General features: G+C 48.0%; 3 protein-coding genes and 1 pseudogene across 3 annotated transcripts; 1 reads left to right on the top strand and 3 right to left on the bottom strand.

Annotated features, from left to right (window-relative positions):
* The first annotated feature begins 19,640 nt into the window (after window positions 1-19,640).
* Window positions 19,641-20,250, top strand: LOC147982739 (cypmaclein-like). The gene is made up of 2 exons (XM_087539335.1): window positions 19,641-19,798; window positions 19,919-20,250. Exons 1-2 carry the CDS (start codon window positions 19,708-19,710, stop codon window positions 20,104-20,106), a joined length of 279 nt encoding a protein of 92 aa, XP_087395461.1. The 5' UTR covers window positions 19,641-19,707; the 3' UTR covers window positions 20,107-20,250.
* A 22,268-nt stretch (window positions 20,251-42,518) lies between these two features.
* Window positions 42,519-44,221, bottom strand: LOC147982738 (cytochrome P450 89A2-like; annotated as a pseudogene).
* A 1,000-nt stretch (window positions 44,222-45,221) lies between these two features.
* On the bottom strand, window positions 45,222-47,008 carry LOC125540574 (cytochrome P450 89A2-like). Its single transcript, XM_048704184.2, has one exon. The coding sequence runs from the start codon at window positions 46,979-46,981 to the stop codon at window positions 45,536-45,538; it is 1,446 nt and encodes a 481-aa protein (XP_048560141.2). The 5' UTR covers window positions 46,982-47,008; the 3' UTR covers window positions 45,222-45,535.
* Window positions 47,009-49,875: 2,867 nt separating this feature from the next.
* On the bottom strand, window positions 49,876-55,672 carry LOC125540575 (uncharacterized). Its single transcript, XM_087542668.1, has 11 exons — window positions 55,464-55,672; window positions 54,302-54,413; window positions 53,038-53,833; window positions 52,878-52,927; window positions 52,531-52,608; window positions 52,141-52,439; window positions 51,432-51,909; window positions 51,042-51,341; window positions 50,696-50,890; window positions 50,523-50,614; window positions 49,876-50,419 (listed from the first exon to the last, which is right to left on the bottom strand). The coding sequence occupies exons 1-11, from the start codon at window positions 55,562-55,564 to the stop codon at window positions 50,215-50,217; spliced, it is 2,706 nt and encodes a 901-aa protein (XP_087398794.1). The 5' UTR covers window positions 55,565-55,672; the 3' UTR covers window positions 49,876-50,214.
* Between the last annotated feature and the right edge of the window lie 9,002 nt (window positions 55,673-64,674).

The following is a 64,674-nucleotide window of genomic DNA, read 5'->3' as shown; positions in this document are numbered from 1 at the left end:
CCATACAAGCAAAGGATTCATCTAGGCTTTCCTTACAAGAAAATTACATCAATTCACGACCTAGAGTCCTAGTTCTGGTCCCACTTAGATTCAGCCCGAATCTGATCCAATCTTCTGTCTTGCTCCTTGCGCGGGCCGTGGAATCTGCATATGACTTCCGATGGAGACGGTTCAAATATCAATTTTGTATGCTTCGATGAGGCCAACAATCCGTATGTTGATCACTTTTCCAAATAAAGCCATCTTGAATACTCCACGGGGTCATCTTTAATTTCGAGTCGGACTCGGTCATATAGCTGACTGGACCGTCCGACTCTTGTAGCGTCTCTGCAGGTCGTATGCTACGTCGGATGATGATGACTCCAAAAGCAAAGTTGACTGTTTCGATGTTACGAATAACTCTCATGTTGAACACTTCTTCATTTGAGTCCATCTAGATAATCATTTGAGCCCATCTTCAGCTTTTGGTCGGATTGGCCTTGACAGTTTTCACCCCAGCAAGCTTTTTCCCGGCAAGCTTTTCAGCCCCGGCAAGGTCTTCGCCCGGCAAGCTTTCCCCCCGGCAAGCTTTCCTCCCCGGCAAGGTCTTTGCCAGGCAAGCTTTTTGCCTGGCAATCTTTCCAAAACGGTTAAAACTGGCTGCATCTTGTGGGTTTTTTGTGTGGTAGTAAATGACCTCGGATGAAAATGCGCCCCAAAGCACTTTTACTTGTTTCGACGAGACGAACAACTTTCATGTTGAACGTTTTTCGATTTGAGGCCATCTTGAAGAGCCAATCATTCACGCATTGCATCAGACACCCATCAGACATGTGTCTGATGGGGCGCATCATATTTTGTCTCTTGACAGGGCTGCACTCAGATAGCTCTAATTTTTGCATATGAACTCGGATTGAGATGATTTTTATATAAAAATCGATCGATTCGACGAGACGAAGACGATTCATGTTGGATAGTTTTCCATCTGAGATTGTCTTGGAAGCATAATCGACCAAAAAGCACTCAGGACACCTAAACATGACAATCCCAGTGTAGTTTTGGTCTTTGATAAGATGCCGAATGATTATGGCCCAATCATCAAAGTTGTCCCCCTCGGCAATGTGAAGTTTCTCATGTAAAATGCCTTATCACTTGAGGCCATCTCTATTGCATTTTGCATTGTGCCAAAATCAGGTGTCAACACATGCCCCCCTGTTTTCTGGCAGAGCTTGCGTGCCAGAAAATACTTTGCCTAGTGTAATGTTGAAGCACGATGTCAACACTCCATCGGCTGTGTATTTTTCCCAGGGCGATAATTATGTATCGGCCAAGTTTGTGCTAAGGGCGATAATCGTATATCGGCCATTGCCTACTTAGGCTTCTTGCCACACACTTGAGTGGTACTTCTTCAAATATTTGCCATTGAGAGCTCGAGGTAACAATGCCCCTTGTATGGATTCCACCAAATAAGAGTTTTCGGAACTATTATTGTAATTCTAAAAGGATCTTCCCAACTTGGAGACCACTTCCCGAATTTTCTGTCTCTTGAACCAATCAGGAGAATTACTTTCCAGACGAGATCGCCAACTTGAATATTTTTCAACTTAACCTTCTTATTGTAAGCCCTTGCTACCCTCAACTTGTCCCTCTCTATGGCCTTCAAAGCAGCCAAACGTTTATCGGCAACCTCATCAATATTGTCCATCATCAAGTTATAAAAGTCTACTGCCGATAAATCATTTTGTTTGGCTATTCTCAAAGCATTCAAATTCACTTCCACCGGTAAAACAGCCTCTTGACCGTATACTAGCTCATATGGAGTCACCTTCGTAGCACCATGTCTTGAGATCCTATGTGCCCACAAAGCTTCAGACAACAACTCATGCCATCTCCTTGGATTATCCTCAATCTTCTTCTTGATGAGCTTGATTAAAATTTTATTGCTAGACTCAGCTTGTCCATTGGCTTGGGCATAATATGGAGAGGAATTGAGCAATTTTATGTTATAAGATTCAGCAAATTCTCTAACTTGGTGTGACATGAAAGAGGAGCCTTGATCTGTAGTCAATGTTTGAGGAATGCCGAATCTATGAATAATGTGCTCGGTTATGAATTTAATCACCTCCGTATGTGTCATGTTCTTGAGAGGTACTGCTTCAGACCATTTAGTGAAATAATCAGTTGCCACCAATACGAACCGATGCCCCTTTGAGGAAGAAGGATGAATTTTTCCAATAAAGTCTAAACCCCATCCTCTGAAAGGCCACGGCTTGATAATGGGATGTAACATAGCAGCATGAGCCAACTGAATATCACCAAATTTTTGACAAGCTTCATACCCTTTGTAATATCTGAAGCAATCATTAATCATAGTCGGCCAATAAAATCCAGCACGTCGTAGCAACCATTTCATCTTGGGAGCCGATTGATGAGTGCCACAAATACCTTCATGGACCTCCCCCATAGCAACTCTCGCTTGGTCCTCGTCCAAGCACTTTAGAAGAACATCATCAACCGTTCGGCGATAGAGATCATCATCTCTCATTGTATACTTGAAAGCCATCCACCGAACAGCCCTGTCCACCCTTCTACTAGGATCACACAAATAATCAACAATGGGTTTCCTCCAGTCTTGACTTTCTCCTGCATTGAATATTTCATTAGTGGCCGAAAAGGTGGGCTCCGGTTCAGCCTCCCCTACGTCGGCAAGACTAGACATCGGCTTTTCAGAAATATGAAACACGCCATGATCAACATGGTAGCCGGATGCCTGTTGTGCCAACTCATCTGCTTTCCAATTGTCATGTCTAGATATATGAGCAATGCTAAAACAATCCAAAGTAGAAATTATATCTAGACATTTATTAAGATAAACATTAAGTGATTCATCCAAACACTAAAAGACTTTGGATATTTGCTGCACCACTAGTAACGAATCACCATAAGCCTCAATATGTGTAACACCTATAGCAAGCAACATCTCTAAACCGAATAATAATGCTTCATATTCAGCTTGATTATTTGTGCAAAGATATTCTAAGCGGCATGAGGCTTCAAAAATAGCACCATGAGGAGATATGTAAACAATACCAACACCTTGGCCATTGCTACAAACTGAACCATTAGAATATAATCTCCACGGTACTAATGAGACAAGGTTTATATCAATGTCATACTTGTCATCAATCCGATGTTCAACAATAAATTTAGCAACGATATGGCCTTTCATGGATTTTAGAGATTCATAAGCCAAATCATATTCAATCAAAGCATAAGCCCACTTGCCAATTCTACCACTAAGAATTGGCCTATGCAACATGTATTTAATGACATCGGTTTGATAAGCTACTATACAAGCACTCGGCACTAAATAATGTCTCAATTTTGTGCAAGCATAATATAAGCATAGACATAGTTTCTCAATAAATGTATACCTTTTCTCGGCGTCCAACAAGCGTCTGCTCAAATATGTAATAGCATGCTCTTTTCCCTCGGTTTCTTGAGTCAAAACAGCACCAATAACTCCTTCTTCTGCTGCAATGTAAAGCCTGAAGGGTTCCCTATGCTTGGGTGCTTTCATCACCGGAGGAGTGCACAAATAATTCTTGATCATATCAAATGCTTCTTGCTATTTTGCCCCCAAGTGAAATCAGCATCATTCTTTAACCGAAGGATAGGAGTAAACGCATCAACCTTCCCTGACAAATTAGCTATGAACCTCCTCAAGTAATTGACCTTGCCAAGGAACTTTTGCATATCTCTCTTGCATCTTGGAGCTTCCACTTTCTGTATGGCCTCTATCTTTTTGGGATCAATCTCTATGCCATCTTCATGGATAATGAAACCCAGAAACTTACCAGCCGACACACCGAATGCACACTTCAAAGGATTCATCTTCAGTCCATACTTTTTCATTCTTTCAAAAGCTAAACGCAAATCAGCCAAGTGGGATTCAAAAACATCCGATTTGACAACAATATCATCAATATAAACTTCAAGTATGACACCGAGTAAATCATGAAAAATCAAATTCATAGCCCTTTGATATGTGGCGCTAGCATTTTTTAATCCGAATGTCATCACTGTCCATTCGAATAAACCAAGGAAACCAGGGCATCGGAAAGCTGTTTTGGACATGTCCTCTTCGGCCATAAAAATTTGATTATACCCGGCATTACCATCAAGAAAGCTAATAACTTTATGTCCAGAAGCATCATTAATAAGCACATCGGCTATTGGCATGGGATACTCATCTTTGGGTGTAGCCCTATTCAAATCTCTGAAGTCAATGCACACTCTCAACTTGCCGGATCCTTTCTTCTCCACTGGGACAATGTTAGAAATTCACTCGGCATACCTGCAAGGTCTAATAAAATTAGCTTTAAGCAAACAACCGATCTCTTCCTTGATCCGGTCATATGTTTTTGGATTAAACTTTCCGGCCAATTGCTTATATGGTCTAAAACCAGCCTTTATAGGTAACTGATGCTCCACTAGCTCTCGGCTTAAACCTGGCATCTCATGATATTCCCATGCAAAGCAACAAACGTATTCTTTCAATAGCTCGATCAACCTAGCTTTATGATCGGCTCTTAAATTTGCATTTACAAATGTCGGCCTAGGAGTTGAACCATCTCCTATATCTATCTCTTCTAATGGATCGGCCGATGTAAAACCTTGTCCTAATTTATCCATATCATCTAACTCTTCTATGGACTCATACATATCGTTCTCATTGGACCGATATTCTACAAGTCGCTTTTGTAACCACTCTGAGTTAGGATCCATTTAAGCATATCATACCTTGGAGCCGATTGCATTCAGTCGGCTTTAAAGAGACGGGCACGAAACCATTCTTGGTTGCGCTGAGAAAATCAAACTCTGACAAGTCACGTCCCGTCAAGCAAGTAGCATTTGGGTGTTGCCAATCCACTGATGCCTCGGCCAAAGCAACACATGCCGAGTTATCCGCATGAATGAATTCCACTTCATCATCAACCCACTGGATCAAAAAATGGTGCATAGTGGACAGTACGCACTGGTTTGCATGAACCCAATCACGACCTAGTATGACATTGTAGTTACCTTGCACCTCAGCGACAAAGAATGCGGTAGCCAAAGTTTTACTTCCCACCGTGAGCTCCACATACATCACACCTTTGGCTTCAGTTTTCTCTTTGCCTTCAAATCCATTGAGCACCATGTTGGTCTTTATCAACTCTTCATCATGCAGCCCCAATTTTTTGAAGACCGAATACGGCATAAGATTCACCACAGCACCACCATCAACAAGCATCCGAGTGAGCGGTGATCCATTGATATGACCTCTGAGATACAACGGTTTCAGATGCATTACTGGGTCTTTTGGCTTCTCGAATATTGCATTTTTAGGGCCAAAATCCAGCTGAGCCACCTCCCCTTCCTCATCTACAGCTCGAAACTCAGTAGGTAAGTAATACACCATATTGATATCCATACCTTCATGAACCGGCGTAGACTCATAGTCCAACATATCATCCTCTTCTTCAAGTGCATCCACCGACTCTGAAATTTGTCCAAGTGAAGGAGAAGTAAGAAGTGTCGCAGACGATGTAATAGCTGTCACATCGTCCTCCTTTGGTGGCGCAGGTGCTGCTGTGATAGGTGTAGAAGCGACTGCATCTTGTATTTGTTTAGGCCTCCACACTTGTTTTGTAGGCACCATGGGCTGAGTATCATTGAACAACGTATCCCTTTGCTTCTCGGCTTCTTGTTTTGTCATCTCTTGACTCCTTAACCTCTGTAGTTTCCTCTTTTGTGTTTTTGTCAGCCCTGGAGGACACCACTTTGGCTGAGTGTATTTAGGATCTCTCATCTTTACTTGGCTGGTGTTTCCTTCAAGGTCATTAGCCGAGTACTTTGGCGCGATAACAAGTATCGGCTTAGTCGGATCGTTATGCATAATCGGCTATTGTATGGCGAGTGTTTCGGAGCCCAAGATGAGTGAGTCGGTATCGGTTTTTTCCTTGCCTTTGCTTGACTCGACCATTGCAGCACTTGGCGATTTAACACGCCATTCTTGCTTGCCGACCCTTTTTTGATTATCTTGCACTGGCCGATTGACACCATTGTTCAAACGGCCTCATGTGGGATAAGAAAGTCTCTCACAAACGGGCCTCCTTGGTTCTGCCCAACCCAGATGAAAAGCATAGGGGGCCATTGGGGGCTGCCTCCATCCTCCATTGAAGTCCCCCACGTAGTATGGCACATAGGGGGGTGGCGGCATCCATGTTCCTGGCGCCCACGACCCATATGGCCTTGCATGATGCTGAAATTCTTCCCGAGGAGGTGACCTTGAGCGCTTCCAATTTGATGACCGATTAGAGCTAGAACCGGCCGCATGATTGGCAAACTTGGACAACAACATATCAAAAGTTGGCTTGATTTTCTTGCGCTGCACTTTTGCCTCATTCCTCTTCCACTTGCCAACTTCTGGACTCTTGGGTTTGACAAATTTAACTCGAGTATTTTCTTGCACTTGCGGTTGCCCTCCGAGTGTAGGATTCTTGATGGTGACTTTGATCACTTCCTTGCCATCGGGCTGCTTATCAAGCACAACATGTCTCCCCAAGACCTTGTTGCCCTCCTTGTCTTTCCTGGGCTCACCAATAATGACATTAGTTTTATTAGTAGATTCGGCTACCTCCGGCCGAAGGAGTAGCTTCTTCCCCTCCAAATCCATGGTATTCATTGGAAAAGGTTGTTTATCAACTTGCATCTCAGAAAAGTTCAATCGTCCGTCATTAATGGCCGATTGTATCTGTCGTCGAAAAACATTGCAATCATTAGTAGCATGAGAAAAAGAATTATGATACTTGCAATAAGCGCACCGTTTCAGCTCTTCAAACGGCGGTAATGTATGAGATATTCTAATAATCTTAGCCTGCAGCAAAGCATCAAATATTCTATCAGACTTAGCAATGTTAAAAGTAAACTTCATCTCTTCATCACGATTCTTATGAATCGGTTTCAGATCATTGCAAGTAAAGGGTTTGGCCTTAGATGGCCAAACAAATTCAGTATAAAAAACATCACCCTCATCGTCCGACTGATCACTATCATATTCCACCATATTCATCTTTGGACGATCGGCTTTGTATCTATGCAATTCTTTGAGGTCTTTGCTTCGGCTTTCCTGAGCCAAAGCCCTTTGTAAGACTTGGTTGATATTTAAGAACTCATAGCCTTCTAGCTTTTCTCTAATGGGAGTTCTCAAACCACTTAGCACTAGGTCCGCCAAGTCCCTCTCGGTTATCACCAAACTAAAAGACCGGTTTTTTTGTTTCTCTGAATCTCTTGACGTAATCGGAGACCGATTCATCATGCTTCTATTTAACCGATGTTAGATGTGACAACTTGAGTTCATTGTCGCCGCTATAAAAGTGATCATGAAACTTCTGCTCTAGCTGCGACCAAACCCGAATGGAACCATGTGGTAAAGAAGAAAACCATGAAAATGCGGTACCAGTTAATGATAAAGGAAATAAACGCACTTTCAATTCATTCAATGAGCCCGCCTCACCTAATTGTGCTAAATATTGACTAACATGCTCCCATGTGGTTTTTGTGCCTTCTCCATTAAACTTAACAAAATCTGGAATTTTATATCCTGGAGGGCACTAGATGGCATCAAAGTACTCGGGGTACGGCTTTTGGTAAATCCGATTCCGAGGTAACTCAACTCAAAAATTCTCTCGAAGCATCTTAGCCATCTCTTCTCTAAGATTAGCTAGACCATCATCCATAGTGGACGATGAAGCTTGTGGCAGTGGCATAAGAGGAGTAGGGTTACTAGCTACAGGTAGGAATTGTGGCATGTATGTCAACCCATAATTTGGTAGTGGTTGAGTGGTTGTAGCTGTTGGTAGGGTTTGGTTCGGCGTTGCCACCGAACCTGGCATGCTCATAATAGGGTTGATGGGTGAAGTCACAATCTGATTTGTTTGGGTAGGATAATAAGCCATTGGCACGGGAGGCGCCGATGCAATAGGTAAAGCCAGATTAGGGTTTTGCACACTAGCAGCTACACCATTATTACCACTAGACGATTGAGATATATTCTTCTGAGCATTAGTATTTTCTATGGGCTGCCCTAGGCGCCGATGCACCGCAGCTCACGTCGAAGGAGACCCGACCTACAGCGCGATACGCAAGATAGTCGACGGGCGCTTTTGCAGACCCGAAAACCCCACACCTCCGGGAGGGACCCCGTCAGGAATTGCGGCGGCTATGGGCTGCCCTAGGTCGATTCGCTCGCCCCTAGAGCCTCGGGATTCGCAACTCTCAAACACGAAGAACAGCGAAGAACGAGAGAGAAAAACGGGGGAGAGATAAAACGTAGATGAAAAAGTAGTATATTGATTTGTTCGATTGTGTGTTGTTCAATCGGCCGTCACCCCCAACATATATAAGAGGCGGCTGGACTTCCCGTACAAGCAAATGATTCATCTAGGCTTTCCTTACAAGAAAATTATATCAATTCACGACCTAGAGTCCTAGTTCTGGTCCCACTTAGATTCAGCCCGAATCTGATCCAATCTTCTGTCTTGCTCCTTGCGCGGACCGTGGAATCTGCATATGACTTCCGATGGAGACGGTTCAATATCAATTTTGTATGCTTTGATGAGGCCAACAATCCGTATGTTGATCACTTTTCCAAATAAGGCCATCTTGAATACTCCATGGGGTCATCTTTAATTTCGAGTCGGACTCAGTCATATAGCTGACTGGACCGTCCGACTCTTGTAGCGTCTCTGCAGATTGTCTTGTTGGATAGTTTTCATCTGAGATTGTCTTGGAAGCATAATCGACCAAAAAGCACTCAGGACACCTAAACATGACAATCCCAGTGTAGTTTTGGTCTTTGATAAGATGCCGAATGATTATGGCCCAATCATCAAAGTTGTCTCCCTCGGCAATGTGAAGTTTCTCATGTAAAATACCTTATCACTTGAGGCCATCTCTATTGCATTTTGCGTTGTGCCAAAATCAGGTGTCAACACATAGCAGGCTGTAATTCTCTTTCCTCTTCCGATTCCTCAACTCTTAGGTATCCTGGAGATCGTACGCAAACTCTTGTACGCCACAGCAGGGCCTCTGTCTCAGATAAATAAATGCATTGCGGCTCCCATCAGGGAGTAGGAACGCTTCCATCTAATCTTACAAAACCGAGAGTCAGTTTATAGTACAGAGAATTCTAACACGCAAGAAAAGAGTGAGCAACAATGGACGAACCAATTGCCATCCAAACAGCCGCAATTCTCGCACAGGCGGACATGACAGAAAATCCTGTGTCCTAGCAAGAGCAAACGGATGCAATAGCTAGTGCAATACCCATTCCAATCGCCTCGAATAACAACAGATGTAAGATCATCGGCGGTGACGAGTGCCGAGAAGCGGCTTCATCGACGGCGAGCCCCATGTAAGCCCGCTCCAATCAAACCCCAGTGCACCAAGGACACAGACGCCGCGAAACAAAAAAACAGGCTCTGCACACTCCATCTCCAAGGATGAATCCTCACCGCCGCTTGTCACGAGGCCTCACCTTCGGGTACGGGTAATCATCGTTGTCGTCCGGGACAGGGGAGTAGCGTGCGGCGCACCGCGACGACCACCTCCCGCATCGGCTTCACATCGCCAAGGCTACGTCCGTGCCCGCGCACCGCCTTGGCGGCCCACAAAGCTCCCGTGGCCGCGCGTGGCGCTGTCCACACAGCACCGACCGTGGCCTACCTCCGGGTCGTGAGGCTCGGCAGCGATGACCCCCCGTCATGCTCGCCGCGCCTGCGCTTCCTGGACACCAGCGGCAGGGTCCTCCGTGGGGGTGAGATGCCACCGCCTCCAAAGGAGCCTGTGGATGGGTGGTTGGATCCGTCCATCGGGGGGTGGTCTGCCGGACAACCCGCGTTCTGAAGGCTGAGCCCCGGAAGGAACACATGACGTCGTCGACGACCCCTGTTTGACTCCTTGAACACGGCGCTGCCGCCCATACAGACATGATTAGCTGCGATGGCAGCGGTGACGAACTCTCCGGCAGCGGCGTATCCTTTCTTGGGGCGGGCCAACCTTGGTAGATTAGATAGGGGCAGAGGGCATTATCTGAGAAAGAAGGAGACGGCCTGCCTGGGGACAGGGATGCATACGTTATGAACGAGACGTGAGCGATTGGGGAGATGAGAGTCCATCGTGTCCTTGGTCCGAACCGTGCTACACAGATTACTTTTAAATTAAATCTCAGACATCGATTTCAATAATTACATAAAATTAACGGATATAAAAAATGGCTTATGAAGAACTATGAAAGCCCCCGTCCTTTAATATTAGATAAAGATAAAGATCAATTACGCCTTGAATAATTCATCTACGAAATCTCAAATCCATACTATTATATGCAATGTAAATCAATCTCTAAGCGGACCTCGTCCGGCAGCCGGTTGTGCTCCCCAGAGTGTTTGTCCGGTCGCCAATGAGGTAGAGCAGGACATGGTACAAAAGCCAGCTGATGGGACTCAAGGCGCCACCGTCTCCCATGCCATACTCTTCCTCGTCGGAGGCCGAAACCCTCACGGTGCCGGTGGACGTCAGATCGATGATGGATCTGTCCTGGGACAAGCTGGCAACATCCAGCACGACGCGGTTGCGGTGCCGAAGAATGTCACTCCGCCTCGCCAACGTCCACCGCCGCGAGGGCTGCCGCCGCCTCCCGCTCTCGCTGCCTTGCACGGCGGGCACGCCGCACCGTGTTTTGCATCGGATGATGCCCATGTCGCGTCCTCGCCTTGGCGCGTCAACAGAGGGGTTGTTCGTCCGCCACCGCGTTCGTACGTCAGACGGACCGCACCGCCTCCGGTGAGTCCGAGCGTTGCCATCGGGCGGCCTCCTCTCGGGAGCAGCGGAGCGCAAGTCGGACGATCATCTCCTCCTCGGAGCCGCGTTGATGAGTTCGGGGTCGACTGATCTGGAGGTGTAGGGATTGGATCCACTGTCCACCATGCCGAAGAAGGCCAGAGATCACTGGATGGGAGCTTGGGGATGAAGTGGAGTGGCCAGGGTTTGGTCCGGAGAGCAGATGCGGATGATTATATGTGGGTTTGGACCAGCGTGGGCCTGAACCGATGTGAAGGCGGCGCCAATCGCACCCGGGCCGTCCCACATCTATCCCATATTTTGGCTGGATACGGGGGTGCCGGTCAGCCCAGGTGCATGAGGCCGGTTTGAGGCGTCATTCTGGGTTGGTGTTTTTTGACTGTCACTGACCGGGTCGTCACCCAAACGTATGAGTGGGGTTTGGGACGTCCGACTATAGATGCTTTTAAACCCCTCTTTCGCGCGCATGGGGAATCAGCGGTATGAAACTGGACCGTACGTAGTAAAACCCTATCCGTACCCCCGAGAACCCCTAATCTATGAATTCCCCAACCTCATGTTCTAGTAGCCGATGGGAGCAGATGATTTGCTAGATTTTTTCGTTTAACCACCTGATTTAACCTTTCTCTGTGCATGGAGATCTGGCCGCAAATAACCTGCCTGCCCGCGATAAAGCCGCACATGTACCCTCGGTAATCCCTAACCCATGAATTCACCAACCGCTTGTTATTGCTAGAGCCCGAGCCATAAATTCTACTGGCCTAGATGTCCATGCCCGTTAGAGCATCTCCAGCTGCGCCCCCAACAGGTCCCCCAGGCCATTTTTTAGCGTCGGCGCTGAAAAATTGGCCCAGTCGCGCACTTAGGAGCCCATTTTTCGCCGGTTAAGCCGAAACTGGCGCCGGTGGAACCATGCCGTACCAGGCGCGCTAGGGGGGGGGGGACGGGGGCGCCGGAGGAATCATTTTTGGCGCGAAAGAATGGTGGGCCTGCCGAGTCAGCGACCCCCGTGCATCGTCGTCCTCATCATCTCGGTTTCCCGCCGGGAATCAATGCCAAGGCTGCCGCCGATTAGCCTTCCATTGATTCCTCACGGGCGGCGCAGTGCGGCGACGCGCCCTCTCCTGCCACGCGTACACACGTCTGCCTCCCCTCTCCCTCGCTAGTGGACGCACTCGCCCCACAACCCCTCTCTCTCACCGCCGACGATCTCTCTTCCCCTCTAGCCACCACGCGCAAGCCCCGCCGATGGGAGAGCGGTTCCCCGGCGATGGAGCGGCGGCCAACGGCTTCGACCGCCGCCACCTGTACGAGTGGGAAGCTAACCTCCTCCACGAGGCGAACTAACTGGCGCCGCCCGACATGCGCGTGCCGGGGCGGTGGAGGCTCAGCCCCGGGGGCGTCCCAGTCCCCCTGCAGCCCGACGTCGACCACTCCGGCTACTTCCACGCCGAGATCGATCGGGTTCGGGCCTCGCCGATGGAGGAGGAGCGGGACCTCCCAGAGTACGCCACCAACAACCACGCGCACTGGGTGGCGTACTTCCAACGCCGATAGGAGGAGCGGCTCGCCTCCACCAACAACGCTAATCGGAAAAAAGAAAGCATGCACACTAATTAACTTAAAATAGCTCAGTGAGGGATTTATCGTGTAGCTTAGTATCCCAAATAACGAGCACAAGTTGCTCTGCAAGTGTCATCTTTTGGCCCTTCGTGGCTTGCACCAACTTTACATTATCTTTGCTGCCTTTTACAAGAGAAAGAGAGAATGTCAAGGTAAAGGAGGAGTAGGAGGAGTAGGGCGCGTGGAGATGGAGGAAGGACGTTTTTTTATTTGAGAAAGGAATTGGATAGGTGGTACATAGAAAACGAATTCTCTATAAACCAGGAACAGAGGCTAACAGAATAAAATCTCGTTTGGATGCTCTAACTAATTTGCGTTTTTGGAATACTTGGTTTTCGGAAACCTCAAAATCTGCGTTTATAGAAAAACGACTATTAGTCATTTTTGTAAAAGCTTGATTTGCATATACTCCATCGCAACTAATCGGCGTCCTCCAACCTGCCACGGCATGGCCGACGCCGCGTCACATCTCCGCTGCCTGATATGATACTCCTTGCGATTCGTCCTCCAGCCTCGGCTATGGCCATGAACGCATCGACGTGCCGCTGTCTGGTAGGGATGCTCCTCGAGTAGTCGTGCTCGTCCTCCGGCCACGACACGGCCGTCGCTGCGTTTGCGCCTAGGATTCCGCTGGCTCGCGGCCGGAGCTAGGATGATGTATCGACGCCATCGGTGATGTGCGTCACCTGTGGCATGTCACCGGCTGGTCGGTGTATATAGAGATCACATACGGGATGGCGGCCAGGAGCGCCCTGACGGCGACGGCACCCTCGGCGAGCTCCTGAAACCGCATGGTCAGCAAGGGCGTGCGTGAGCTCATGCTGGACAAGGACGACTGCACCTCCCTCGAGTCTCTCGACATGTATGGGGTACATGGCACGTAGAACACCGAGACCTGGAGTACTTCAGGCGAGTGCCCAACGCCCGCGATGGTCGTATACGTACTTGACTAGTATGAGCAGAAGTGAAGCCCTCTGATCCAGCTTTCTCCCATTGCTGTGTTCTGCAGATCAAACCCTCTCAACTGGTTCACGATCCGTAAGTCTAGTATCAGGACGAGGCCCCCCGCGTCGCCCCCGCTCGGGCGACTCAGGCGGGATCTAAAACCCTAGCCGCCGGGGGTCCCCATCCGTCCTCTCCTCCCTCCACCGCCGCCGAAGGACGCCGCCGGCTATAGCCCGGGGCTGATGGCGGTGGCGGGGGTCTTCCCTCTTGCCTGCGCCGTGCGGGCGGTGCGGAGCCCCGCGGCGTGGGTGGCACGGCCGATCTGGCCTGGCGGCGTGGCGGGCCTGCCGTCCGGCGGCGGCGATGGTGGGGTGTGGCAGCCGGCCCTGCCTCGGGCTGCGTGGCGGCGTTCGGCGGCGGCGGCCGGGTCTGCGGCGACACAACATCTGACCTTGGATCGGCGGTGGCGGCATGGAGGGCCTGGTGGTTGGGTCGGCACCATGCGGGTTGTGCCCTCCGAACAGATCTAATCTGGCCGGTGCGGCCTGCTCCATGTGCGGCGGCTTAGATCGGCGGCGACCCGTGCACACAGTACGTGATGAAGGTTCTTCGAGCGGATCTGGGTGAAAACCTTGTGCTCGGCTTGATGCCAAGACCGGCGTTGGTGGCACCCTGTGGTGTCATTACCTTCTTGAAGGCATCGCCGTGGAGAAGCTCTAGACCTCTATCCGCTACCTCCGGGAGAAACCCTAAATCAGTTGATCGGATGATGGCGGCGCGTTGGTGTCGTTTCCTCCTTGGGGGCGTCATTCTTGGAGGCGTACACGGGTTCGAGGGACCAGCGGGCGCCTTTTTGGTGGAGCGGTACTTCATCCTTCACATTGATGACGGCGGATCTCGGCGGCGTGGTGCAGTGGAGACTCGGTGCCCGATGCGCGGTGATGGACTCGCGCAGGTGGAGGTAGTTGTCTAGCGTCAAGGTGGCGTCAATGGCGGCGTGGCCTGACAAGGTAGAAGCCTCAATATATGCTCTGAAGACGGACCTGTGGAAGATGGCGGCGATGACACATGTGAGTGCGTCAGACCAGTTTATGCCCCATACCCGGTATGTGGCTCGGCTGGGGCTTCTGACTTTTGATGATAGGCTTAGGTGAGTAGACCGGGTATTGGCCCAGGTAGCACCCCTTCATCATATGGATAGGAGTAGTGGCATATGTTGCCAAGATGGCGGATTCAGGCATTTTGTTCTAATATTTTGTAAGGTCCTCGTGAATAATCAATAAAGTGGCCGTATGCATCTTCCAGATGCAGAGGCCGGGGGTCATCCTCCTTTTCTAAAAAATAAGCAGAAGTGAAGCACGTACTGGCGGCTGCGCGTGGAGTCGTCCAAGGTCGGTCCAAGGGAAGGCGAGTAATGGCGTTGAGGGACTGAGGACCGAAAACAGAGGAGGAATGGATGTTGGAGCTTGCGTACCGTCTCCAATGGCCAAGTCGAGGAAGCAAGAGAGAAAGAGAAAGTCACGACAAGAGTATTTTATCGAGGGAAGGTCACGGGAGGAGTCAGGACTCAAGAGTAAGCCAAACATATTTTTCTATAAACTGGTTTTACATAAAATAATTTGTAAAACCGGTTTTGCTAAACATCAGCTAAAAGCACGTTCTGTATAATCCCATGGCTAATCAGGACCACTTTTTCATCGCCGGCACTAAAAAAAGTCTCCACTCACGCCCTCAGGATCACTTTTTTCGCCGGATTTGTCAAGTTTTAGCGCCACCAACCCCACCCCAAGCCCAGCCCCCTGGGGCGCATCTGGGGGCATTGGCGATTCGTTCTTGCATGCAAAGGCCCACATGCAGTCTCTCCTTTCTCTTTTCGCCTGACACACATGAGCGCACTCTCTCTCTCTCTTCTCGTCTTTTTAATCACGCACCCGCGCCGCTCGCCCTCTGCTTTCCACCGGGGCCGCCCTACCTGCCTGCTCGCGCGCGCGCGTCCGAAGCCGCGGCAGCTCGTCGCTGACGCCGCGGGAGCTCGTCCGGACGGGAGATGGCGAGGCCAGGGAGCGGACGGGACGGCGTCCGCATGGCCAGGGCGGAGGAGGAGCGCGTGTGGCCGTGCCGGGCGGAGTAGGAGCGCGCGGTGGCCGGGTGGAGTAGGAGCTGCTCGGCGGAGAGGCTGCCGCCTTCGAGGAAGGCCGGGAGCTGGGACTCGAGCTACACGCCGGACTTGGAATAGAGCAGCTGGATCGCTGCAGTGGGGCGCCAGCCGCCGCACCAGAGGTAGAGGCTCTCGGTGACGGAGATCCACGAGGGCGCGAACATGAGGAGCACATCGGCGGAGGCGGCCGCGGACTTGGCGTGGTAGTAGTGCTCATAGTGGCTGAGGACACGGTCGACGAGGCGCCAGGGGTCAGCGTCGTCGGGCTGCGCCGTCGTCGTGGCGCGAAGCGCGGCCAAGTCACGGGACTGCTCCAAGATCCACCACTCGAAGAACTTGGCGAAGGACTCGCCGCCGTCGGGGGCTGGGGCTAGGCTGCCATCGGCCCACAAGATCACCTGTGCCATCGGCTACATCAAGGTGGGGCTTGGGGTGGACACGGCTGGGAAAATTTTTGTCCCAGGGCCAAAATCTTCACCGGCAGCCCCCCAGGCGGCGAAAAAATGCCCCCTGGAGGGCTCAACGGCTGGAGATGCTCTAAGATCAGGGGGATTGGAAGCCAAAGACAACGTGCAAAATTCAGACCAAAAACGTGTTCTGCAAGGCTATGTGCCTCAGAGTTGGTCTCTCTTACTTCAAAGATAAAGGAGCAATGATAAATCTAGCCATCATATGTTGCTGTTATTTCCTTGATGATGCTTGCATATGTGCCTCCATTATCTCTGTGTATCTCATTTAGAACAATTCCAACGTGCCGACTCATTTCGTCAATGTGTGTTCGCTTGGGTTGAAACGGACAGAAAAGTTGGCCCAACGCGCCGACCCAAATTACAGACGTGCATCTGCTTTTTTGTCCGCCTGCCGACCCATTCTGGCATAAATTTGGGCCACATCTGCGTAGGCATTGACACGAAATGGACGCGTGCGACGCCCGCCTACTCCTCCCCTTGGCCCGCTTGTCGGCAGCACAGCCACCCCCATTTCCCTCTCTTTCCCAAAAAACTCCCGCCCACTCCCGCTCGCCATGGACAACCAGCCGACCCTTGACGCCGCCGCCTGCCTTGCCTCCCTCGCCTACTCCGGCATCGCCCCCCTCGCCTCCGCCAAAGGAAAGCCCCGCGCCACCCGCAAGATGGTAGCGCCGCCCAAGCAGAAGCTGTTGACAGCAGGTGTTTTTCTCTGAAATTTGCAAGAAGCTCAAATATTAGAGGAGCACTCGCCCAAAAAATCAATATTCAAAATTTTGTGCAATGTTTGAGAAGTAATTTTTTTAGAGTTCCTTGGATGTTAATTTTCTCTGAAATTTTGCAAGAAGCTCAAACATTTGATCTAGTTTGTTGTGTCCAAATTTCAGAATTTTTGGATTTTGTTTTATCACATTTTTTCAAAGTTTTGCAAATTCGGGTGTACTACTCTCGAGAGTAGAGACACCTTTCCGTACTAGTTTCCTTTTTAGGGCATCTCCAACACCGACCCTAAAACCGCCCGCAAGCATCCAGACGCATCTGTCCGGACCCCGGAAGCCATCCAACACTGACCTTCATCCGTCCGCCGAGTAGTCCGAACCATGATTTCCTCGCAAATGGTAACCAAACTTTGGGGGGGGGGGGGGGGTTGCTAGAGTCCGGACACGAGACACGTCAGACTCTGATGCCCATGCCACACCCAAGAGGAACACGGAGCCCGCACTTTTGTAGTTGCACGCACTGTTTCCTCGCCAAATCCTACACTCTCTGCCTCCATCCCGCTGCTCTCCACCCAATTCTCGGCTTTTTCTCCCACTCTCATCTTCCCTTCCACGGCTGACGCATGGAACCAGAGGAGAACCTACCGGATATGGAGGTGGTGGAGGTGCATGAGGATCCGATCAGCATCACGCTCCCCTGAAAGATAAGTTTTTCTTACTTGAGTTGTCGTCCTAGCAGAGGTGGTGTTTGGTAGATCAAGTTAATATCGCTCGAGTTGTTCCTATAGCAAACATGGGCCGGCAACAAGTGAGCTTGTGATGTGATCTTGCTGGTGTGTCACTCCTCATAGGAACCTGTTAGGCCCTTTATGCACCCCTCTAGTGTGGCGTCTTCGTCCAGGATTCCGCTTCAGAGAAGTCGATGAGGGTACACACACAAAAAGAAAGAGAGCTGGAAACAACATGTCATGCCACGACTAAGAAAGTATTCATGTTATTGAAATAACATTCATGTCATGTATTGTGCTTCTTTATAGGAACTATCTATATTGTTTTACTAGCTGAACAAAGCAAATCAGTGTTCTACATGAGACATGTCATATAAAATATGAGGAACTTAGCATATTGGGACCTGAATGAAGCAAACGTTTGGGTATCTGGAAACATATGGAAGCAACAAGGAAGCAAATTGTCGAATCGATGGAATCATAGTCTTGGTACATAGCTCAAACAAATGTTTTCTCAGATCAGAATAGTTCTTGTTTGAAACCGGAGCAAATTTCAGTTCATAAGCAGAGGAAGCAAAATGCATGTCACGGGAGATAATTTCGGTTCATACACAGGATGTGGTGTATGGTAAAAATAAGTTCATCTTGCTTGAGTTGCCCCTATGGCAGAGATGGGACAGCGACGAGTGATGTCATATTGCCGGTGCGGCACTCGTTGTGTATAGATGCAAGTCTCTGGTCTTTACTTCAGCCATCCAAGAGAAGCAGCTTTCAGTTCACAAGTAGGGGAAGGAAACTGCATGCATGTCCTTAGAGCTTATTTGCTACACTAGTTATTTCCATTAAATCTAGGCTAAGTTTTTTTTTCATTTCAAAATTTAGCCGTGAGGTGCCGTGGCAAGACACGTGGCCTGGGTGCAATTGAATCGCCCTAAGTGGTCATACATTGCTGCCTCGCAACGGACTGTTATTTCATGTGAAGGAACAGAAAACTAAGCTACATAAAGGCATCTGTAGCCGATCCCCTAAAAATCAAAAGAGGAGTAAAATTTCAGCTTTACTCTTTTAAACCGCACCTAGCCGAAGTCCTAAATTGGTTAGAGGATTAAAATTTTACATCTCCGACGAAAATTTGGTCCGTGGCTCCTAAAATTTCTCAACTCTGCCCAGACGAGTAAAATTCCCAACACATCATTCTCCCACCCGCACAACGCCATAGTTCCTGCCGTTGCCTCCCCATGCACCAACATCGCCTCTGAAGACAGCAACTCTAGAGGGAATGTGTTGCCAAGACCCTTCCGCCACCATCGCCGCCGATGACCACAACTCCGGACAGAATGGGTTGCCAAAACCCTTCCTCCACCACCGCCGGCGCATCATTGCCGTAAACCAGCCCCGCACCACCGCCCGCACCGAAGAAGTGGTTGGGGATAAAAAAACTCCCGTCCGGTCCACCACACCGACTACCCAAAAATTAAATAAATTACCTATACTAAATGTGTGAGGTGGCATTATAAATATTATCCAAAACTGAATTTAAGGTTCTAAATAATTCCAAAGATATCTTTGTGCCCCAAAGCAACCAAATAAATTTAATGCTAATGAAATCTAGCTAGGCTCAAGCATGAAAGGCAAATTCTTAATTTACCCTATTTAAATAATTCACATTCCAGAATAAGATTTTTTTATGTGACGGTTATCCTCTCATATCGAATTTATTGTTGGATCTTCTGCCTAACTTACGTATGCTCCAAAATATGAATCAATGGTAGTAATGAGATGTTAAAATAAGGCATTACAGGATTGGCCTAATTTTATTACCCCCTTAATTAGTTTTTGCTTTTCAAGTGTACTACTAATTGTCTACATGCAATGGACATTAACATTAGGCGGTATATTACTTGCACGCCCATATTAAGTAGGATATTATTTGTGTGCTAATTTTTTGATTAGTGATATTTTGGTATGATATTAATTGCACGCTAAACATGTCGAGCGCTCGTCGGTCGTTGGATTGACCTACTTTGATGGCCAAGATTACTAGAATCTGTCTCATTGGGTCTTTTTATTCTTGTATATATAGATATAGATATACGAGTAGATATATAGGGTGACATATCAGTAGCTTCATCAACAATTGAAGTCATATAGGTCATACGTAATTGGTCTCTTGAGCTGCATCCATGGCGTTCTCCAAGCATGCCATCGTACTCGCCACTCTCCTCCTCACCGCCCTCCTCATGGTTGCGGATGCTCAGCCGACACCCAAGATAGGTACGCACATCGGTACATGGATGCATGCACGTGTCCTTGATCAACAAATAAAACCTAGTTTGTCTCGTTTGATTTGATGTGGTACCTTGACAAATGGTTGCGATGATATATGATCTGCAGATTGCCCGTTATCGTGTAACGCTCGTTGCGCGAAGAACTGGAGGAACAAGATATGTAACAAGGACTGCAATATCTGTTGCGACAAGTGTAACTGCGTCCCTTCCGGCACAGGCCAGGAGACCCGTAACGAATGCCCCTGCTACGCCAACTTGGTTGACTCAAAGACCGGCAAGCTCAAGTGCCCATAGTCGATGGATCCTCCATCCAAAGGCATGCATTCATCTACATGCAAGCCTGATACCTGGCTTGAATAAGCTATCTCTTTTTTTACTAGTCCCAATGTTCAACAATCTCTCTGGCCATGTAAACCTAGAAAAGTACGTACATATATATTATCGATATATTCGTACGCTCTATCAAAGTCATACAGTAAAAATGGTTTTTATCTTGATGAAACAACCTTTGAAGTATACAAACTCTACAAAAGGAGTTGATTCTGGTTATTATTATCGGCCCATCGATCCAGGCTGGTAATTATGCTCTTGTCTAGAAAGCTGGTGCTATATATCTGGATTCTGTTTTTCGAAAAGGCTATGGTTGCGTATAAAGTTGTGTCTTGTTCAAGTGCTGATGGGGTCGTGTATTTTGGAATTTATAAAATCATGCATCCCTTGAAGTGCAATGTGTTTGCAACTATGTATGATGTAATTTTTTAACATATGTATGATGATTGGAGCATTCTCTGATTTTGCTTTTTAAATTAATCCAGAAGAGCAAACTGTCATTGTGTGAGTTGTCCCCATAGCAGAATTAGTGTTTGGCAAAATATGAATTAGTGTTTGGCAAAATATCCAGAAGAGCAAACTGTCATTATGTAAAAAATTATTAATTTTTTTTGGATGTTCATGATAGTGTCGCAAGCATGCTTGAAAATTTTCATACAAATGGAGCAGTAGTGTTTTCTCGGCGAAAAATACAAATTTGGGGTAAGATTCGGTGTTCAAATTTTTTTTTTTTGCACAGGTCAAAATGTTTAACCTTTTGCCTAAAACTTTGCATGTAGCATTTGGATATGACTATAAATACGTAAAAAAGTTGTTGGGATTTTTTTGACATTTCAAAAATTATTTTTCACGTGTAGGAGCATGTGCTGTAAGGAGCCAAATTGAGTTTCCGGTAATTTTTTATAATTTAGCTTGACATGTGTCGGCTGGTCTGGTTGTGCTTTCTGAATTCAACCGGAAGAGCCAAATGTCATGGAGTTTGGTCAAATAATTTAGTCTTGATTGAGTCGCCTCTCTTATAGTAGAGGTTGTGTTTGGATAAAATAAGTTCATATCGATTGGGTTCCCCCAATAGCATAGTGTGTGTGTGTGGGGGGGGGGGGGGGGGGGTGATGAGTGAGTTTGGGCAAGCCCAGGCGGATGCAATCTTGTCAGCGCGGTTCCCCTCTCCGGTGAGCCCGTTCAGCCCTCCAGGACGAACGCACAAAAAAGAGAGTTCCTAACCATGCACGATGCTGCGAGTGAGAAAATATTCATGTTTGAAATAACTTCCGTGTACCATTAAGTTTTTCTATAGAAAACAGATGTATTTCTTCAGGAGCATAACACAGCGAATCAGTGTGTCGGTACCGTGACAGCTAGGTTCATGGACCCAACTACCCACGAGTCACGGTCGCTCCCTGGTTAAAACTCAAGAAGACAGAAGAATTACTCATAACAGGTTTTTCCCCTGTAAACCAGTGATGGTATGCAGATATTCATCAAGTGTTACATCAACAACCGCTTCAAGGAGCCCAGGCTCATAGTTTCCATCCAAGACACGAAAGGTGGAAAAAGGAAGACAGAACCATCCAGCAACAAGCCCGGACGGCCAAGACCCGGGAACGACTACGCCCGGCAACAACTGACGCCAGCTGGCCCGCCCTCAGTAAGCGTCGACAACAAGCTATCGTCCCCATGCATGGCGCGACTGTTCTGTGCACATAGAGCCTTTACGCCACACAGTGGGAGGGCAGGCGCGCCGGTAGAGGGACAAGATGTGAGGGATGAATCAAGCCCACGCTCCATCGCATGGTGCACACCTATATGGTGGCGTTTACAAACACCAAAATGTTCTTAACAGATTTTCTATTTTCACATCCTGATGTGAAATTATTACCTCACATCTAACTTTCTAGTCACACAATTTAGACATCAAGATTCTTATTCTTTGGTCTTTTTTTGTCTTTTGGTGTTGTTCCTGTAACTGTAGCTCGCGCGAGGGGCTACCATGGTGGCGTTTAGGCTGGGTTTTTTTTTTTCACAACCCTCGTGCTTTGCTTTCCGTCTCTTCTTTTTTCATTTACCTGTTTCAAATTCATACACTTTTTTAATTCATGAGATCCTTTCCTTGTTTCTTTTTCTTTTCTTTTTTCCATTTTTCTAAATTCATGAATTTTTTCCCATCATTGTTAGCTGTCTGTCCACCAGCAAACAAGGGGGCCGTATTTTTTCTTGTCCCAGTTGCAAGTCTACCTCAACTTGCAAGTGAGTCCCGACCTTCTTTTCTCACACTTGTATTCCCATCCTTGACCCGCAACTGGGCTTTGACATTTTCGTTACTCAGTTGCAAGTCCATCCTTGACTCGCAACTAGTGTCCAAACTTTTATTGTCATAGTTCTAAGTCCACCCTCGACTCACAACTGAGACCCAACTTTTTTAGTCCTAGTTGCAAGTTCACCCCTGACTCGCAATTGGAGCCCCATCTTTTTAGACCCAATTGCATGTCCATCTTCTATCTGCAACTGGGGCCGACTGTTTTTGTCTTGGTTGCAAGTCCACCAACGACTCACAACTGGGTTCCCGACCTTTTTTTTCCTAGTTGATAGTCCAACATCGACTCACAACTGAGATCAACCTTTTTTGTCTTAGCTGCAAGCCTACCGTCGACTCGCAACTGGTTCCAACCTTTTTTGTCCCTGTTGCTATTCCACCTTTGACTCGCAAATAGGGCATGACCATTTTGTCGTAAATTGCACATCCATCCTCGACTCGCAACTGGGGCCCAACATTTTATTGCCTTAGTTGCAAGTCCATCCTCGACTCGCAGCTGGGGCGTGACCTTTTTTTGCCCCAATTGCATGTTCACTTTTGACTTGCAACCAGGCCCCAACCTTTTTTGTCCCAGTTCACTACTAGGGAAAACCTTATACACAAAATCTTAGCAGCAGCGCGGCATAAAAACAGGCACTGCTGCTAAGTAGTAGCAGCGCGGCTGCGGAAAGCTCGCTACTGGTGCAAACTTAGCAGTAGCGCGTGACGCTTAAACCGCGCTGCTACAAAAATCCACCGACAGTACACAACGACATAAGTTTACCAGTAGCGCGGCGCCAGGGAGCGCACTGCTGCTAATGCCATAGTAGCAGCGCGCTTTTTTGTCACCTCGCTGCTGCTAATTTTGAAATTATGCACAGGCTGGCCCGTTTAGCAGTAGCGCGTGACAGGAAAGCGCGTTGTTGCTACGCTCTTAGCAGCAGCGCGCTTTCTCTCCCGCGCTACAGCTAAGACGCAGCACCCACCACCTTTTCCACCTCCCCCTCCCCATCTCCTCTCCTCCCTTTCCCCTACCTCCCACATCCTCCCTCTCTCACTCTTCTTCTTCCTCAATACTTCTCCCCCCATTACTCTCCCTCTTCTACCTACCTTTCTCTCTCTTCATTACTCCTAGCTATAACTACACCACCTCCATTAATTCATCTCCTTTCTCTTTTTCCTCCCCCCTCCACTAGTTGAAGTTGTCTCCTCCCAAATTAGCTAGCTAGGTAGATGTAGCATTTAGTTAAGTGACCTATTTGCCCCCTAACTAGATCTTTCTTTTTCAAGAAGAGCTTTGTGCACTTTTGACCTCCCTACATCATCATCTCCACCGTGTGCTCGATCTCGAGATAGAGGTGTGATTAATATTTCATGCTTTTGCAAAATGGAAATATGTTTATGCATGTGTGTGTGATATTTTTATGGAAATTGTGTGTGTGTGGCATGAGTTGACGCCAAATTGTGCATTTGAGTTGCCTATGTTTTGCCGAAATGTCGATTTATTTCCGTTTCGATGAATTCCGGGCAAACTCTGGATATATATATGTCCTACTTTTAAGGAAGGTCATGCCGAATTTTTTTATGACTTTGATGAATGCACGCATATTTATAATCAATTTGTTTATTATTACCATGCAGAGTTCACGATGGTCAGTGGAACGATGATGGACAGGTGGTTGCGGTCGGCGGTGCAGGACATGAAGGAAAATAACCTGACAGAGGTTTTATGTCCGTGTCGAAAATGCAAAGGAATAGTTTGGCTTGACCCCCATGTCGATGGTCGTGTCAAAGCGCACCTGCTCATGACTGGTTTCATGGATGGCTATACTCGGTGGATAACTGAAGATGAGGATGACGATGTTGAGGATGCCGACGGGGCAGGCAATGATGACACGGGGCAAGACGAAGAGATGATCGATAATGGCGGCGGGGAAGAGGGCAGACATGGCGGCGGAGAAGGGGCCGGACATGGCGGCGGAGAGAACGACATGGACTCCACGCAGCAGAGTTCGTCGGTACTAAGTTCAATCGTGCGGGACCCTCAAGTTCAAGCATTGCTTCGCAAGGAGACGAGTACTGAGAGAGCTGCTTCTAGAGAGGAGGCTAAGCTGGAGCAACTGGTGGTAGACTTGAACACTCCATTGTATGATGGTTGCAATCCTGAGGTGACCCGCTTGAGTTTCACGCTCCAAGTGCTGAAGACGAAGGCTAAAAACAAATGGACCGACACTAGCCTCGATGAGCATCTCAAGTACCTAAAGGATGTTCTTCCCGATGGTAATCTATGTCCTAGTAGTGTTGATGAGGCCAAGAAGATCGTGTGCCCTCTTGATCTGCCACACGTTAGATACCATGCATGCATCAACGATTGCATAATTTATCGGAAGGAGCACGCGGAAAAAATAAGTTGTCCGGTGTGCAATGCTTCTCGATACAAGAAGGCCGGGAAGAAATGTCCCCAGAAAGTGGTATGGTACTTACCGATCACTCCCGGTCTCCAGACGTATTTTGTAAATCCCAAGGAAGCAAAGCTAATGCACTGGCACGCGGAGAGGAAGAAGCCCGACGATGGAGATGATCCGAAGCTGAGACACGTCAAGGATGGAAGCCAGTGGAGAGCGTTGAACAGCTTCTATCGGTATTTTGAATGTGATGCAAGGAACATCGTGCTTGGCGCGTGTACCGATGGCATGAATCCGTTTGGAAACCAGAGCACCAACCATAGCACATGGCCCGTGTTTGTATGGATGTACAACCTCCCCCTGGTTGTGCATGAAATTGAAGTACATTCACATGAGCATGCTTATTCAAGGGCCGAAACAACCAGGAAATAATATTAATTTGTATCTGGGGCTACTTCAGGAGGAGTTAGACACGTTATGGAAAACACCGGCCAAGACATGGGACGCCAGCAAAGGCGAGTATTTCAACATGAGAGCCGCGCTGATCACGACAGTGCACGACTATCTTGGTTACGGATATGTGGCAGGCCAGGTGTGCCATGGATATTGCGGATGCACGCGGTGCATGGATGATACGACGTCTCAGCAGCTAAGGTCAAGGAAAGATGGCGGGTCTAGGAAAATCGTGTACATGGGGCATCGAAGATGGCTCAAACAGGACGACCCGTGGAGAAACCGTGGAGATCTATTCAATGGTCACGCTGAGCATCGAGGACCTCCACGTAAGCGGAGCGGTGCCGAAATCGATGAGCTGTTGAAAAACTGGAAGGAGTGCCCCGCGCCGGGAAAGACGATGAGAAAGGCGCCGGAGCCGCTGCTGAAGGTATGGAAGACGAGGTCTGTGTTCTGGGACTTGGAGTACTGGCACAAACTCGATACACCTCATTGCCTTGATCAAATGCATATCTGTAAGAATGTCCATGAGAGCTTGCTCGCAACACTAATGAACATGCCGGATAAGACCAAGGATGGGCCGAAGGCAAGAAAAGACTTGCAAGATTTGGAAATCAGGGAAGATCTGCACATGTCGCCACGTAAAATGTCAGACGAGACAGAGACGGAGACAGAGGCACGGGAGAAGAAGGGCAAGAAAATAAAGAATGAGGATTATTGCCCCCCTTCTTGCTTCACCTTAAGTCAGGCTGAGATCAATCAATTCTTTAAGTGCCTTACCGGAGTCAAAGTTAGTTCCGGTTACTGTGGCAAGATAACTAGATATCTAGACACGGACAAGAAAAGGTTCAGCGGGATGAAGTCTCATGACTGTCATGTGATGATGACGCAGATATTACCTGTTGCCCTTAGAGGGATAATGGACAAGCACGTCCGTGACACGCTTATTGGTCTCTGCAACTTTTTCGACGTCATCTCTCGAAAGTCGATCAGTGGAAGCAGCTCCGAAGGCTACAGGAAGAGATCATTGTGATACTGAATGAGCTTGAGATGTATTTCCCGCCCGCGTTCTTTGACGTGATGGTGCATCTGTGTGTCCATATTGTGGATGACATAATAGACCTGGGGCCATCATTCCTGCACAACATGATGCCATTTGAGAGGATGAATGGGATCATCAAAGGATTCGTTCGTAACATGTCCCATCCGGATGGAAGCATCGTCCAGGGCTATTTGACACAAGAGTGCATCTCTTTCTGTGAGAATTTTCTATATGCACTACAGGAATCAGCTATTTTGCCGTCTGCCACGGCGGACGGCAAAAGGCTCCGGCAAAGTAGGCGACGGTAAACAGCTACTTTGCCGTCTGCTTCCTGGCGGCTGACGGCAAAGGCCCTTTGCCGTCTGCGACGGACGGCAATAATTGCGCTGTCAGTCCGTTAAGTGGCTAACGGCAGGCCTTTGCCGTCCGCCGCTGACGGCAAAATTTCTAGTGTCTTTGCCGTCCGCCGTATGATGTCATCTACACGTCACTACATGGCAGGTTCTTTGCCGTCTGCCACTGATGGCAAAGTGCAGGTTCTTTGCCGTCTGCCACTGTAGGCAAACTGACCAAATGGGTCAGCTCCCAGGAAGCACAGCTGGATGCCACGTGTCTTCTTTGCCGTCCGCGGCAGACGGCAAAGAGCCCGTTGCCGTCGGTGGCAGACGGCAAAGAGCCTGCATATTGGCTCTTTTATCTGTTTTTTATTAAATCCAACAATTTTCATCACAAATATATATGACATATATAGATATATTTCAAAAGGCCATTACAGAGCAAACATATAAGATATCCAACACATAACTTCATCATCCAACCATATATATTACATGCATAGTTCCATCATACATAACAAGTTCAACATAGAGGCATCCAACCATATATATTACAATAGTTTCATCCAACGATACATGCATAGTTCAACGATACAAAAGAAACAGAGAAAGGGATAAGGAACACTCCATCTATGCAAGCTTTCGTCAAGTGAATGAAATCTGCAAAATGAAAAATAAGAAAGTTAGAACAAGAAGAGCAGAACAAGAAGAAGACTAGAACAAGAAGAGTAGAACAAGAGGAAGACTAGAACAAGAAGAGTATGTCATTTATGAGCTAACTTACGTGAAATGGATCATATATGAGCTAACTAAGTTGAAATGGGTCGTTTATGAGCTAGCTAAGGTGAAATGGATCATTTATGAGCTAACTTAGTTGAAATGGGTCGTTTATGAGCTAACTAAGGTCAAATGGACCGCTTTTGAGGTAACTAAGGTGAAATGGATCATTTTTTAGCTAACTTAGGTGAAATGGATCATTTATGAGCTAACTTAGTTGAAATGGATCGTTTTTTAGCTAACTTAGGTGAAATGGATCATTTATGAGCTAATTTAGTTGAAATGGATCTTTTTGAGCTAACTTAGGTGAAATGGATCATTTAAGAGCTAATTTAGGTGAAATGGATCGTTTTTAGCTAACTTGGTGAAATGGATCGTTTATGAGCTAAATTAGTTGAAATGGATCGTTTATGAGATAACCTAGGTAAGATGGGTCATTTTGGAGTTAACCTAGGTGAAATGGGTCATTGTAAAGCTAACATAGGTAAAATGGATCATTTAGGAGCTAATCTAGGTAAAATGGGTCATTTTTGAGCTAACTTGGATGAACTGGATCATTTATAAGCTAACCTAGGTAAAATGGGTCATTTTAGAGCTAACTTAGGTAAAATGGATCGTCTATGAGCTAACTAAGCTAATTGTGCAATTTTTGACATAAGTAAGCTAAGTACAGATCGTTTTAGAGCTAACTTAGGTAAAATGGATGGTTTTGGAGGTCAGTAAGCTTATTAAGTCATTTTGGAGGAGAAGAAGCTAAGTCTAGGTCATTATGGTAAGCATTGGAGGAAATAAAGCTAAGTCTAGGTCTTTATGCATGTGTTAAGCAAAACACTTGATAAACTTACCAAGATCCAGGAGGTGTAGGAGCGGGGTGGCTCGTGTCGGTAGCTGGAGAAGGATCGTGCGATGCTTGTCTGGAGTTACGCTGCACCAAAGATCATTTCCAATGTCTTGTTAGCATGATGACACTCAAATGTTAAGACTAGCAAGTAATGTCCATTCAAATAAAACTCACCGTGGTCCCAGGAGCAATCACTGGCATCGGCGGAGCGGTCTAACCTGTCTTCTCGCACACAGACTGCACATTTGGTTTTGACGACTCGGTCATACTAGTTAGTAATGAGACAAACACTACATGAATGTTTTGGCTAATCTGCAGAAGAAACTTACCACAAGGAGCTCGTACATGGCCCTTGCCTGCATGACATTCCGTGCCCTCTCCTCCTCCATCATCTTTGTCGTCCTCTCCTCCAACTCTCGCTGCCTCTCCGCCGCCTCCGCCAGAAGTTTCTCTGTTCTATCTCTCTCACTCTGTATAGCAGCCTGCAACACCACTCACATGACCATTTGTAATCATTGATGGAAGCGCACACAATGTAATGGAGAAAGATAACTGAGTACGTATCACTAACCTTGATGGCGAGTTGCACTGGCCGTTCACGAGGCCTTATCTCAGGAGCGGAGCTCGACTGGCGCGCCTTGATCTCCGGGAGAGTGCTAGGACAACGGATAAGTCCATCTCCAATGGCTATGGAGCCATGGGACCTCCCGCCACCAGATATCATCACCAGCTCTGGATCAATGGGACCCTGGCTCGGGTTAAAGTCCTCCCCTTTCCTCGCCTTCCCCTCATCTCTATATCTCACGAGCTTGTTGTGGGAGGAGATGTTGGTGAAGTTGTTTGCATCATCGAGGTCAGACTGAGAGAAAGCCTTGACTTTCTTGAAAGAGGCAGTGTGGGCCATGGCATACAGGTCATACACCTCTGGCACCTTATCCGCCTTATTGTAGCGTGCCTGAAAGAGAGAAATAATGAAAATTAGTAATTAAAGGGCTCAAGCTAGCATGATGAATGAATTGCATGAATCATGAAGCAAACCACATACCCAGTTGCGCCCGAACTGATATAAGTTGGAGCTGCCTTGATGGTGTGGCACACCTTCCATTTGGGCACGTTTGTACTTGGCCTCGTTGTGGAGGGCTAGCCATTGTTTTGAGCACCACTCATCAACCAACACCTCCCAACAATCCATCCGATCCGCACACCATCTCGGAGGCGCCTAAGTTAGCAAATAGAAACTTGAGCGCTACGGCTAAGAATTACTAAATGAAGGAACTTAAGTAGAGAAGGCCTTAAGAATTACCTTCATGTACTGCTCCTTACTCAGGAACTTATCGCGGCACGCCGGCTTGGTCTTCTTGATACCACGCAAGGCGTAGTAGTCTCGAACAGCCTGCACCCGAGCCTCGTGCCGTAAGTTCTGGAGTAGGCGCTTGTAGACGTTCTCGATAACATGTGCCGCGTCCTCCTCGTATCCCTCCTCACACCTGTAGAATGTCTGCAATCAAATGAGACAATATTGATTAGTACAATTAATAACTAGCTAGTTGAAGATTTTTAAATGTGTAAAGGAGAAATTACCCAGAACTTTCTGATCACCATGTCTGCCCTCGTGTCGCACATGACACCGTCGATAATCTCATCCGGCGGGGCCGGGGCAGCCACGTAGTGCTCCCAGCTCAATCCAAGCTCTGGAAGCCGACCCTCACCAGGCAACGTGACAAACCCCGGGAAGTTTTGCCGGCAAAGAACTCCAAGGACGGAGTTGGGCCGACGGACACTATGATGGTGGTCCCAACCCCTGCAGCATGACAAGGCCAACGCATTAGTTATTTGAAGAAACGTGAATGTAGAAGGTACAAAATATTAAATGCACTTACGTACCTCTCCCCATTAGGGAAAATCAACCACCTCTGCTCGCGGGTCACCGGCACGGACGGGAGTCGTGTAGCACCACGCTGGTAGACGTTGCCCCCCTCCTCCCCCTCCTCATCAGTCGGCTCCCCGCCATCATCAGCATGGCCACTCGGCTCCCCGCCATGCTCAGGCTGACCCGACCAGGTACCCCATCCAGACGTGTGCTCCTCCGGGGTCTCGTGGGCCCAAGTCTCGTGGGCCGAAGGGCCATCGACCCGAGGCTCGTGGGCCGAAGACTCGTGGATCGGAGGCTCGTGGACCGGAGTCCGTGCAGCCTCCTCCTCACACGAGTCCACCCTAGCAGTCACGTGCTCGGGTGAAACAGCTGGGGGCGGTGGCGAGGAAGGCACCGTACGAGTCACCCTACCTCCTCTCCCGCGACCACGTGCTCCAACTCCTCTCTTCTTCTTACCTCGTCCCCTGCTGGGCACCGCGGTCGACGAAGAAGGGCCCGGCGGTGTCGCCATACTGTCCAGCAACGCTCGGCGGAGAGGTGCGTGTGGAATGGAAGACCTCGCACCACGCGCCGACGAAGAAGGGGCCTCGGCGCGCTCCCGACCAGCGCCCACCATCTTTCAACACCTGCCATTACAAAGAATAAACGAAATTAGTACAACATAAAAAAAGTACCGACATGAATAATAATATGTATATCACTTAAGTGTATCATCATCAAGTACAACATAAAAAAATTGAATACCTGACACTACTAATAATCTCGATTAGTATCATCAATAAATGCATAATCATCATCATCATTATAATCAATGATGGGCTCATAGGGTTCATTGGCATCAACATGTGCAAGGCCACCTTGACGTAATCGGTCAAGCATTGACAGGTCATCCGCAGCAGTAACCTCTTCTTGTTCCGGATCTTCTTGTTCCTCCTCTGGGGTGATGTCGGATTCATTGTCGCTGTCTACTTCAATGTTTTGGGGTGAAGTATAGCGGTTCTTGAAACGCTTTTTGGAAAGACGTGTCTCTTGGAAGAATTCTCCTTCATATGTGTCTGGGTTAATGTGAGGTTCATAATCCTCTTCATTTGGGGGAGAAAGTCTAGCACGTGGCGGCACTTCATAAACGACATCCCAACCTTTCAGATTTGGATTAGTTTGGCAGGCCCACGGTAGATAGAATACTTGGGTCGCCTGTTGAGCCATAATATAGACATGAGGAACATCTAAATGAGTGCTTTGGTTGATTTCAACTAGCCCTATATGTTCATGAGTTCTTCTAGTCTCCTTCGGCTGAAACCAATAACATTTGAAGACTACGACATTCGGTGGGTTTTCACCATAGAACAGAAGTTCATAAATTGCTTCAACTCTCCCATAATACTCGGTACCTCCTTCGCCGATAGCAGATACACAACAATTTGTAGACTTTCGGTCGGCCATAGATAGCTCTTTGCCATAGGTACGAAAGCGATACCCGTTGATGTCGTACTTGTCAAATGAACGGACCTTATAGTCAAAACCATTAGCGACTTGTCTCAATTCGGCGTCCATAGACTCTGAATTAGCCTACAAGTTTAATATGAAAGGATTGTTGCATTATGCACAAATTAGCGAATGAAATGAAATTGTCTAATAGAAATTGCCATTTGTTTGAACCAAGAGATGAAACCGGGATAGCCACCTCCTTGCTTTGCGAGAAGCTCATACTCTTCGACGGAATCCTTTTGGATCTCCGCTCCATACGAGAATATGGCGACGTATCGACTGTATGACATATCTAGGAATAAGAGTAGTTCAAAGGAAATAGAAGTTGCGAAACAATGTACCAAGAACTTACTCGATGTACGGTCGCACTTCTATCAGGTTGTTGAAGATATACAATGAAATGGTCCCCCATTCTTCGTTATCCAAAGATACTAGATGTGAAACACTAGCTGGTGCGAGATTCCCTTTGAATAGGCTGAGGTTGGATCCACCCTTTTTAGGCTCGTCAGCATTGTACCGAGGCTTCGGATTATGCAAATGACGATTTTTGGCTTCATAGTGCGCTGTTACGAAGTTTGCCGCCTCCTCTGTGATGAATGCCTCAGCCATCGATGCTTCAATTCTACGTTTATTTTTACATTTTTCTCGCAGCGTCTTCTGCATCCTCTCAGTTGGGTACCACCAACGATTTTGCACGGGCCCCCCCAATCTTGCCTCGGTCGGGAGATGCAAAATCAAATGCTGCATTGGATTAAAGAAGCCCGGTGGAAAGATCTTCTCTAACTTGCAGATCAACTCCGGCGCCAACTCGTCCATTTCTTCTAGCACGCCAGGCGATAGTTCTTTCGCACAAAGAACACGGAAGAAATAGCTGAGTTCTGCCAGTACTAGCCATTCATCCTCAGGGATGAAGCCACGCAACATCACCGGCATTACCCGCTCAATCCATATGTGCCAATCATGACTCTTGAGACCAAATATCTTCAGTTTATCAAGATTCGCTCCCCTCTTTAGATTCGCTGCATACCCATCGGGGAACATCAACTGCTATTGCACCCACAAGAGAATTTCCCTCATAGCTGGCCTTCCAAGATTGAACCATGCCTTTGGCTTCGTCCAGTTCTGCTTTCCTTTCGGTTCTTTCATGTTTTGTAACGGCCTATCACATAGCGCCTCCAGATCGACTCTAGCCTTAGTATTATCCTTTGACTTCCCATCTATGCCGAACAATGTACCAAAAAGTGCCTCGGCGATATTCTTCTCAGTGTGCATCACGTCGATGTTGTGTGGGCAAAGGAGGTCTTTGAAGTAAGGCAGATCCCATAAGCATGTTTTGTGAGTCCACGCGTGCTTAGTATTATACCCCTTGAAGTACCCTGGACGTTGTGGATCTGGCTCGAGAGCGTTTAACTGATCCAGGGTCTGTTGGCCTGTCAATGCAGGTGGTGCAGAGTTTTTGACAACTCTACCCCTGATGAAGTTCTTCTTGTCTTTCCTGAACTTATGGCGAGGATCCAGGAACTGTCTATGCATGTCGAAGCAAGAAAACTTGCGACCGGCCTGAAGCCAACGAAACTCAAGAGCTCCCTTGCATGTGGGGCACGGGAACCTTCCATGCACACACCAGCCAACGAATAGCACATACGCCGGCAAGTCATGCGTCGAGTACATGTACCAGACACGCATTATGAAGCTCCGTTTGCCAAAGGCGTCGTATGTCTTGAACCCATTATCCCAGGCTTCTTGCAATTCGTCCTTAAGCGGCTGCATGTACACATTCATATTTTTGCCCGGATAGTTGGGTCCTGGAATTATCAATGTCAGGAAAATGTTCTTTCTTTGCATAATCTGTCCGGGGGGAGATTGAGTGGAAAGACAAATACGGGCCAACAACTGTATTGGGCTGCCATCATACCAAACACACTGAACCCATCCGTGCTGATGCCGACTTGAGGATGCCTCGGATCTGCCGCTTTATCAGCATGTAATTCATCAAAAAATTTCCACGCAACACCATCCGATGTGTGTACCATCATCAGATTCCCATCTGCATCTAGTTCGGTTCTTTTGCCTGTTTTGTGCCATGTCATCTGTCTGGCCGTCTCTTCGACCATGAAAAGACGTTGAAGTCTTGGTACGATTGGCATATACCGAAGAACACTAACGGGGATTTTGGTCTGTGTCTTCTCACCCATACCGTTGTCTACCACAATATACCTGGAAGACTTGCAAATGGGACAATAGTTCAAGTCCGCATAGTCAAGCCTAAATAAGGCACATCCTTTCTCACAGGCATGTATCTTCTCATAGGGCATCTTCAGTGCACGGAGGATTTTGTCCGACTGGTACAGGTTTGCAGGCATTACATGGCCTTTGGGTAGAAAGCGTCCAAATACTGTCATAATTGCGTCATAGCATTCTCTTCCCAAGTTGTACTGAGCCTTCAGAGCCAGTACTTGTGAGATGGCATCCAACTGACAAAGCTCAGTGTGCTCGTGGAGCGGACGTTTCGAAGACTCCAACATTTCATTGAAGGCCTTTGCAGATTCCTTCATCTCCTCGTCCGAATCCTGAGCATCATCATAGCCTTGCACCATGTTTTCCATCCCGGTACCATGCTCGTCGGTGCGACGACGATCCACCTCAGCTCGGTTACGTTGGGCAGACTCACCATGAAATGTCCACACCGTATAATCGGGCGTAAAACCACTCTTCTGCAGGTGTTTGCCCATTTCAGCCTCTGTCTTCTTTTCCCAATTGCCGCACCGGAAACAGGGGCACCAGGTTTTCTTTTGGCCATTTGCAAATGCGGCTTGCATAAACCCCTTAGTTTTTGTGAACCATTCAGCGCTCCATTTGTTCTGACCAGTGTGACCGGTATACATCCAAGCACGGTCACTCATCTTGACTTTCAGAGCTACTGGACACACAACAATTATATATGTAATTCACCATGTATATATTCATTAGTTGATCTACTTTGTCAATTTTATTACGTCCATGCAACCTACACTCTAATAGGTAATGATAGGTCCTAATCCCACCCGTGTATGTGTAGATTGGGTTCATTTTCCCATGCTATGCTCCGGATCCGACGCAAAATTTCGGCAGCACCTCCCCGCTGTTCTCCTGATACACGTCTCTGCAATAAACAGAGAGGATGTGTACCCGGAGAACAACAGGGGAGGCACTGACGAAATATATGCGTCGGATCCGGAGCAAAGCATATGGGAAAACGAACCCAATCTACACATACTCGGGCTGTCCATGGATAGCGTTGGACAATTCGAAAGAATCAAGGTTATAAATATGCAAATGCATGCATATTTATAACTATGACGCTTTCGAACGGGAGACACATATTGGTTACGCATACTGATGATTCAAGACACATATATAGCTAGCTATCAAGTTTCATCGAAATAGATCAAATAATTAATGGGGGAGGAGGACTTGTCATTTGTGCTCACCCACGAACGAAGGGGCAGAGCTCGTCAAACGCACGGCGAGGTCGTCGAACACCAAACCTCGCAGCGATGAAACAACTGCACATTTAAAACTACACGATCAACACAATTATATATGATGTTTTTCATAACAAAATCAAAAAATATATGACCTAACTAATAATTCACAAATATATGACCCCGTCGGCCTCTGGAAGGCCAAAGAACACCTTTTCGGGAGGTGTCGGTGGTCGGGGTGTCCTGTCGGTGTCGGGATGCCGTGTCGGGGTCGGGGTGCTGTTTCGGGGTCGGGGGGTCGGGGTGTCGTGTCGATGTCGGGGTAGTGCCGTGTCGGTGTCGGGGTGTTGTTTCGGGGTCGGGGTGTGGTGTCGGGGTCAGGGTCAGGGTGTCGGGTCAGGCTCGGGGTCGGGGTGTCGGGTCAGGCTCGGGGGGTCGGGGTGTCGGGGTCGGGGTGTCGGGGTCGGGGTCTCGGGGTCGGGGTGTCGTGTCGGGGTGCCGGGTCGGGTCTTTTTTCCTTTTCTTCTTCTTCCTCTTCTTCCTTTTCTTCCTTTTCTTCCTTTTTTTCCTTCTTCTTCTTCTTCTTCTTCTTCCTCCTCCTTTCCTTTTTCCTCTTCTTCTTCTCCTCCTCTCCTGTTTTTCTTCTTCTTCCTCCTCTTCTTCTTTTTTCTTCTCCTCCTCCTCTTCTTCTTCTTCCTTTCCTTTTTCCTCTTCTTCTTCTCCTCCTCTCCTGTTTTTTTCTTCTTCTTCTTCCTCTTCTTCTTTTTTCTTCTCCTCCTCCTCTTCTTCTTCCTCCTTTCCTTTTTCCTCTTCTTCTTCTCCTCCTCTCCTGTTTTTTTCTTCTTCTTCTTTTTCTTTCCTAAAACTGAACTAAACCTAAAACTAAACCTAAATCTAATCTAAACATAAACCTAAAACTAAAAAAACAGAAAAAAAAAGGAAAAACTAAATCTAAACCTAAAACTAAACTAAGACTAAACCTAAACCTAAAATTAACCTAAAACTAAAACTAAATCTAAACTAAACTAAACATAAACCTAAAACTAAAAAAACAGAAAAAAAAAAAAGGAAAAACAGAGGAGAGGTAGAGCTCACCTGGGCCGGTGGAGGAGGTGGCCGGTGGAGGAGGGGGGCGGGGCGGCCTCGGGCGGCGGCGCCGGGCCCAGGGCGGTGGGGCGCGGGGAGGAGGGGGGCGGGGCGGCGGCGCCGGGCCCGGGGCGGTGGGGCGCGGGGGGGGGGGGGGGGGCGGGGCGTCGGGGGGCCAGGGCGCGGCGGCGCCGAGACGACAGGGCGGCGGGGGCGACGGGGCGGGGGGGCGGTGGGGCGACGGGCGGGGGGCCGGTGGGGCGGCGGGGCGGTGGTGCGACCGGGCGGCGGCGAGTGGTGGTGGCGGCGGCGCGCGTGTGGGAGCAGGGGAGAGAAACAGAGAGAGAGGGGCGGGGTGGGGGGCACGCCGTTAGATATGTTTAATCTTTGCCGTCCGCCACCTTTGCCGTCCGCTAATGTGCTCTTTGTCGTCCGCTAGCGGACGGCAAAGAGTGGGGCCGTGTTAAGTATTTTTTAACCAGCTCCTCAGTGGGGCCCCTCCCTCTTTGTCGTCTGCTAGCGGACGGCAAAGATTCTTTGCCGTCTGCTAGCGGACGGCAAAGAACTGGCTGATGGCAAAGGCTTTCTTTGCCATCAGCCAATTCTTTGCCGTCTGCTTTCGGGTAGCTGATGGCAAAGAGCTTCTTTGCTGTCTGCTAGCAGACGGCAAAGAGCTGGCAGATGGCAAAGTAGCTGATTCCAGTAGTGATGGCGCAGACCAGCCGCCTGGTGTTAGTGTTGGTTTGCCCGTTAACAAGCACGATGGGAGGCTCGAAGGAGAAGGTCACTGCAACGGTCGCAAGGAACTGCACGTGGCATACTCAGATCGAGGCAGCGACTTTGACAGAGCAAACTTGGTAGTGCTACAACACCTAGACAAGGTAGATCCTTTCGTGGCACTGCACAAAGAAATTATCGCAAAGAAGTATCGTGACCGGGGGGTATGCAGGACGGACGCCGAAGTTACTAGAGAGCACAACTCCACTTTCCTGCATTGGTTCAAAGAGCATATTATTGCCAATCCCCCGGAGGAGGGCTCTAAGGACGGATTGCTCATATACGCCTTAGCACATGGCCCCTCGCCCAACCTCGTAACCTATCAGGCATATGATATCAATGGATACACGTTCTACACGGAGGCCAAAGATATGGACAGTTATGAATATCAGAACTCGGGGGTGACGATGGAATGCATGACCGGCAGCGACAACGGCGCAACTGAACGATTTTATGGAAGGGTCGAGGAGATCTGGGAGCTTGACTACTCTGGACTGCACAACACGACGATGTTCCGTGTCAGATGGGCTAAGAATGTCGAAAGAGAAAGCCGGATTTTCACTACCATGACTATACCCGACGCCAAGAGCGCTATCGTGAACGCTATCGCAAAAAACGAGCCATGGGTACACGCTAAGCACGTGACACAATGCTTCTTCATAACCGACCCATGCAATCCCAGTCGTGTTGTCGTGAGGAAAGGCAAAAGAAACATCATTAGAATGGATGGAGTCGCCAACAAGGAAGACTATGATCAGTACGGCAACCCAATAAGGGAAGATGACGATGATGATGAAGTATACGTCAAAAGAAGAATCAATACTACATTACCAAAGAAAAATCGTACTCCATGGAAAAGGCAAAGTCACAATGAGGGGCTTAATTATTCTTCGACGAACAAGAACGGAAAGAAGCTGACTCAAAAACGAAAACATCAGCGCTGAGGAATCGGTCAAATGATGTAATATTAATATATATATATATATATATATATATGTTCCTATTTTGTATACACACTTAATTAGCCATTATTATGCATGGGTCCAATGATGTAATATATATATATATTCCTATTTTGTATACACACTCAGCCATTATTATGCAAGGGTCCAATGATGTAATATATATGTTCCTATTATGCTGAGGAAAAGAAAAAAGGAAAACTGGTTATAGCAGTAGCGCTTTAGTGAAAAAGAGCTACAGCTAGTCAAGGTAGCAGTAGCGGTTTCTATAGAAAATCGCTATAGCTGCTCGTAATAGTAGTAGCGCGTTTCGTGTAAACGCGCTACTGCTACGTCCACTTAACCCAAAATTCTCCCTCTCCCTGCTTCATCCCGCCTCTTTTCCCCCAAATCCCCACTCTCTCTTCCCCGGCCCCGTCGCACCGCCGCGCCCGCCCCCGACCTCGGCGCGCTCGCCCTTGACCCCGGCGCGCTTTCCCCCGACCCCGCCGCCCCCGACCCCGCCGCGCTCGCCCCCGACCCCGCCGCCCCCGAGCCAGGCGCGCTCGCCCCCCGGCGCCGGCGCTCGCCCCCGACCCGTCGGCCCTCGCCTCCCTCCTCTGCTTCCTCCCCTCCCAACCTCGGCCGTCGTCGGGCCTGCCTCCTCGCCCTACACCCTCTGTAAACCCCCCCCCCTCTCTCTCTCTGCTAGCTAGGGTTAATTTACTTAGGTTTTAGTTATGTTAATTAGGTTATCTATTTAGTTATGAATTTAGATAGGTTTCAAAATTTGCTGAAATTATATGCAAATTTGAACTGGACATGTGATATGTGGATATGTCATGTTTGGACATGTCATGTTTTAGTAAATGATCCGAGTTGCCTATGTTACGCCGGAATGTTGATTCATTTTCGTTCCGGTGAATTTCAGGCGCTCGATATGTCCATTTTTTAGCAAAGGTCATGCCGAAATTTCCTGTGAATAAAGGCATGATTTGTGCTACATAGTTGGCATATCGAGTGCTGGCACATAGATTTCTTTTTTATCTCATTTCTCATTTATTCATACTTTTAGAAATAAATGAGGACACTTAATCATAGGAAACATGTCGAACAACGAAGAAACTGGGCCTTCTGACCAAGATGCAGAAGAGATGGATTATGAGGGTGAACAAGACTACCTCGACTTTTTGACTGCTAAGCAAGGTTTGCAGGTCCGCCACAACCAGCCGATCCCTGCTGGGCACTTCAGGGTTAGCTTGTCCATTGTGAAATCGGGGCACGAGGATTTGCCTCCTCCAGTACAGCATGTGGGAGCGGACGACGAGACCCCGCCACGGATTGGAAGCTTCAAGGGTTGGGTGCTGCTATGGCCGAAGAATCTTATTCGTCTGGAGCCGGCCGAGAGCACACCAATAACCACACATCAACAAGTTGTGCGGAGCCCACCACCCCGCCTACACAATTACCATCTCCTGTAGTGCCGGGTGAGAGCGGCAGACGACATGATGAAGGGGGTGCAATAGTGTTGGCTGATGTAATTTGTCCTGTAGAACAGAGAATGGAAGATGAGACGGAGGTCGACCCTATGGATTTCCTCAATACAAACGCGTATGACTGTGACATAGAATTGATGAGTCAACCATATGACGAATCAGGCTATCAACTTGCTAATGAGGATATGGATGATATGCCCGGGCAGGAAGGTCGTAGCAGGAATTGCAAAAAGTCTCTCTTCATGAAATCCTCACAGGACACGCCTAAAGATGCCACCTCAACACAGGCTCAACTATCCCAGCGTGAGGGTCGTACAGTACTTAGCCCAGGAACACTGGGGCAGGGTTAAGGAAGGGTTTAGAAGGTGTGCCCAAGAAAAAGGAGAGAAAGAGATCGGGGAAGATAGCTGCCTCCAAACAAGCCAGAGCACATAGCAGCCAAACGATGCATTCTGAAGAGCGTGTACCCGTGAAAGGTGCGGCCATGTTTCATCTCACGGGCGAGCCGATGCTACCGCCGAAACCGCTGGAGGCACTATCAGGGGATCTCAGGAGACTGCACGACCATGTGCTGTCGACTGAGAAAAGCCTACTAGCCTCAAAGGATCCAGGATATCCGACATACGCGGCTCGTGTGCCTGAGGGGAAGTGCTACGTCGAGACACGGCCCGCGGAGGTGTTCTTCCTGCGGTTTGACCATATCTTTGAGATGTTTCTGACAAGGCGGCTCGATTTTACAATCGTCCGCCTTTTTGCGCTACATATGAGCTCTGTCATGAACAGTGAAGAAGTCTCGCAAATCTGTGTGGCGGATCCGTACTACATGCAGGAGTCTTTCTTGAGTCTCGGCGACTTTGAGCGTGAAACTGCTAGGGACTACCTCCAAAACTTCATGGTACAGAATAAGGACCGGAAAATTGACCTCGTGCCTTATCATCCAAAGTAAGTCAGTTTCGAACAACCCTTTCATACATTTCAATCATTCCTTCTCTCTCTATGGGGAATAATTTGAGGTGTCTTTTCCCCGCAGCAACGGGCGCGCCGTCCTTATCGTTCTTTATCCGCAAGTCTCCCACGCCGTGTATTTTGACCCTTCCAGAGACTACGAGAAAAAAGACTACACCCACATAATGAATATTCTAGATGATGCTCTCCAAGGCTTCAGCTTTAGAGGTGGCCACATGCAGATCAGGAAACAAAGAAACAAGAAGATGGGTTTCGTGCATAAAACTAACTTCTCCTGCATCCAAGTCCCAAAACCAAGCAAGAAGGATGGACTGTACATCCTCCATCTCATGATTCAGTTCAACACGGATCACCAAAGGCTCCGCATGAGAAGCACAAATGATGATCATATCCACAAGTGGCTAGAATCTCATGGAGAAGTGGATTATAAACTTAGAGATGACTTCTTTCGCATCCAAAGCGACATTGCGACGATCATCATGAAAGAAGTCGTCGATGAGAAGGGGATGTTCCACCACGGCCCTATATCGCGAGCTGACGTCCGAACTCGCATAGGCATGCAACATCTAGACCTCACGCCGTTCAAGAAGCTAGGGTCCATCCTCGATGATATGGAAGGATGGAACTTCTAGTGATTTATGATGCCGATGATGATGATATGTGTCGGTTGAACTTGTATACTATTTGTAGCGATGCAACTTTGTGATGTCCACGATCCCTGCCGAACTTGCGTAACGCTACTTTGTTAGTTTGCGCACGATGACCTGCGTACCTCTAGTTAACTAATTTGCGTACTGTATGTTGCATCTAGTTGCTAACCCTTTCTTTTTCGGTGTTCTCTATTATATTTTGTTGCATATATATGATTGTACATCCTCTTCATGAACATGCATCTCTAACAGGTACCTAGTTTCTTGATGGCGAGATGGAACTGCTATGTCGTGTACAAACGGAAGGTTTCGGGGGTGTACACCGAGTGGCATGAGTGTCAGGCGCAAGTGAATGGGTTCTCGGACGCCAGCCATAGAGGCTTCAAAAGCAGACAAGAAGGAGAAGCTAGTTACTTGAGGTTCACGCTAGCGCGAGAGAGGACTCGTAACCGCCATCTCATGTACTACATAATTCCGCTCTCACTCATAGTGATAGCTCTTCTCGCGTATACCTTTGTTTAGATGGAAGACGTTGTAGTTGCAAGTATTCGAGACTTGCATGTATCGCTATTTTCGAGATGATGACAAGATACCACTTTGTGTTGGATGATGATTATAACGAGACTATTTGTATGTATATGCTATGATTACATTTGTGGTCTCGCAGGCATTTGTATGTGTATCATGATGACATTTGTATGTGCTAAAGATTCTTCTATAAAGCCTGTTCAAATACAAAACAAATATGCCGAAAAAAACAAAAAACTACTAAAATTAGCAGTAGCGAGTGGAGAAAAGTTAGCAGCAGCGCGGTTGTAGCAGTAGCGCGGACAGGGGAAGCGCGCTATAGCTATTAGCAGCAGCGAGGTTCCTTTAAGCGCACTGCTGCAACACTTGTGTAGCAGTAGCGCGGGTGGACCAGCGCTACTGCTATACGTAAGCTGTAGCGCCTTATTAGTAGCGCCGGCCCCCGCGCTACTAAAAGGCCGAAAACCCGCGCTGCTGCTAGGCTTTTCCCTAGTAGTGGTTGCAAGCCCATTCTCGACTCGCAACCGGGGCCCTACCTTTTTTTGCAGTTGCAAGTCCAAACTCGACTCGTAAATGGGCTCTACCTTCTACTCGCAATCCCACTCTCTACTCGTAACTAGGGCTCTACCTTCTTTTTGTCCCAGTTGCAAGTCCATCCTCAAATCACAACAGAGGTCTGAATTTTTTTGTCCCAATTACAAGTCCACCCTCAACTCGTAACTGGAGGCCGACCTTTTTTGTCCCGGTTACGACATAGTGGGCGTGTGATGTTTTCATGGGCGGCAAACATAAAAAAGGGCAAAAAGAAACAAAACAAACAAATAATGTAATGGTAGGGCTTTATTTATCCCCTGATGTAATATGATGTCATACTTAGATGTGAGGTATTATTCACATCTAGATGTAACATAGCTGGACCCTTATTTGACAACTTGGCATGCAAGTACATAAATGCCAAGATTTACATAGACTGGGTGTGCTTCTTGACACGCGCCGAAAGCAGTTTCTTCATCACCTTGAATAACCCGTCGAGCTCAACCAGGTCTACGCTGCAATCCTCTGCCAGCGGCGCACACTCGAACTCGCGCACGAGCGCGGCCAAGAAGAACTTGATGTGCACCATCGCCTGGCTCGAGCCGGGGCAGTGCCTGTACGCCGCCCCGAACGGCATCATCCGGATCTCCTTGGGGCCCGGTGTCGGCCCGATGCCCTCCCCCTTGCCTCCGGCATGGAACCGCTCTGACCGGAACTCGTCCGGGTTCGTCCATGTCTTGCTATCCCTCCCGATCTCACCAACGATGAACTGTACCCTCATGCCGCCAGCCGGCATGGCCGCCGTCGTAATGCTGCCGATCACCACGGTGCCCTTGCCGTGGAAACCGCGCATGATGAACAGCCCCGGTGGGTGCATCCGTGCATGCGGAGGCTTTCCATCACCACGACGTGCAGGTACGGCATGCCGCAGAGGCTCTTGGTGGAGACAACCCCGCCATTACTTGTCTGACCGTCGATGATCTCCCTATGTGGGTTGTCCTGGACATCTAGCTGGTCCACAAGGTGGCCGAGGGTCCACTCCAAACTAGTCACGACTGAACCCGAGCCAGCACCCAGGAACTCTAACACGAGGCATACAAGCTCATCGTCCCAGACCTCGCACCGGACATCCTTGCCCTGCTTGCCGCTAGCATCGTTGTCAGCAACGCGTAGATCAAGGAGTGAGTCGACATATGGTTGGAGACCGCCGCCAGCGGTGCAGACTCGAGACTCGAGCCGCCTTCGTTCATTGATGAGGGGGAGGAACAACTTTGTCTGCCTGCCGACGAAGGAAAAGAGTCGTCCAAGCAGCCTCCAGTTCACGAGCTTGCACAACATCGTGCCATGGGATTGAGGTCTTGTTTGGTTCATAAGTTTTAGGACTTTTTTTAGTCCCAACTTATAAATCTCAAGTCTTTAAAAAGTCCCTATCTGTTTGGTTCCTGGAATTTAACATTGACTAAAAGACCATATTACAACTATAAGTCTCTCCTTGAGAGTCTTATTTCATAAGTCTTAAATGCCCACTTTAAGTCCCTATAAGTCCCTTCTGTTTGGTTTAGATGGGACTTATAGAAATTTTTTAAGTTCCTAAACCAATAAGTCCCTGGAAACAAACAACCTCTGAGCTCCCCCATAGAGATGATAAAGTCATGTATCACCAGCTCCATGGCACGCACGAGGCGCCTGTCAACGCCATCACCGAAGCAGAGGCGCGCGAGCAACGCAAACCAGCGGCATTGATGTGGCCACGGGCGACGAGCACCTCGCCTGCCACGTCCTGACCAGTTGTGGCCCCTTGTTGCATCAGGCAAGGGAACTGAGGCGCGAAGGGTGGAAGCTCTTGGCGATGAGGTTGCATCGGAGCACACGCCAATAGGGGGGGGGGGGGGCGTACTTCACCATGGTTATGTTCTCGTTCCATTTACCGCGAAGCCCGGTGGCCAGGACCACCGGGAAGATGGCGACGAGGCAGTTCGGGAACACGCTGGCTTTCTCGTTCAATGTGTGCTGGGTGGCGACAGTGTCGACAACCTTGTGAATGGTCGTCTTAGCACGAGACCTCGTAGTTCTTTGCCGGAGAACAATGGTCGTATACAAGAGGACGATGAGGAGCACCAGGACCTCCATTGTCTCCTTGGTGATTTAAGCTTCAACCAGAGCTGCCAGATGCATTTCTGTGTGTGACTGTGTGGTACTCCCTCCGTCCTGAATTACTTTTCACAGAAGGGGATGTATCTAAAACTAAAAATACGTTTTGATACATTCATTTCTGTGACAAGTAATTTTGGATGGAGGAAGTATATATAAAAGTCAACTACATGCACTAGCTAGGCGCACTTGATCGTTACGCATTATCTCCTCCATTATATCTAAGGAAAAAAGCTATCGTCATTATTCGTTATGTCCTGTAATATGTGTACATGAATGACCCATCCACCTAACATTTGTTGTAAGTGTGATATTATATACAGAACGTGACACCACTATTGGTACTTTCCCTTTTTACTAAGTGGAAGGCTGCCTATTGATGAGTGGTTAAGCCCTACTGCAACAGGTGAAAACCGGACCTTTGGTCACCATGCTACTAAAGACATTAAATGATACCAGCATGTTGTTGCGAAAATATTTTACAACATATTTCAATGATATCTGATTATTAGGAACGTTAATACTTATTTGAAGAACCAATATGAGAACTAAACCGAAAACTGGATCAGCTGGGTGCAGGGTGATGGTGTTCTGGGTCAAGAGCGCTGCCATATGCTCGAGTTCGTGCATGTGCCCGCCCACACCATGTGTCAACCCTCTTTCACTCTCTCTTTCTTTTGGGGAAGAAAAGATGACGTGAAGTACACATCAGGCAATCGGCCCGAGACTGAGCAGGCACACAGGCGCCTAGCATTGTCCAAAAAGGAGGGACTTTTTTTCTAACACAATACAAACCAAGACGATTATGTATATGCACAGACACTCATTTCTATAAACGCGCACTTTATTCTTATCGGCACCTTTGAGAGACTGAGGCGGCATATCATCTTGAAATTAACCAAGTTGTCACAGATGTCTTCATAGTCGATAGAAACATCTCCTTCCACCGAACACATATCACCAAAAGGCCTGAAATAAATTTAGGAATATACGAGCATTGATGTCAAATCTACGACTTAAAACCTGGTGAGCTGGCCATCCAATCACAGGTTTGTTTGAAAAAAAAACGACTTTGACATGTCCAGATCAAAGTTGTAAATAGCCCCCCGCTATACCTGTTTGAGCAGGTTTCACTAAGTGTCCTGGCCCGCTAAACCTATAGCTGATTTGGAGGACCGTCGCTATTTTGCATAGCCCGCTATTTAAAACACTGGTACACATGCACGCACAGGCATATACAAGAAAACACATACTACCTGACAACTTGGCATGCCCGTACATAAATGCCAAGTTTTACACGACTTGAGTGCGCCGTGTGACACGCGCCGAAAGTGGTTTCTTCATGACCTTGAAGAACCCGTCGAGCTCTGTGAGGTCGACGCTGAAGTCATCCGCCGGCGCCGCCCACTCGAACTCGCGTACAAGCGCGGCCAGGAAGAACTTGATGTTCACCATCGCCTGGCTCGAGCCAGGGCAGTGCCTGTGCGCCGCCCCGAACGGCATCATCCGGATCTCCTTGGGGCCTGGTGTTGGCCCGATGCCCTCTGCCTCACCTCCGGCGAGGAACCGCTCTGGCCGGAACTCGTCCGGGTCCGTCCACGTCTTGCTATCCCTCCCAATGTCGCCAACAATGAACTGTACCCTCAGGCCATCAGCTGGCACGGCCGCCAACGTAGCGCCTACCGTCGCGGCACCCTCGCCGTGGACGCCGCGCAGGATGAACGGCACGGGTGGGTGCATGCGGAGGCTCTCCATCACCACGGCGTGCAGGTACGGCATGCCGCGGAGGCTCTTGGTGGAGATTACCCCGCCATTACTGGTCTCACCGTCGATGATCTCCCGGCGCAGCATGTCCTGGACGTCCGGCTGGTCCACGAGGTGGGCGAGGGTCCACTCCAAGCTGGCCACGACCGAACCCGAGCCGGCGCCGAGGAACTCCGACACGAGGCTCACCAGTTCGTCGTCCCGGAGCTCGCGCCGGGCGTCCTTTCCCTGCTTGCCGCCAGCATCGTCGTCGGGGACACGTAGATCAAGGAGTGAATGGACGTACGGTTCGACGCCGCCATCGGCGGTGCAGGACCGAGACTCGGGCCGCCTTCGCTCGTTGATGAGGGGGAGGAACAGCTTGGTCTGCCGGCCGAGGAAGGCGAAGAGCCGTCCAAGCCGCCTCCAGTTCATGAGCTTGCACAACATCGTGCCGTCGAACACAGGGTTGAGCTCCCCCATGGAGACGATAAAGTCCTGTATCACGAGCTCCATGGCGCGCACATGGCCCACGTCAACGCCGTCGCCGAAGCACAGGCGCGCGACCAGCCCGAACACGGCGGTGTTGATGTGGCCACGGACAACGAGCACGTCGCCGGCTGCGTCCCGGACAAGTCCGGACAGGTCGGCGACGAGGGCCTGGCTGGCCTCCCGCTGCATCGGGGCGAGGGAACCGAGACGCGAGGGGTGGAGGCTCTTGGCCATGAGGTTGCACCGGAGCGCGCGCCAGTGGGGGCCATACTTGACCGTGGTTATGTTCTCGTTCCGTTCGCCGCCAAGCCCGGTGGCCAGGACCACCGGGAAGATGGCGGCGGGGCGGTTCGAGAAGGCGCTCGCTTTCTCGTTCAGCGCGTGGTGGGCGGCGGCGGTGTCGACAACCTTGTGAAGGGTCGTCTGAGCACGAGACCTTCTAGTTCTTTGCCGGAGAAGAATGGTCAGATAGAAGAGGACGGCCAGGAGCAGCAGGACCTCCATTGTCTCCTTGGTGCATGTTTGTGTTTGACCGTGTGGTATAAATAGAAGTCCAAATGCATGCTCTAGCTAGGCGCACTTGATCGTTATGCATTATCTCCTCCATTATCTAAGAAAAAGGCAATGGTCATTATTGGTTATGTCCTGTAATATGTGTACATGAATGACCATCGACCTAACGATTGTTGTAAATTTGGTAGGAGTATATTATATGCAGAACGTGACACCACTATCGGTTCTTCCCCTTTTTACCTACTGGGTGGGTGCCTGGTGATGGCTTGTTCAGCCCTACTGCACCGGGCCTTTGGTCACCAAGTTACTAAAGACATTAGATGATTTTTTTTTACAGCACTGAAGACATAAGATGATACCTACTGGATGGGTGCCCAGTGATGGGTTGTTAATCCCTACTGGCTACTGCACCGGCCCTTTGGTCACCAAGTCACTAAAGACATTAGATGATACCGCCACATTGTTGCGAGAATGTTTTGTAATATATTTCTTCTTTTTGCGGGGGTTTTGCAATATATTTCAATGATATTTGCTTATGTGAAACATGAATATTTATTTGGAGGATTAATATGAGAACTAAAACCGAAAATACACATGGTTTATTGCATGTCTATATGTTGAGGTGCAATTTTTAAATGCATGCATGCATGGTTGCATTACTGAGGTGTGCCTTTTCTCATGCATGCATGTTTTATGATGACACAACATGTTTGTATGTTGAGAGAAATAATTTAGTGAGGACTCGAAACAGATATAGAAATACCCTCGCATGATTGCAATTTGAGGTGGAGGTGCACGTAAAACACACACACGGTACATGCACCTGAGATATGGAATTTGACGGAATAAGAAAATAGTGAAGCCAATTTTTTTTATCAAACTAACGCACTACATGTGGAAATTAGATAAAAAGGAGATTGGTTTTATGGACATTCTAAACAGTAAATTGGGCGTCAGATGCAAAACCTTTGTAAAGTCAACAAGACGTGATAGTACGAGAGTACGAGCTCAACCAAATATTGAATTCAGATCAAAGCTCACTCATCTTTCAGAATCTATTTGAATCAAGCTTTGTGTCGATATACCTATGCCTAAAGGAGCGATTTTGTTTCATTTGCTGTGCAACACAAAGAGTGAGCCACTATTTGTTTACATGTCAATCAGTTGATCCGTTTAACTAGGTGTTTTGCCAAAAGTATTCTTCTGCTCCCGAGCTCAAATGAGCTCGGGATAAACAGTAAAATCAGAAGAAAAAAAATCTGATTCTTTTTTTTTGAAAAAAAAATTGTATGCTTGACAAATTTCATCACAAAATGACATTCGTGGAAGTCGTAGCAAGAAAAACAAAATCAGTACTCCAAAATGCTTTAAAAATAGCATTTTTGGATCATCGATTTTTTTTCACGACTTCCAGTAATGTATTTTGTGATAACTTTTTGCAAGCACCCAAACATTTGTCGAAGTTAGCACAAAAAAATCAGAATTATTTGATTTTTAACTATTTTTTTGATTTTATTGTTCATCAATGAGCATTTGAGCTCGGGAGTATATACTCCATAGTTTTGCTTGCTTCATAGTGAGTAGCTGGCATTTCAACATCAGGCCCTTCTCTTTTTCTATATTTGTGGATCATTTGCTAACATTTGCACTAGCTGGTTATGAACTTATGATACATGGATATCCTGCTCTAATGCTTTATGAGCAAGAAAGAAAAACACTCGCATCATTGCAATTCAAGATAGATGTGCACATAAAAGGTGGAATTTCTCACGGACTGCTTGCCCACTTGGATTAATAAAAAAAGGGGCGAGGATTGGAAGTCTCTGGCCAATGCCCTCTCTGTGCAATGGAGCTGGAGGACACGTTTGATGCTTTTTGCAGATGTCCTAGGGCGGTGGCGCTTTGGCAAGCGATTTGTGGATCCCTGCTGCTACAACATTCCATCGGACGGGCACGGAGTGGCTCGCCCTAACTCTTCGTGACCTTCCTGACATGTAGAAGATGGAGCTCATGATGACCCTTCGGCACTGCTTGTCTGCTTGCACGTATGCAATAAAATGACGAATCATAAGCAGCCACCTCCAGGAAGTGTCAAAGAGGTTCCTTGTCAGTTACATTGATTCACTCGTGGGCATCCAAAACAATCCGAGTACAGACCCGGCGAAAGGCAAACAAGTGGTTGACGCGGTGGCGCCGAGCAAGCCTGTACCACATGCTCAAGTTGTGGATGGGTGGACCAAACTCAACGTTGACGGATGTTCTGCGCTTCCACCGGAACGTCAGGCGCCGGAATGATTCTGCGAGACAGTTCAAGTAAGATCTTCTAATCATGCAGAGAACTGAGGGCATTGCAGAACCTTTAGAAGCCGAACTTCTATCCTGCATGGAGGGTATGAGCCTTGCCTTGCAGTGGACGCAACTACATATTGAAGTGGAGACAGACTGCCTTGTTGCTCTTAAGATGATCACAGCAGCGGATAGAGATCGATCCCATTACTCCATGTTAGCTGGAATAACTGAAATGTTGCACGGTTGTATGGCTCGGGTCAGGGCCAGGCGATGTCCCTGATCTATGTAAGACTGAACATGCTCTTGACTGATGAATAAAACTCCCTTTCATCCGCTAAAAAGGTGGAATTTCATCAGAATGCCATAAATTGACAGTGCAATAAGGTGCCAATACAGCATCACATCTACAGATGGAAAATCGAAGCAAATCTGGTTCACCCTTTTCACCGGAATTTCATCAAAGCAAATCTGGTTCACCCTTCCAGCACAGTGACAGTAAACATGGGAGATGTAATTTGTCCGAATGCAGATAAATTCAACAAATTAAGATGCCGACACAGCTGATACTTTCTCATTGAGCACAACACACATACTTCATTCAAGTCCCATTCACCATGCATATACGAACTGTTTCTTACTACCACAAGTAAATTGCAGGATTCTTTGTCCCATCAGAACAAGATTGAAAATACAACAGCAGTTTCGGCATGCCTGTAGCCAGTTCGAATTCCAAACAGAATTTCTCCTGTACTTATCCTAAGCTGCTATTCTACATCTATCTCGCACAGTACAAACACAACAGTTTACATCATCTACAATAGGGATCACCATCAACAGACATGCCTTACAGTTTGGGTACAGACTCACCTTACAGTTTCTTCAACACTACAACAAACAAGCCACAGATGTGTGGCATCCTAAATCTGATCCATTTCTCATGCGGCTGCACATCTCTTCCACCCACCAAACATCGAGCTGATCGTCCCTCCGCCTTGCTGACGCGCAAACCGCATCACGGCCTTCCGCACGGAGGCGTCCCACGCCCTGGCCATCGCCTCGATCGACCGGGGTTCCGGGAGAGCGTTGAGGGCGTGCCGGAACGCCACATCCGCCGAGGCAGAGATGGCGCTGGAATTCTTCCTGCGCATGGGCGAAGAAGCTATTGTCAAGCAGCTGGGGCCGATTTGGACATATCTGATGATCAGCAGTACGAAGTAGAAAAGCATGGTCGGGCTCAACTCACCTTGGCACCTCATCTCTTTCGTCATTTCTGAGCACCGGAGAGCTGCTGGGATAATCTGCCGGGACGAATAGCTTAACCGGCAAGACAAGACACTGCATCAATCAGTCAGAGAAACAGTCAGTGCATTGGAGCGTAACGTGTAGCAAGTGTCTGAACTCTGAAATCCAAAGTACCGCTTCAGATGTGGCAAAGACAGATTTAAAGGTCAGCGAAAGCGACACAGCACTGTAGGACAGTTTGATTGTTGTCCCGCCATCACAGCGGGAGATCCCATCCATACCACAGTAATCAGATATGCTGAGCACTGTATCGATTAGTGTGTTGTTGATAGATTTGATTTCTTCCAACAGAGCCTCATTACTAGCATTCTGTCAAGTGACAAGAATTGTTGAAAGTACATATGTTAGACTGTTGCAAAGTGACGACAAAGAGAAAATCAAGTGCGTGCTCCAATAGATATGAGAACAGATAGCACTGGATTTTTCGGAAACTTAAGAAACTAATGATCAATTGTCTTACCTGTGTTTTCTGCCTCTTAAAGTTTACCTCGCTGCTTGATCCAGAGTCCGAGGCTCCACACTCAAATGACATGCAACTGCCATCCATGCTTCCCAGCGGTAGTGATTCAGATCGCGACACTGTATGATTGAAAACTCGCTTCATTTTGTTCACAGTATTAGATCCACCCTGCTGCTGCAGGGAGGATTTGCAATCCAACATTGTGCCGATTCTCCCATGTGGTACAATGTCGCTCATGCTAAGGAAAGACCTAATTGAATTAACAGATCTGCGTAGCGCTCCAGGCGATGACGATCTTATCTGAGGTTACAATTACATACAAAATAAGGACAGAACTGTCAGTATAAATGATTGCAACAATTCATGAGCTCAGCCATATGGTACACTTACCGCATCCATTAGCCGGTCGATGGGCCTCTTAGTCATCGGTGTTCCATCTCCACCTCGTGCCTGAACCTCTCCATGACCAGCTGCTATGTCTGCCTGAAGTGGTGAGGCTGGTACTATCGGTTCAGTAGGAGTGACTTGGTTAGAACCATTTGCTTTTGGTGGCAGTGCTGCTGCTGCATGGTCATCCATCAAGAAGGCAGTTATGCTGTCAACGTCCATTGAGATTATGGGCACTGGAGCACAGGGTGACACTGGTGCTACCACTGGATTTGCATGTGGTGAGGGCCTCATGGACTTGAGCATACTGGAAGACCAAGACTGCAATGAAGACTGCAATGATCCTGGTGAAGAGAAAGAAGCACTTTCTGTTCCTAGCAAGTAGTTATCATTGCTCTGTTGATGAGGTGTTGTTGTTCTAGCCATAGTTGTTTGCCTCGGCTGCAAAATGCTTGCATCTGCAGGTTGCTTTTGCTCCCTACTGCAAATGAAAAAGGATAAACACATTAAATAAAGGGAGTAAGAGTAAGCAGAATTGCTAATGACGTTGGTTACCATACAATGTTAAACAAAAAGTGAGTACTATTTGAGCTATTAAGGATGACATGCTTTGTTGACAGTTCCAGCTAGCTATGCAATATATCTTAGCATTCTATTTTGATATTTCAAAACAAATATCTCCAGATTTGTCCAAGCTATTGCTTTTACCTACCTTGTACCACCACTGATTGGGGATGCATTGCCAGTAAGATTGATGGCTTTGCGCTGCTCATCACAATTCTGCAACTGATATCCTGTATTCATCTCAGCATGGCAAGTTTTATTCCTCTCGAGAAGAGCCAGAAAATGATGTATGAGTTTTTCGTACTTGGGGAGGTCCACCTTCAAACCCTCGTGCACATCACTCCTCTGCAACGACATCAAATTCAGTATCCTTCTGATTGATTTCTTGAAATCTGTTTTGCGTTTGTATTGATTAGCTTTCTCTTCAGGTAGTGATGAGAATTGTTCCTGTATGGAGATGGAACCAAGGGTTTAAGTGACAGAGATGCGCAAAATCAACAATGAATGAAGATTCATCTCTAGGAAAAGGAGAAATGACCTCTGTTAGTGTTGGAAGAATGACTCTACGATCCAGTTCCAAAAACTGAGGAAAATAAGCATCTTTCCAAGACTTGATCTGCAATGAAATATTGCAGCAATACAATTAGGCCGAGCTGTACAAATTTAACAAAACAACCATCGACAACTCATCAACTTGATTTAGTCATTCAACTAGGATGGCTTCTGCATTAAACTACAAGGTCAGGTAAACACAACATCCCATTACATGTACAAGAACCTTAATTAAATTGGGTTTACTCAAGCAACTGTGCATAACTACCCATATTAGGAATATATTTATAGAAATAATATAACGCACATATATAAAATAGAGGATTCTCTCACCTTACAAAATATTTCCTCGAGATCATATTCTGTAGTACTCCTCATCATAGCTGAAATATCAGACACAGTAACTTGTGAAAAACAAACAAAATCAAAGGAAAACAATGATTGGAGTTTTATGGCATTCACAATTTTTTGTTAAATAAAGCCGCTTAAGTACCTGGAATCTGAGAGTTCTGACAAAACAAAGTGCTTTGCTGAGCACCTGGAATCTGTTGTACAGGTGGAGTCATGGGCTCAGATGCCTTGAATGGTGGATGTAAGAAACCTGTTTGCCTAGCATCCTCCTGATTATTCCGTATTCTAAGCTGACCAGGCTGCATGTTGGAGGCATCAGCTTGTTGTGCTCCAAGAGTTTGGTACCTTTGTGTGCCCATCTCTTGTTGGTTGGCTCTCAAAATTTCATTCAACCTTGTAATCTGAGGCTGTCGCACTCCAATAGCACTATCATTTTGGCCAAGTATGTGATTGTGCTGAGAATTTGGCTGAATAACTGGCTTTGACCCACTTGCTAGGCTGTAGCCAACAAAATTTGTAGCCTGCGGTTGCCTGGCCATGTATTGGCTCTCACTCTGACTGGCTCCTGACTGCATCGTCCATGGACCGGACTGGACACCCGGCCGTGCTCTAGTAATTCCCATGGGCTGAAAGTTTGGATAATGATCCTGACCATGATGCTTTTTCTCAACCTCAATCTGCATGTTTGACGTGCAAGGGTGAAGAATGTTCTGGTTTGGCACTAGGCCTGAAGTTTGAGGTGTCATAGACAGAGAAGTTGGCCTTCGACTAGCCACCATCACTGCCTCTGGCATTACAGAAGAACTGCCTCCATGTAAAGCCTGTGCTTCAATAGCCTGTTGCAATTGGCTTTGTAACTGCGCTCGTCGTTGTAGCTCGTCAGTTTTATTTCTCAACATAGTGACCACCTTGTCAGATATTTTTTTCACGTACTCTACCTGGACAAATGGAAAATTAAATTAAATCGTGACAGCATCACACAGAATCAAATTCAAAATCTGAGCGAAGTAAAGAAAACATCTAATGCATAATTGCAACTTTGTAACAATGCTTCCTCGCATTGTCTAATTAACTAGCAGAAACATATAATTAGATAGCATGCCACATAATGGGTCAAATTTAAAACGTGTGCAAGTAAAGAAAACATCTAATGCTTCCTTGCGGTTTCCAATTAAAAAGAAAGGAGAGATCCATGGGCAATAGCACCCAGGACATATTTTTATAGAAGGAGCCCACCCGGGTGAGGCGCCAGAAATCCGCTCCCGAAGGGAGTCGAACCCTGGGCACGCCACTGCAACCCTTGCCACAAGGCTACTGCCTAGTAGTCTCTGTTGCCCAATTAACTAGCAGAAACACATGAAAAGGCTGTCCGACTGGTTCAAGGAAGCACGAGCGGATAAACGCACCTTACTGTTTGTCCCCCTGAAGGCATCCTCCTCCAATCTGGCAATAAGTGTTTGGGCCTCCATGGAATTGGGGGAATACTTGTGCTGGAAATATGTGGCCAATTTGGTAGGTCTAAAAAAATTTAGAAGGAAATGGGGTTAGTAAACATCAAAACCTGATGTGGTATTATAATATAACAATCTGATGACATGAGCTCAACTCGTATGCAACTTAGCAGAACAATTTAAAATTCCCGAATTACTCAAATTGTTCTCACAATTAACCATATGAATACTAACAAACCCGCCAAATGGCAGCGTAGAACAGTTTCCATGTTCTGCATAACCAAACTAGTCTTATTACTCCTTGCAAAAAAAAAAGAAAAAAACTAGTCTCATAACGGAAACCTAAACCAACTAAATAGCATTACCAAAAACATCATGCAACGGAAACCCTCCTGCCTCCAGATGAAACCCAAACTGAGGTCCAGAACTACTGACGAATCCCGTGGCCACCCTACGCACCCGGCAGATTCGCCAAACACCCTAAGCCCTTGACCAATCAGTTGGATAACTGGCCAAGAAAGGCCTACAGATAATCGGCCAAGCGAGTGAAACCCTAAGCCCTCGACCAATGTGTCCGACCCCATTCAATCAAACCACCCAGATCCGGACGGAGACCGATAATCCCGCGGGAATTCGAGCTACCAAGTCATCATAAGCATGCCATGCATAATATTTGTCAAACAGTTGAGGCACATCGTGAAATGTAACAATAACAACAGTGTATTCAGCTGGAGGCCTAACCAACACATCAAGTAACGGAAACCCTACAGAACAAAACCAGTACTCTACGCACGAACCAATCTACCTAGCCTCGTACAGAACCCATCTAGTCGATTCACCGAGCAACGAAAGCAGACGCGAGCAGGAATTGTCGAGAAACGGCTGCGAGTAATCGACCAAGTGGGCGAAACCCTAAGCCCTCGATGCAACCAATCCGTTCGATCCCAGTCGATCCGACCACCCAGATCCGAATGGAGACCAGGCGCACGACCACCTATATCCGACCCCCAGAAAATTCGAGCTACTAGTCGCGCGATCACGGCGGGATCAGATCGAGGGCAGACGCAGCACGGGCTGGGGAGAAGGGGGAGGAGAGAGGAGTGGTGGCGCTGCTCACAGGTAGATACGGCGCATCCTGGCCCGGAAGTCGGGCGTCTCCGCCTCGATCCAGTGGCGGCCACCGCCACCGCCTCCGCTGCCGCCGCCCGTGGCCGCCATCAGAATCGCTCGCCGCGGCGGCGGCTGTGGCGTGCCAGGTAAGAGAAGATGGGAAGCGTGTGAGATCTGTCTGCCGACGCAGTCGCTTTCTCACCGCATCGAACCGAGAGAGTATTTATACTGGATTGGTTTTGGGGTTTCGCTATTGGATCAGGTCACCGCTTTAGGGGTGAGCCACCAGAGAAGGAAAAAATCTCACCGTAGAAGCCATTGGCCCACCATCTATTGAAAGAATTGCCTTATTATTTGTCTTATATAGGTGTGGGGGATGCAGGGATCGCCAGAATTCTTCTCCGCCGCGTCGGGGCTTAGAGGGATGGCCGGGCCGGTGGCCAGCAACGGTGCTAGGTGGAGGTTGAGGGGAGGACATGGCGGAGAGGCGGCCAGGGCGTCGACCGGGGGGGGGGGGGGGGGGGGGGGGGAGGCAGGCGGATGGGGCGAGGTAGGCCGGCAGCTGCAGAGGTGGGAGGATCAGATCATGGGAAGAAGAAAGCAGTTGGGAGGTGGAAGACGATGCGTAAGCCGTTCGATGAAGATCCGGCGACAAAAAAAGAAGGGGTTGACGCGGGAAATAATTTCAAGTACCTGACTTTTAGTCGGTCCCTTGGTTTTTAACGAGTTCCATAATTTGGACTTCCAAAGTTCCAATCATCAGAGCTAATCGCACACATTTTCTCTATTTTTGGGCCCGATTCGATTCTTGACACTTTACTTGAAAACTTGAATTCTGAGTTGGGGCGATTTCTTTTGTAAATCGACCATAAATCCACAACGCGGGAAAACCGAGTTTAGAAATTGGGCGGGGCGATGGATCACATCTTTCGGCCTCTTTGCGCCCTCTTTGCTCCCGTTCGATGTGAGCCACGTGGGGTCAACCCTCTTGCCTCGTATGACCACTTCATCTCTCACGTGTGTTATGTTACATTTTGGAGAAAACCCCCGATATTATGGGGAAAACAAATTTGGGATAACCTATGGAAAACTTTAGGATTAGTTCATAGGGTTATTCGTATATCTTTTTCTGGTCAATTTAACACTATGTGTGTTATGTTGATTTTTTTCATGTGGCACACCCTATAATTTGCGAGTGGCTCTACCACAACACCATTTGAAGGAAGGAATTATGAAGACCCCCATTTGTTGAATCCATGGAAAATCGAGCAACCTAGCACATGCAAGGATCCAACATGCTGAATAAAAAAGTGACTATCCAATTGCAAAAGCAGGTCGAATGAGGAAGACCTATTCTGTCAAAAAGATTAGGATTCAGCAAGTTCGTCTCTTGGATATGAGTTCTTTCCGATTGGAAAGAAAATATCATGGCCACTGTGCATTGCACTAGTTCACTGATTAAATGTTTACCCACTTACAAAGGCATGTCTGAAGAAACCTCGGCCTACATACCGGTAAGTGAGGGGAGATTTTGAGAAAGTTGAACATGGCAACATCGCACTATACCCCCCCCCCCCCCCCGCCCCAATACAATGATCTGTTATATATGTGAATCCAACTTTTTTGAAGATTTCTCGAAAACTCGGGAGGTGTCGTGGATATGGGACACGGGTATCCTCATGGAGGTAGGCCGCGGCCCTGTTGGGGAACGTTGCAGAAAACAAAAAATTTCCTACGGTTTCACCAAGATCCATCTATGAGTTCATCTAACAACGAGTGATCGGATGCATCTACATACCTTTGTAGATCGCAAGCGGAAGCGTTCAAAGAACGGGGATGAGGGAGTCGTACTCGACGTGATCCAAATCACCGGAGATCCTAGCGCCGAACGGACGGTACCTTCGCGTTCAACACACGTACGGTCAGCGTGACGTCTCCTTCTTCTTGATCCAGCAAGGGGGAAGGAGAGGTTGAGGAAGATGGCTCCAGCAGCAGCACGACGGCGTGGTGGTGATGGAGCTACAGTACTCCGGCAGGGCTTCGCCAAGCTCTATGGAGGAGGAGGATGTGTTGGAGAGGGAGAGGGAGGCACCAAAGGCAAAGGTGAGAGGTCCTCCATCCCCCCCACTATATATAGGGGGTCCTAGGGGGGGGCGCCGGCCCTAGGAGATGCAATCTCCTAGGGGGGCGGCGGCCAAGGGGTGGGGGGCTTGCCCCCCAAGCAAGGGGGCGCCCCCCCTTTAGGGTTTCCCCCACCCTAGGCGCATGGGCCCTAGGGGAAGTGGCGCCCCAGCCCACTTTGGGCTGGATCCCTTCCCACTTCAGCCCATGGGGCCCTCCGGGATAGGTGGCCCCACCCGGTGGACCCCCGGGACCCTTCCGGTGGTCCCGGTACAATACCAGTGACCCCGAAACTTGTCCCGACGGCCGAAATAGCACTTCCTATATATAATTCTTTACCTCCGGACCATTCCGGAACTCCTCGTGACGTCCGGGATCTCATCCGGGACTCCGAACAACATTCGGGTTACTGCATATACATATCCCTACAACCCTAGCGTCACCGAACCTTAAGTGTGTAGACCCTACGGGTTCGGGAGACATGTAGACATGATCGAGATCGCTCTCCGGTCAATAACCAACAGCGGGATCTGGATACCCATGTTGGCTCCCACATGCTCCTCGATGATTTCATCGGATGAACCACGATGTCAAGGATTCAAGCAACCCCGTATACAATCACCTTTGTCAATCGGTATGCTACTTGCCTGAGATTCGATCGTCAGTATCCCAATACCTTGTTCAATCTCGTTACCGGCAAGTCACTTTACTCGTACCGTAATGCATGATCTCGTGACCAGACACTTGGTCACTTTGAGCTCATAATGATGATGCATTACCGAGTGGGCCCAGTGATACCTCTCCGTCACACGGAGTGACAAATCCCAGTCTTGATCCGTGTCAACACAACAGACACTTTCGGAGATACCCGTAGTATACCTTTATAGTCACCCAATTACGTTGTGACGTTTGGTACACCCAAAGCACTCCTACGGTATCCAGGAGTTACACGATCTCATGGTCTAAGGAAAGGATACTTGACATTGGAAAAACTCTAGCAAACGAACTATACGATCTTATGCTATGTTTAGGATTGGGTCTTGTCCATCACATCATTCTCCTAATGATGTGATCTCGTTATCAATGACATCCAATGTCCATAGTCAGGAAACCATGACTATCTGTTGATCAATGAGCTAGTCAACTAGAGGCTTACTAGGGACATGTTGGTGTCTATTATTCACACATGTATTACGATTTCTGGATAACACAATTATAGCATGAATAAAGACAATTATCATGAACAAGGAAATATAATAATAATGCTTTTATTATTGCCTCTAGGGCATGTTTCCAACAGGCCCATCACAGGAGGTGGCCCAGCAGGCCGACTTAAACAGTTTGAATAAGACCTGGATTGCTATTCGTCTTGTAATAGAAAAGAGACTAGTCCTAATCTAACTAGGACTAGTCATGTAACCCGCCCCTCCAACATATATAAGGAGGGGCAGGGCTCCCCAAAAGGGGACAAGATTCACAAGTTCCACAACCTTGGACAAGTTAGGTTTAGACAATAGCTCTCGAGATAAGAGCACTTTTATAACCGTGGTCATCATCATCAATATCAATGAAGCAGGATGTAGTCTTTTACCTCCACCGTGAGGGGACGAACCTGGGTAAAACATCGCGTCTCTCGTCCTGCTCAACCCCTCTCAAACTACCACATAGATGCGTTGGCCTCACGACTAAGTCCTGACACTAAGGACATCTGCCGTGACAATTCCACGACAATTGGCGCCCACCGTGGGGCACGCACACGGGGGTGTTGAGTTCTTGGAGGGATCTATGAGGGATCGAGAAGCATGGTGGTGTTGAGTTTTTGAAGCGATCTATTAGGGATCGAGAAGTTTGCAATTCATGAGACGAAAAAGATTCAAAAAGTTAGGGTTGCATTAGGTGGGCCGTCATACGGTTGCCGAGTTGACTAGACCGAAGGCGGTGCGATCAAAAGTCAGATCAAATCTTTTGGAGCGCTTGCGTGTCGGAGAAACCAACGGGACTTTCGTCAAGCGTCACCACGATTCGGGAACATACAGGGTCACTTCAAATCCACATGCAAAAGAAAAGCAGAAAGAGAAGAAGAGACAGCCCACGGATAGTCAACGAGACGGAATCAGCTTTGGCCACGACTCAGAAGTGGTGATGGATGCGAGCTCCACCGCTGCAGCCTGGCCTCATGTGTTTTTCTCCGCTGCCGGTACCCGGCCCATCATCACGTGCGCCTCGGCCTCGCTCCCCCGCAGACGAGCCGCCGCTCTTTCCAACGGGCCGCTTCTGCCCCGTCTACCGCGGTGACCCGCCGCGGATAAATCTGCCTCGCCTCGGTCTCGGACGCGAACTCCTCCGCCACCGGTGCCGTCCGCGTCTGAGCTGCTCGCGGCCTTTTCCGCCGGTTCAACCCTGTTCTAAGCCGCCTCCAACGTGGCCATGGAGAGCCGCCGCTGCCTTTGCAAAATGCTGGCACCCACACATCAAGCTGCCGGCAACTAGACCAACGCCGGCCTCGATCCGCTCACACCGGTGTACCTCCGAGCCGCCTGTCTCCGCCTGCAAGCTGCGCCGGTGCGGCAACCCGCATCACCGCCCCGTCGAGGCGATTCGCCTCTGCTTCCGACCTGTATCCGCCTCGAGTCAGACTGCCTTTGCTGCCATGGCCTCGTCACGCTGCGGCCAACAGCGTTGGCTTCCTTTCTTCGTTGGTGTGAAGAACCATGCCCTGTCTGTTCTGGAAAAAAAGGTTGACTTTCCAAGCTGGGCAATCGAGATGGAAAAGTTTTGCAGATCTGCTGCTGAATTGCTATTTTTTTCCTCCATTGAAAAAAGAGAAGCGGCGATGCGGCAACGTCTGGGAAGGCCAGACTGCCAGGACAGATCGAAGCACAAAGCTACAGCAATAGCAGTACATGGATGTGGCAGCGCCGCGTACGGTATTGGTGCTAGTATCAAGTACTATAAGAAGGCTTCAATTAGTATAAAGTATGGATGTGACAGAGCCGCCGTTATGGCCGTTTCGTTCTGCTTCCCCGGGGCTTCCTCAAGCTGTTCCCCAGGAGAGGCTTGCTACATTCACCACGCGGCACCGTTGTGACCCGCTATCGCCGGGCCAGCCTCACATCACCAACTGCAGGCCGCCGCCGCCTCTGTGTCCTGCAAGCTGCCCCAGCATTTGAGCAAATTGAAAAAGGGAATCATACGGAGTCAGGCCTCGAAGAAAACCTCAAAAGGACTTGACCCTTAAACAAAGGATAAGTTGCGTTCAACATGATGAGTACTGGAGATCTGAAGTTGATATTATTGAGAAGGTCCATTACCTTGACTGAAGGTGCAATTAAGAGCAGAAAGCATGAGCCCGAGAAAACTCCACTGATGCTCACGGCTTATCGTGAATCGCCACGCCATCTAGGCCCGTCTCCGTCGAGTTGCCTTCGCCAGCCTGCCATTTCCACTGCCTCGTCGACCCCAACGGTCCGCTGGCTTATGCCACATCATAAAAACAAGCTAAGTCACTTTGATATTTAAATTTCATTTTTTTTCTAGTCAATTATATATATCCGGCACCTTTGAGTTAATCTCGGGGGCTATAATTTCTTCTCATAAAGTTGAGTCGTAAGGTTACCAAAGAGGACTATTTGCCATGATGCACAGTTCAAACATGGGTGCCCTACATATCAGCGAAATTATTTTATGTTCGTTCTTTACTAAGTCAGATGCAACTCGTAACCGACCAAGTAGTGGGTACGGTATTGTCAATCGACTCTGATGCCTATCATGGACTTTGTCGACCCTGAACATATCATATTTCATGAAAAAAGTCTACGCGAAAGCCTATTTAGTCGAGTCGAACGATTAACAACTTGAACACAAGTTGACAAAGTCATCAAAATTATTATTTAATTTTGTTTTATATATCACGAACGGTGTAATGCATTCATGTGTTTTATTTCAGGAACAAAGAGCTTGAAGACGACTCCTTGAGTCGCCTCAAGCCTCGAGGGCTATCAAGCCAGAAATTGTGAAAAAATGGACTTTGTTCGTTACCAAAACACAAGTTCACAGACCTCCGGGTTGTTAAAGGCCTACAAACCCAGCGCTCGGGGGCTACAGATGATATACATGCTATTGGGGTCTGAAAAAATTCAGAAAGACCCGGCTTGGAGACAGAATCCAGCCTGGGAGGACAACCCGACAACATCAACGTCGACGCTTCATGACCCGGCAATCTCTTCATCTGTTGGGGAACGTAGCATAAATTCAAAATTTTCCTACGTGTCACCAAGATCTATCTATGGAGAGACCAGCAACGAGGGAAAGGAGAGTGCATCTACATACCCTTGTAGATCGCTAAGCGGAAGCGTTCAAGTGAACGGGGTTGATGGATTCATACTCGTCGTGATTCAAATCACCGATGACCAAGTGCCGAACGCACGGCACCTCCGCGTTCAACACACGTACAGCCCGGTGACATCTCCCACGCCTTGATCCAGCAAGGAGAGAGGGAGAGGTTGAGGAAGACTCCATCCAACAGCAGCACAACGGCATGGTGGTGGTGGAGGAGCGTGGCAATCCTGCAGGGCTTCGCCAAGCACCACGGGAGAGGAGAAGGACTTGGGAGAGAGGGAGGGCTGCACCAAAGGCAAAGGTGTGTCTCAAGAGGCCCTCCTACCCTCACTATATATAGGGAGCCCAAGGGGGGGGTGCGCCAGCCCTAGGAGATCCAATCTCCTAGGGGGGCGGCGGCCAGGGGAGGTTTCCCTCCCCCCCAAGGCACCTAGGAGGTGCCTTCCGTCCTTGGGACTCTTCCTTAGGGTTCTCCTTTCACCCTAGGCGCATGGGCCATAAGGGAAGTGGCGCCCCAACCCACTTTGGGCTGGATCCCTTCCCACTTCAGCCCATGGGACCCTCCGGGATAGGTGGCCCCACCCGGTGGGCCCCCGGGACCCTTCCGGTGGTCCCGGTACAATACTGATGACCCCGAAACTTGTCCCGATGGCCGAAATAGGACTTCCTATATATAAATATTTGCCTCCGGACCATTCCGGAACTCCTCGTGACGTCCGGGATCTCATCCGGGACTCCGAACAACATTCGGTAACCACATACAAGCTTCCTTTATAACCCTAGCGTCATCGAACCTTAAGTGTGTAGACCCTACTGGTTCGGGAGACATGCAGACATGACCGAGACGTTCTCCGGTCAATAACCAACAGTGGGATCTGGATACCCATGTTGGCTCCCACATGTTCCACGATGATCTCATCGAATGAACCACGATGTCAAGGACTTAATCAATCCCGTATACAATTCCCTTTGTCTATCGGTATGTTACTTGCCCGAGATTCGATCGTCGGTATCCAATACCTAGTTCAATCTCGTTACCGGCAAGTCTCTTTACTCGTTCCGTGACACATCATCCCGTGATCAACTCCTTGGTCACATTGCGCATATGATGATGTCCTACCGAGTGGGCCCAGAGATACCTCCCCGCTTACACGGAGTGACAAATCCCAGTCTCGATTCGTGCCAACCCAACAGACACTTTCAGAGATACCTGTAATGTACCTTTATAGCCACCCAGTTACGTTGTGACGTTTGATACACCCAAAGCATTCCTACGGTATCCGGGAGTTGCACAATCTCATGGTCTAAGGAAATGATACTTGACATTAGAAAAGCTTTAGCATACGAACTACACGATCTAGTGCTATGCTTAGGATTGGGTCTTGTCCATCACATCATTCTCCTAATGATGTGATCCCGTTATCAACGACATCCAATGTCCATGGTTACGAAACCGTAACCATCTATTGATCAACGAGCTAGTCAACTAGAGGCTCACTAGGGACATGGTGTTGTCTATGTATCCACACATGTATCTGAGTTTCCTATCAATACAATTATAGCACGGATAATAAACGATTATCATGAACAAGGAAATATAATAATAATCAATTTATTATTGCCTCTAGGGCATATTTCCAACAGTCTCCCACTTGCACTAGAGTCAATAATCTAGTTCACATCGCCATGTGATTAACACTCACAGGTCACATCACCATGTGACTAACACCCAAAGAGTTTACTAGAGTCAATAATCTAGTTCACATCACTATGTGATTAGCACTCAATGAGTTCTGGGTTTGATCATGTTGCTTGTGAGAGAGGTTTTAGTCAACGGGTCTGAACCTTTCAGATCCGGGTGTGCTTTACAAATCTCTATGTCATCTCCTAGATGTAGCTACCACGTTCTATTTGGAGTTATTCCAAATAACTGTTCTACTTGGAGCTATTTCTAAACTGCTGCTCCATTATACGTATCCGGTATCTCTACTCAGAGCTATCCAGATAGGTGTTAAGCTTGCATCGACGTAACCCTTTACGACGAACTCTTTTTACCATCTCCATAACCGAGAAACTTCCTTAGTCCACTAGTTACTAAGGATAACTTTGACCACTGTCCTGTGATCCATTCATGGATCACTCTTGTACCCCTTGACTGACTCATGGCAAGGCACACTTCAGGTGCGGTACACAGCATAGCATACTGTAGAGCCTACGTCTTAAGCATAGGGGACGACCTTCGTCTTTTCTCTCTATTCTGCCATGGTCGAGCTTTAAGTCTTAACTTCATACCTTATAACTCAGGCAAGAACTCCTTCTTTGACTGATTCATCTTGAACACCTTCAAGATCATGTCAAGGAATGTGCTCATTTGAAAGTACCATTAAGCGTTTTGATCTATCCTTATAGATCTTGATGCTCAATGTTCAAGTAGCTTAATCCAGGTTTTACATTGAAAAACACCTTTCAAATAACCCTATATGCTTTCCAGAAATTCTACATCATTTCTAATCAACAATATGTCAACAACATATACTCATCAGAAATTTTATAGTGCTCCCACTCACTTCTTTGGAAATACAAGTTTCCATAAACTTTGTATAAACCCAAAATCTTTGATCATCTTATCAAAGCATACATTCCAACTCCGAGATGCTTACTCCAGTCCTTAGAAGGATTGCTGGAGCTTTGCATACTTATTAGCATCTTTTCAGGATTGACAAAACCTTCCGGTTGTATCACATACAACCTTTCCTCAA

The sequence above is a fragment of the Triticum urartu genome, chromosome 2A, assembly GCF_056163025.1.
Source record: "Triticum urartu cultivar PI428250 chromosome 2A, HENAU_Tu73, whole genome shotgun sequence".
NCBI lineage: Eukaryota > Viridiplantae > Streptophyta > Magnoliopsida > Poales > Poaceae > Triticum > Triticum urartu.
The sequence above is the reverse complement of the archived record's forward strand: the minus strand, read 5'-3'. Positions and strand labels throughout refer to the sequence as shown.

What these genes read in the sequence shown, in the direction of transcription:
- LOC147982739 (XM_087539335.1), top strand. Translation starts at nt 19,708, where the DNA reads ATGGCGTTCTCCAAGCATGCCATCGTACTCGCCACTCTCCTCCTCACC. An exon ending in TCAGCCGACACCCAAGATAG is followed by an intron (nt 19,799 to 19,918) that starts GTACGCACATCG and finishes TATGATCTGCAG; the next exon opens with ATTGCCCGTTATCGTGTAAC.
- LOC125540575 (XM_087542668.1), bottom strand. Translation starts at nt 55,564, where the DNA reads ATGGCGGCCACGGGCGGCGGCAGCGGAGGCGGTGGCGGTGGCCGCCAC. An exon ending in TTCTTCCAACACTAACAGAG is followed by an intron (nt 52,440 to 52,530) that starts GTCATTTCTCCT and finishes ATCTCCATACAG; the next exon opens with GAACAATTCTCATCACTACC. An exon ending in GAAAGAGATGAGGTGCCAAG is followed by an intron (nt 50,420 to 50,522) that starts GTGAGTTGAGCC and finishes GCCCATGCGCAG; the next exon opens with GAAGAATTCCAGCGCCATCT.
- LOC125540574 (XM_048704184.2), bottom strand. Translation starts at nt 46,981, where the DNA reads ATGGAGGTCCTGCTGCTCCTGGCCGTCCTCTTCTATCTGACCATTCTT.